We start from the raw sequence: 72089 nt of genomic DNA, 5'->3' as shown, positions 1-72089 counted from the left end.
TTTTCTTCGTAAAGGAAATGTGTTTTTCATCATATCACCAATTTGCTTCCAGTCAGTCTTTCTTTTCTTCATCTCATTGGCCATGGCTGATCTCTCCATGTCAAGATGACTTTCAGCTGTCCCTTCTGGAAAATCTGGCAGAAAATTAACTTCTGACTTTTTGGGCCTCTTCAGGGTTTTTGGATTTGATGTTCCAGAGGAACGTGCATTGACTCTGAGCTCAGAGCATCTAGCCATTTGCAACTTCTGTTGGTAGTTGCCCATTTTAAACTTTGAACTTTCAGCAATACCACCCACTGACAGAACCGGGTTTCTTCAGACAAGGATGCTTATTGATAAGAGCTTGGGCCATTTGATCATATTCTTCACGTGTAGGGTAGGGGTTGTGAGCATATATGGCTTCTGCTAACTTGTCTAATATGTCTGACTTCATGTCTTTTGATATGTCAAGAAGGGTCCCATCTCTATGGTAGGCTTCATTTCCTTGTCTCAATTTCAGCTCAACATCAAAAGAAAAGGTAGGAATGATGAATGGTTGAGGCAGCTGACGAGTTGAAGTACCAAGGCCTTCATCATGGGAAGATGATGACAGACTTGCTGTGTCTAGAGTGGAGTCTGTGTGGTATGACACACAAGCCTTGGTGAACACTTTCAAAGTAGCTCTACCCTTAGGAAGCTCTGACACACTACTTAAATTGCACAGCTCATTATCAAATTCAGGGTCTTGATACTGAACCACAAGGTCCCTTCCAATCCAAGCTTCATCTTTATGAGTGAGTAAAAGTCATCAACGGTCTCAGGCAAGCTGTCAATGGTAATCTTTCTAATGTCATCTTCAAACAAGATAATGCGCAGCAGCATGATGAAACCGTCTAAAAAAAAATAATAAAAAGGCAGTGAGTCAAAATCTAGTCAGGTCATTTTATGAACAGCAACTTATGATTACTGAGCTATGAAGAACTTTCAAAACTTACCTTTATTTTCTAAAGAGAAAGAGTAGCTTTGCAGAATGGGTGTACCAAGGTGATACAGAAAGGGAGTGCCAAGGTGATACAGCTCAGGAGATGCAGAGCAAACTGAAAAACAAAAATGATTTTTATACAAAGAGTAAACCTTAGTTACATCTTCACAGAAGTGAATCATTGCCTCAATATATGTTTTACTTCCATATTTGGTTTATTTAGAGGAAATAAATAATTAAAAATAAAATTATGAATCTGATGATTACCTTACTATACAAGGAATGCCTTTGGTGAAACCAGAAGCCGGCCGTGCAGTGTATGCAGACAATGGAGTGTAGTGGTTGAGCTCTTCAGGTTCAGCTGCCATCAGATGGGTAGGGTCTCTTTTGCAGACTTCATAACATCTGAGGTGCTCCAGATACCATGCTGAGAAAGGTTCAACAACAAAGAAAAGCTTGTTGCATACAAGCAACACATGGTGAATCTTACAAAAATCAGGAAGTCCACTTGTATTTCCAATTGACACAAACATTCCTTTGGTGTATCTTGTTCCATGTACATGTGCAGTTGTGGCCATTGAAACACTACTCAAGTGTCCACATCTCTTTTCAATCACTTGCCGGACTGAGGCGGCTAGAATGTCCAGTGCAGAGCAGTAGATGTTTGAAAAAGGGGGAGAATTTGGCGAATTACTTCGCGAAACGTGAATATTCTGTAGAACAAAAGACAGGCATAGCGAGTTAGATCGAGCCGCACGTTTTGATGTATCATTTGTTGGGGTGCGCTCAACGGTGTGGGACGAGTTACGAACCGAAAGTCGGGAAGGAAGAAGAAGAAGAAGAAGAAGATGATGAACCGGGAGAACAGTAGTGTGCATTGCTTTGCATTGCACACAAAGCAAACATGAGGCTTCAGCAGTCTGACTGAGTGTGACCGAATGTGTACAGATGGAGAGGGAGAGGAAGAGAGAGGAAATCAGTGCATCATGTGAAGTCTTCCAGCAGTGTAGACCTATAGCAGCATAACTAGTGGCTCATTCAGGAAAGCCTTACTCAGCCCTGACTATAAGGTTCATCAAAAGGGAAAGTTTTAAGCCTCCTCTTAAACATGGAGAGGGCGTCTGCCTCCAAGACCCAAACTAGTAGATGGCTCCACAGTAGAGGAGCCTGATATCTGAGGGCTCTGCCTCCCATTCTCTCTATTGGAGACTTTAGGAACCACAAGTAAACCTGCATTCTGGGAACACAATGTTCCAGGGTAGTAGGGTATGGCTGCTCTGCTGCTGTGACCCGGCTTGGTAACACAGCCGGCCATTGCCAACTCTTAACGTTCTCCTCTCCTTAGCTGTGCCTTCAGTAGCTAAACTTGTGTATCTATGCTGAAGATTAGAGAGAAAGCTCTGTTCTAAAATGTCTCTCTGTTTTCAGCTCTCAGGACTTTTGCAGCTTCTACCTCAGTCTCTACAGTTTGAAATTTAGTCTCACTCCTGTGCTCTTGTTTGTACTTTGGGATATCAGCCTTATGTCACTGTTTACTGATCAATTACAGCCATATCAGAGCTGTGTTATGTTACTGATAATGCAAACCAAACTTTTCCTGCTTAACTGGAAAAAAGTTGTAGGAATATTGATTGTAGTTATAAGTGAGTTGGCAGTGCTTTAGTAGAAGCTCAGATCAACAACTTTTGCTGTGCAGTAAAGTGGAAAAACACTTTTTTCACTGTTCCTATTTGAATGGGTTTGTATTACACTTTTGTGTTTTACTTTTCCAGGTCCTTCAATTTCCCATTTTAATGTGAGGACTTCAGAAATCACAATGTTTAATTCAAAGAACAGTAAAATATCACATTCAGTGTGCAGTTCACACTGTTGGTGGTTGGCGTCTTCAGACTCCCTGAAAGCTGACATACAGTATTAGTTGAAGAAGGTAGTATTTTTTTTTTTTTTTTTGGATGAAACACATACAGGTGTATCACTGTCCATGTATAATGTGCTGACTTCAAAAAATTTTAATTCCAAAAGCATCACTGAAGTTCAATGTGCAGAAGTGACTGTTACATGTCCAGGCTCCACAATATACCATGGACCTTCTGCACCCCCACACCATGAGCTGATCTCTTAGGTCAGGACTTTCTAAATGTACCTCGGACATGTTTTAAGACTCAGGAAGATTGTGTTTTCCAGTTTGCAGCCTCTAAACTTTGGAATAATCTCCCAGTAAGTCTGAGGTGTGTGGACTCTGTGGACTCTTTCACAAAGCAGATACAAATCCATCTGTTCAGACAGGTTTTTAGGTAACATAGTATTTTAGGTAACATAGTATTTTATGTTCACACTTGTGTTCTATATCTGCTCCTCTCTTGTATTTTATTTGGTTTTCTTATTGTTTTATTTATTTGTTTCTCTCTCTTTGACTGTGAAGCAGTGTGTGACTAGATTAGAGCCTTTGTGGAGACAGTGATGAGTCTGTGCTTTAAATGACAACTGGGATTGTGGCTAAAAACTTCTTACCTAAAAATACAAACCGTTCATCCTGCTTCAAGCAGTTTGTGACTAGATTAGAGTCTTTGTGGAGGCAGAGTGATGAGTCTAGGAGCTTGTGGTTTGGCTGCAGTTCATGTGATTGTGTTTTAACTGAAGGTATCAGAAAATGAGTTAACATCCACATTAGTTTAACAGCAGAAGCTGTGAAAGAAGTCTCTTATCAAGCTCACACTATAAAGTGTGTTAAAACACTCACACAACATTAATCCTGATGAATTTTCTACATTTAATTGTCACTTTTTTTCTTCAGTTGTTTGATGGAAAATCTGTGTTTGACAAAATCCTTTCAGCAATGTTTTTCCTCAGCTGAGAGATTGGAGGTGTGGACAGTAACTTGTTTGTGTGTCTTGATGAAAACACACATTTGATGTGTGGAATGAAGGTTTTCCTCCAACAGAATGGATTTATTGTAGTGGACAAAGAGGAGGGTCAGTTCAGTTCTCTGTCACAGTTCAGCAGGTTTAACAGTTCCCTCCTTTCTGTCACCTCTCTGCTGGAAGAGTCTCTGTCTGCTGGAGAAAGCAGTGCAGTGGATTAGACTGTGCTGTGCAGCAGAGTGTGTTTCTGTGACAGACTGTTGTAGTAAAGACTGAGTTCTTTGGAAAAAGGCAGATATCGATGTCCATGGCTCTTTTTTTCATTGTCACACTGAAATATTTCTTCAGGATGCTGCAATCACTGGTTATTAGTCAGTCACTTAGTTTTATAGCCAGTTTATCATTCTTCAGTTTAATCAACACTGAGCTTTATCCACCTGCACACATCAAACTATCATTAACAGGAGTATTAACACTACTGTGAACTAACAACATGGTGTTGGAGAGAAGAAGTGGTGTTAATACACTGCAGGCTGAGGGTGTGGCTGATGAGGTGATTGCAGACAGGTGAGCAGGAGCTCTGGAGGGAAACCCAAAGTAAGTCAATCACACCCAGGCCTACACACACACAGACAAGAACACAGACAAACAGGGGACAAACCAGAAACACTAGGGAGGTTCTCCCAGAAACACGAGGTAGGAGGGAGAGACTGTCGGCTCCTAACATGACTTTGTACCACGCTCTCCACTAAAAGATGGTGAAGAGAGAAGTTTCTGTGCTGTATTTTTTCATTCTATTGCTAAATTACAAAAGCAAATAAATTTCAAATAGATAATTAACCAAATGTGAATCAGGCCCATTTTCAATCTATACTGACTGATTAACAAAATGCTGATTTTATCTATTTAAAATTAAATCTACAACAATGAAGTCTGCAAAAACTGAAGGGGTCTGAATACTTCCTGTAGCCACTGTATGTCACTCGCCTTAAGAGCAGTGTTTCATCTGCTGCTTCCTCTTCACATCCCACTGGCTGAAGCTCACAGCTGTTTGTCAGTGTAACTGAATCACTTCATTTAACAAGTGGAGAGTTTGTCACACAGCTACACTGAACCAGACATAAAGTGTAGTTTACTGTGCCCTGTTCATGGCCAGAAATCTGATTTCCAGCTTCATGACAAATCTGTGTCACCAAGAGATGTCACACTTCTTAAAATCCTCCACTGAGTCCATGAGATATCAGTATAATGTGAATTTAGGTGAAACACACACACACACACACACACACACACACACACACACACACACACACACACAAATACACACATTTTGAATCACAGAACAAATCTCATTTCCATTCTTCTGAATCCTAAGTGTGTGTGATGTGTTTCTTTGGTGAATTACCATAGAAATAACTGCCACTGCTTATCAAGCTTTATTTAAGAGGCCAGAACAGAGAGAGAAGGAGTGTGTGAGAGAGAACAACTCGCTTACTTTGGAAAGTGTCACTAAAATCTACAGTTTCTTATTTAAATGGATTAATACTTTTCTTCTTCTTTTTTTCTGTTAAATGTTTATGTCATTGTGTAGCTGTTGATTTAAAGTGCAGGTGTTTCATCTGCTTGGAAATTAAATTCCCTTTGATTCAATATTGTACAACAACATAACATTGAATCAAAGGGAATTTATTTTCTTTTGACACTCGCAAACAGAAAAAAGTCAATTTAATGACAAAGTTAAGCAGATCTCAATAGTGTGATCTGAATTCATTATTAATGTAAAACAGAAAACTCTCAGGACACACCTAAATCATCAGTGGTGAAGCCAGCTGGTTTGAAAAGTCACATAATTAGATAAATGGAGATCACCTGTGTGCAGCCAAGGGCTTTCAGGTGATTGTAGTATAAATACACCTGCATCTGGAGGATCCAGCTTTTGGTGAGTGAGCAGAGAAACTCTCCACCATGAAGACAGAACAACACTGAGTGTCTTTGAGTCACTGAGAAAATGGGATTGAAAAGCAGAAATCAGTCAGTGGCTGGATACAAGAGAATTTCCAAATCACTGAACTTCCCTTGAAGAACAGTTAAACCAATCACTAAGAAATGGAAGGAGTTTGACTTGGTGAATGATGTATGTCTGTCTGGAGTAGGCTGTTCTAAAAAAAACTGACATGTCAGAGAAGAAAACACGAGCAGCTACAAACAGTTTTACACCATGTGTGTACTTTCACACTCTGATATTAGCTTTGGTTTTTCTCTCTTTGTCTCGTCCTTTTAACAACCTCCAGCAGCAGGAGTCACACTGACATTGTCACATCTGATGACCCTTCACTTGTTCATAGAAACCAGAAAAATAATGAAGGTAATGTGGTTCAGTGCTGAGCCTGATAAACTAAAAGGGTTGCTTTCAAGAATAAAGCAGTTCAATATCATTTGGAGGTTAAAGCACATGATGTGTTTTAAAATGTAGTGAAAATTATTAAAAGAATAAATTTTAATTGAGATGTCTCCAAAGAAAAAGAGAAAACATCAGAGGTTGAATGAGGTTTGGCACAAAAAAATACCTGAATCTCTCCTGACTGACAGCAGCAGGTCTGACATTTGGAGGAGAGATGATCTCAGGCAGAGATTTTATTGATAAGGGAAATAAAATTGTGCACAGGTGCATTAACCAGAGGATCTCATAAGAGAGTAAGAGTACACCCTTCTGTCAAAATGATTGATAATCCCCCCCACCCCTGACTGACCTGACCATGTGGTCTGACCACGTGGCCTGAGACCCACCCTGTCTATGATGTGACTTCTTACGCGCCTCCCACTTGATCCCCGTCCCTTTTCAGACATCACTTCCTCCACCCGCCTACTTGATCCTCGCCCCTTTTCCAACATCACTTCCTACACCCCACCCCCTATATTCATGCCCCTTCTCATGCCCCCCCCCCCCCCACCCCCCCACCCAAGACAACATGAGATGAAATAAAGAAATAGGGAGAGTTTTACAACATGTTCATGGCCACTGGGAGGCATCTCAAAGATTTACCTCTGGGCATCAACCGTCAAGAATTTAACAAAGGTTACTAGGGATGCACCGATGCATCGGCTGAACATCGGTATCGGCCGATGTTCGCCTCGTTAACAACCATCGGCCATCGGCAAATAAAGGTGACATTCACCGATGGCAGTGGCCGATGATTATGTGTTGATTTACATGAGAACAGTTATAACAGTAGCGCCCTTGCTACTTCATATGCCGCAGACTACGACCTCCTCGCCTCTCTCAGTGCGCACCAGTGGCAATTAATTAAACTTAATAACACTCCTCTTCCCGTTTGAACAACTGACAAGAGAAGTTAGCTCATCAGAGGCATGAGCTGCCGACGTCATCCCCTCTGTGAGCGCCCTGAGACGCCTTCTGAGCCAGCAGGCTGACACAGACCACGGCGTTAAAACAACAAAGACCTCACTATTAGAGGCTGTAAATAAACGCTTCGATCAAATCGAGTATGATCCCATGTTCTGCACTGCTACCTTATTGGATCCCAGATACAAAGATCGCTACTTTGATGAGCGATGTTAAACAACGCGCACGAGCAATACTTGACGCGCACCTGTTGCCTGCTGCCGAGGATGGGACGCGCGATGGAGAGAGCGCATATCACCCACAGCGCAAGAGGCAACGACCCGACGCAGCAGGGCCCTCGCTGCATGATAATACCTTTGTGCGCCATGCACCAGCACGGAGAGTGAGCGTCTGTTCAGCTCTGTGTCTCATATCTTGGATGAAAAAAGAAATAGACTTTGCAGCGACAAGACAGAGATGCTTATCTTTGTAAAGAAAACCATGCCTCTTACTAAGAAGCAGGTGAGAGATACAGCAGGTGATTTATCATTAATGTTAAGTAGAAGAGGCCCACTGTATGGGACTGGTTTTCCCGAGATGCCCCATGTTCCAGCCTGTGAGTTCTGTCTGAAAAATACACAAGGTGAAAGATAGTCCTATTTATGTTTGTATTTATAAATAACACAATTTATTTATTTTCCAATTGTTTTTACATTTACACTTGATGTATTTTTATTTTTCACAAAAATATTTTTTATTGGGCAAAGTGGTACTGTAAAAAATCTTCTCATTGAGTAAGTTTTTGTTTATCAGGCTAAAACCACTCAAATAATTTTGTTGGGTAATGTAAGTACTGTAAAAAAAAATTCACTGATTAGTGGACAGTCTAAGAGGGCTGTGGAAAGTTATTTTTCAGAAAAGAACTTGTCATGTGAATTAAGGTTATCTTAAATGTCAACTAAAAATTGACATTAAAGGTTGTTCTTGTTTCATAAATTTGTCTGACTGAATTTGTGCTGATTCAAGGATAGTATGATGAAGAGCTGAAAGACTTAGTAAAACAGTTCAGTAATGTTTCCGTGGAACAAAAAGAGATAACAAAAAGAAAAAACATCGGCATCAGCATCGGCCATCGGCCAAGTTGTTATTTTAAACATCGGTATCGGTATCGGCCCAGAATTTCACAATCGGTGCATCCCTAAAGGTTACCCTTTGTTTGTATTAAATATCAACTCGGGAGAAGAAAACGCTTTGTCCCCCATTTACAATGGAAATCTAAGACTGGAGATGAGTTCCCCTTCCCCCACACTACCACTCTGATTGTGTACGCTTGTTACGATTCCATTTTGGAGATCAACTCTAAACAAGAGATGCTGGTGGATTTTTATTAACTAAAAAAAAAAAGGATAATCATTAGCTGGAAAATCTTTTGCATCATCTGCTGGGTCATGTATTTTGCGGCGTGTGGGCCTCGCACCAGCCCCCCTTGCTGACTTTGTCGTTCAGAACCCCTGCGTAATTTATCATCAACAGGAGGAGGAGGAGGAGGAATTTATGTGGGTTTTGGAACGTAAACCGTCAGCCATTGACCGGGGAGTATCCCGGTTCTCAGTCTGTACCTTTCTGGGCAGGCGGGTGTGAGGTTGACGATTAAATAGCCGTGAGGGTCTTTGACGGTGTCTTCAAAACTTTCCTGAAAAATGGCTTTTTGGGATGGAAAGATCTGATGAGCTATTACGTTCACCTGTAATTTTTCCCAAGGATTTTTAAAGAGCACCGTATAATTACTGTTTAGACTGATGGTGTGGCTGTATTTGCCTCGATGAAATACATTTTGACTGAGCATCATGACGCTCATATGTCTATGATGTCTGTACTGCATGAAAATTCTAACCACTTCGGGATGGTCAGAGGCCTGAAAAATAACATCGTCCAGAATAATCAAATGACTCTGCTCGGGAGGAAACAGGTTGTCGTCTTCAGAAGACTCAGGCAGACCTTCTACAAATTTAATATTTTTATTCATCTTTTGCAGTTCAGCATACATAGGTTGAAAGGAAGTATAAATCCGCTCCACATTTTCAGGTACAATATTTACAACATCTTTTAAATTTCCCAAAACACTTTTTACAAAATAGGTTTTCCCACAACCACTGGGTCACACCACCAGACATGAAAAAGTTGCAATAAGTCTAGGATCAAAATTAATTTCCTCCATCACAAACTTGGTGATATGATCCATTCAAATCAATATCCGAAAGGCAGGTTCGTCCCGTTTTAAACAGACGTCTTTTGTCATACACCACTCTAAACTTTTTCTGAAATGCAGAATTTTTTTTTTTCAGCAGCAGTCTCTTTTAATCCCTAACAATGTTGTGCTGAGGGATTTCAATCACCCACTTCCTCTCCCTAGACTCATCCAAATAACCTTCCACCAGCTCTTTCACACCATCAAAGTTGACTCGCTCGCTGCACTCTTGGGTCTGAGTGATACCCTTGACGCGCATCACTACCTTTTTACTATTTCTAGTTTGGTAGGTGTAACTTTTGGGACCGGCAGCAGCATATTCTTGAATGCTATCTCCTCCCAGCTCATCCCTAAATCACACTGTATTGGTACAGAGGACTTGTACAACTTGAGACGGGCATAGGAGGTGGTGAATAGAATAGAATAGAATAGAAATACTTTATTCATCCCAAGCTGGGAAATTTCGCTATCACAGCAGCAATACACAGGCACTCAGCCTCCAAACATAAACCTCTAATGGTAAAAATAAACAGTATAGACATTATTTACAGAAATAGGAATTTAAAATAAGAGTACGAAAGGAAGTGTGCCATTTAAATAGAAATATAAAATCTAAGTACAAAAACAAAATGTGCAGTTGAAGCTGAACCTTGTGTCAGATCTGTCATATACAGCAGTGTTATCTGTGACACAGTGATGAGGTGTTAAACAGTCTTGAGGCAGGAGGCATGAGGCAGGAAAGATTTCCTGTAACGGTCCTTTTGACAACGAAGCTGTCTGAGCCTTTTGGAAAAGGCGCTCCGTTGTCTGTCCAGTACAGGGTGGAGAGGGTGATCAGGGTTATCCATGATGGATAACAGTTTGTTCAGTGTCCTCCTCTCCACCACTGCTTCAAAAGTCTCCTGTCTGCAGCCAATGACCGAGCCAGCCTTCCTGATCAGTTTGTTCAATCTGTTGGCGTCACTGGCTGCAATGCTGCCCCCCCAGCAGACCACAGAGGAGAACAGAGTGCTGGCTACCACAGACTGGTAAAAGATCTCCAGCATCTTACTGCACACATTGAAGGACCTCAGCTTCCTCAGGAAGTAGAGTCTGCTGCAGGCCTTCTTGTACACAGCTGTGCTGTTGGTCTTCCAGCTCAGTCTGTTGTCGATGGTCACTCCCAGGTACTTGTACTCCTCAACCACCTCCACATTCTTACCCAGGATGCAAAGGGGCTGTGAGGCTGTCCCCTTCCTCCTGAATTCAATCACCAACTCTCTGGTCTTGTCCACATTAAGCAGCAGGTGATTTCCTCCAGCCCACTCCACAAATCTGTCCACCAGCGCCCTGTACTCCTCCTCCCGTCCCCCGCTTATACACCCCACAACTGCAGAGTCATCAGAAAATTTCTGTAAGTGACATGACTCTGAGTTGTACTGAAAGTCAGAGGTGTATAAGGTGAACAGGAACGGAGAAAGCACAGTGCCCTGTGGGGCTCCTACACCACTCATCACCACATCAGACAGGACACTACCCAGCCGGACGAACTGTGGCCTGTCTGTCAGGTAATCAGTGATCCAGGAGACAGTGGACCCACCAGCACCCATCAGCCGCAGCTTATCACCCAGTAATGGAGGCTGGATGGTGTTGAAGGCACTGGAGAAATCAAAGAATGTGATTCTCACCGTGCCTCCACCACCATCTAGGTGTGAGTGAGTGAGCTGCAGCAGATAGATGACGGCATCATCCACCCCCAGACATGGCTGGTAGGCAAACTGCAGAGGGTCCAGAGAAGACCTCACCTGCGGCCTCAGGTGAGCCAACACCAACCTCTCCAGCATCTTCATCACATGGGATGTGAGGGCAACTGGACGGTAATCACTGAGGCCAGATGGAGATGACTTCTTCGGTACAGGAACCAGGCAGGAGGTCTTCCAGAGAAGCGGTACCCTCTCCAGTCTGAGGCTCAGGTTGAAGAGATGCTGGAGAACAGCAGACAGCTGGCTGGCACAGGTCCTAAGAGTCCTGGGGCTGATGCCATCAGGGCCTGCAGCCTTGTGTTGTTTGAGCTTCTCCAGCTCTCTCCTCACCTGGCAGGTCGTCACAGTCAGACAAAGGGGGAGGGGGGGGGGGGGGGGGAGGTGTTGTGGGGGCAGGGGTGGTAAGCTGTGGGCTCACCGTAGGAGGAGGAGGAGGGAGCTGAGAAGGCATTGGAGGGGGAGGGGGGGAGGTGTGGTGGGGACGGGGGAGGGATAGAGGAGACAGGGGCGGTCTGAGAGCTAAACCTGTTGAATAGGTGTTAAGCTTGTTAGCTCTCTCCCTGTTGCCATCAGTCAGCCTGCCTCTCCCCCCACATCCTGTGATTCCTTCATACCAGACCACACCTCCCTCATGTTGTTTTGCTGGAGTTTGGCTTCCAGCTTCCTCTTGAAGGAGTTTTTGTTCTCCCTCAGCTTGTCCCTCAGTTGGTGCTGCACCCTCCTCAGCTCCTCCTTGTCTCCAGACCTGAAGGCTCTCTTCTTCTTGTTAACCCTAACGGCCAATAGTTCCACATGCGAGCTGCAGAGACGCTCTTTGACGCGGACATGTCCGGGATTGCACCACCGTTCACTCACATAAAGCACAATCCCTCCTCCCTTCTTCTTACCGCTGCCAGTCGCATCTCTGTCCGCCCGCACGGTCACAAAGCCGGGCACTGCGACGCTGTTGTCCGGGATGTGTGAGTGCAGCCACGTTTCGGTGAAACTCAATAAGCTGCACTCACGGAACTCCCTCTGTGTGTTGATCAGCGCCGTCAGCTCGTCCATCTTGTTCGCCAGAGAGCGTACGTTCCCCATGATGACCGCAGGCACAGCAGGCTTGTGTCTCCTCTTCTTTGCCTTCACCTTTACTCCAGCCCTGCATCCCCGGCGTCTCCTCCGTAACTCCTTCGGGATATCATGCCTGACCCCCGGCAGCAGTCCAGGCTTACCCAGCGCTAACAGCTGTTCACGAGAGTAAACAATGGGCCTGCCGCCTTGTACGTTACTCTGTTACAAAAAGCAACGAAAGTAGGAGTAAAAGTGAAAGAAAAATCTTTGTTCTCACAGAAACCATTGCTGCTCTGTAGTTGTTGTTGTTGGATCCAGATAAAGACGAAAAAGCAAGAAAGAAAATAATTAAATTACACAATTACACTATCGTGACGGGAGCTGCTGTGACAGGCGTCCGCCTTGGAGGACGGCGCCACAGAAAAAAAAAAAAAAAAGGCGGCGATGAAAACATTATTGGATCTACCGGGGGGTACGACGCATCGCTCATGGTACTTCCACTAAACCATAGCGGTTTTGTCGCTGAGAAAGGCAAAGTACTTGACACGGTACTGTCCTGAAAACATGAAGCGGAAAAACTGCTCCGGGTTGCTGACCATCTTGGTTCTTGTCATATTAGTACTCTGCGCAAACTTGCCCCAGAAGCTGTTGAGGCAGAGCTTAGACACCTGTCTCCTGGCGGGGTTTGATTCGATTTTGCTGGCATCTAATTGAACGCCTTGATGGAGCCGGTAGTCTCCATCAAGCTTTGCTTTTTCCCTGAATGGTTTGACGGCAGCGGCCCCAGGAAAGGAAGATGACTGGAAATGAAGTTGTTAATGGCATTCAGGTTTTTCTGCTGTTGTTGCGAGAGGAGAGGTGAATAATTAATGATGGGGAAAAGAATGTTTGCATTAGGGAACACCGATTGGGCCCTCCTGTACACGAGGCATAGTTGTTTAATAGACATTTTCTGTGGATCTTGATCCCTGTTATTTATCCCTATAGACAGCACCACTAACTTCACCAGAGGGTGTTCAGGTGTTTTTTCCAGAACATGTTGAAAATGGTAGAACGCCGCCCCGGGGTAGCTATCTATTTGGATATTTTTGTTATTGTGTGGTGGCATGCGGTTAAGATTTGAATCCCCCAAGAGCCAAATGGGTTTTTTTTCCTTTAAAGTTCCAGTCCAGGAATTTTCTCCCCTTCCTGGCCTTGTGCTGGCACGGGAGATACACTGCCCCCAGCGAGTGGCTGGGGGCGAGCTCACTCACACCTGGATGGTGGTGGAGGCATGGTGAGAATCACATTCTTTGATTTCTCCAGTGCCTTCAACACCATCCAGCCTCCATTACGGATTTTTTCTCCTGCCTCGGCCTGGCACCATCACCTGGGGAGACATTAGATGGAAGTTTGTTTTCTTGACCATCCTGGAAAATGTTTTGTATCTGGGGGTTGTTCTCTTTTATTGCCACATTTGAGTAAGTGAATCTAGCCTACTGATAGGATTTCCCTTCCCTTGTTGTTGTTGTTTGGAGGCAGCCCTCACTCTTGTTTCTCTTTTCTAGAGGGGATCTCCTCATCCTGTTGACTGGCACAAAGTCATCTTCAGATGAAGGTGAGGGCGATCTTTGTTCCCTATCCCGTCCACGCCACAGGGAGTGCTGAGGGGCTGCCGGGCGGGCGGCCAGGGGAGTTGTGATTTTGGATTATCTCCCCGGTAGGTACGAGAGGGTCGGTGGGGGAGGAATATCTCTTAATCTTTCTGTAGAGATAATTTCGTCTATTCTCTCTCCCACAGGTGTTGACTGGGAATTCCTCAAGCCAAACTGTTTCAGTTTGCTAGGTGGTTCACCCTCACCTAATTGTTGTGCTTCTGTTGATGTCTCCCTACCCCCCGTTTGCTCGTCCATCATGTTGAGCTGGAATGGTGGCACTCCCTGTGGCTCGGGCAGGGGCGGGAACTCCTCCCTGTCCTCCAGGTCCAGGCTGGATGGATGGAGTGTCTCCCGGAGACTCCACAGAAGATGGAGGCAGCGAGTCCGAGATATGGGAGAGCTCCGAGTGACACACCAAAAGAGTACGAACAGTTTTAATTGTCAGCTGGGTCAATCTAGTTTTATATTGCTTTTTGGCCCAGCCGGTTGCAATTTGAAATGCTGTCTCTAGGTAACTGATTGTATTCTATTAGGATTTTCAGATAATGGTCCTGGAGGATGGAGAGGTTATTCTTCATCCATTGGTGTGTCTTTTCTTTTACCGCAGTCCTAACTTGCTCTGTAGGGTAGGAAGGTTTTATGAACATTGTAAGTCTATCCACCTGTCTAAGCATACCCTTCGGTGGAGTTTGGGTGAGGATAGCCTTATCAATGATATTCTTGTGGTGATTGGCTTGCATTAATTTAAAGCAGTTTTTAGCCAATTGTCTGGTGAAGTCGTCTGGTGCTGCTCTGGGATTTTGAGAATTAAATTCTATCTGTTCCCTTTCTTCATTATTGTTGATTGTGATCCTATTTTGTAATTGTTTAGTCCTATATCTGTTTCTGTCCCTGTTCTGTATCGCTGTTTCAGTCTCCATCTTTAGGCTGGAGTGGGTCGTCTTGGTCCTGTAGGAAAAAACCATGGTCAGTGAGGGGCCTACCTGTGGACTTTTCTCTTCCAGAGTCCCAAGTTGATTCTTCTCCCCGGCCAGGGTTTTCCATTGGTCTTGGGTTGTACTGGAGGGTCCAGATGTTGGCAGAATCTGTTCCGGTGAGTGCTCAGGGTTGACAGTTAGGAAGAGCAAGTGTTTCTTAATAAGTTTTTTGTTAGTCCTTTTTCATTTTCCACCGAGGCAGGCCTGCTGGGGTAGGCCCCCGACTGATACTGGTTATATTTAAAATCGATTATCTTTATTTCTCAGTTTAATTGGTTAAAAACAATCCAATGTTGCCCAATCTAGGTCAATCTATTTAATCTCAAAGCCAAATTAGGCAAAAAAGGTACCAAGATTAGGGCCCAATTCAGCCTAAAGTACCCCTACCTTTTCAGTTACACTGCTTCTTCAGAGGGGATCATGATGGAGACTGAGCAAGGGGTATATATAGACTCTAGGAGGTGGGAATCCAAACCCACCCCCCAGGAAAGTTCCCTCCCTGTGTGATTGGTCCAAATCAATTTGGTTCAACCACTTCCTAGTTTCCTTAACCAATCTCAAGAGAGGTTTCGAGATGAGAGTAGAAAGGTTCGCCCTAATAGGCTGAAATAAGTTTAAAATTTTGGAGGGAAAAGATGGGGAGTAAAAGAGAAGGAATCATAAAAGGAGATTGGGTTCTTTCTAAAAGAGGAGGGTGTTAATGAGGATAAGTTCCTGATTGGAGGTATTAACAAATATTTTTAAGAGACAAGAAATATAGATTCAAAATAGGATGAGGGGAATCTAAGATGTGTTTACTATGGATATGTTATTTTATGGGGAGAGGGTCAATAAAAGAAAGTAGGTCCCTGGTTAGGGACAGAGACAGTGGTAAGGCCCAAAATCACACATCTAACAGACATCTAAAAAACTGAGACTTAATTATTCTGCATTAAAAGAATAATTCTAAAATTAATTGCTAGGATTTCTATTCTTTGTAACCCCACACTGGAGGATCCAGATGCTGGTAGGACCTGTTCTGGTGAGTACTCAGGATTGACAGTTGAGAAGAGCAATTCTTCTCTACCTACATCCAAAGCAGCTCTGCAGTGTTTCCATCTGTGTTCATGTTGCTGTTTGAGGGTAGAGAATAAGGGTACACCCTTATGCCAAAAAGGTGATTTATGACCTGATTTATGACCCCCCCCCCCCCCCGCCCCTTGATGACGTCGATCCTAACCCCACCTCTATGACATCACTTCCTAGACCCTCCCACTGTATCCCCCCACCCCCTTTTCTTCATTCATCCTACCCCCCCTTCATTGTTTTTCATTCCCTTCAAGACAACATGAAACATATATAAACAAATATAAATAAATTAGGGGCGTTTGATGTGAACATTTGGGTGTGCTTGATGTGAACATTTGTGTGTGCTTGATGGGAACATTTGGGTGCTTGATGTGAACATTTGGGTGTGCTTGATGTGAACATTTAAAGAGTCACTCCTGCGTATATATTTTTAAAAGTAAATGAATTCAAATAATGATTCAATTATTGTGTGTGTGCATGCATGTCCACAGAATTTCAACCTCCCCTCTTAAGGATTTACCTCTTGAAAACATCCGTTCTGTGAGTTTTAAATAATATTATTATCTGTGCGTATGTTTACAGAGCCTCAACCTGCCAGTCCAGTCAATCAGCAACCTGAAGTTGATACATCGGACAAACGGGTGAAGATCTGGGAACCTGTGCAATTTAGAAGAGGATTTCAGTCTCACGGCTCCGCTTCTGATTCTGGCCCCGGTTCTGGTTCCGGTTCCCGCTCCCACCATTTTCAACACTGAAGGGATCATAAAACACCTCCCACTGTGGTGAATATCTTCATCAGTAACGCAACATTCCACTTTCACTCTTGGTTTTTAAAAAAAAAAGAAATGGATAAAGAATTCATAGTTATTCCCAATGAGTTAGAAGACATTGTAGAAGAACTGAATAACCTTCCACCTGTTTCTGAAATAAATGTTCAAAATGCCGGTGCAGAAAATTCTGATGCAGAGAATTACTTTCAACCATTAGAAAATGCTCTCCAGCATCTTTTGCTTCTGTCGGCGCCAGCAAACCCTGAACATTATTTCCAGCCCATAGAAAATGCTCTTCGAAGCCCACCTCCCCTAGCTCACCCGTCAGCGATGTCCATGCAGCTTCCCCGGTACCCTCATCATCAGAGACAGACTCTGTTCCAGAGCATCGAGGGGGAAATTTTAGAATCCCCGTCGATTCCTCCTCTCCATCCACTTCCAGAACAACGACCCGCAACCGCTTTAACAATGTGGAAATAAGATGTACCTCCCTTCCCTCCCCCTGAAAATGTACCCGATCTTGCACAATTTTACATAGATGTTATGAGCATCCTCAGAGATCTGTCTGAGGAGGAAAAATCAAATGCTAGGCGAAATGATGTGATCCAGCTAGATTTTAGAGGAGAAAATGTACATCAGCACGTCTCCGTGACCGTCGATGAAAGCGGGGATGCCGTCCTTCCTGCGTTTGAGGGTCTGCTAGAAAGGATAGTACAATCCAACGCAGATATCGCCTCAGGCGATAACCTGGAATTAATCGTCCAGGTGGTGAGAAATCCCAACGGGGGCGTGAAACAAAAACTTCACAAAACTTTAGACTGCGAAATCACCGGAAGGAGAAACGTCATCTGTATGTAGCATACAATAGTGATGATCGTCTCTGTTTCGCCATCTGCCTAGCTCACCTCACAAACCCCGGGGGCACTGTCAATGAGGCTGTCGAACGAGGGAGAGAGTTGCAACATCTCGCAGGTCTGAGCGAACAAACTTCTGTGACCTTTAGTGATGTTGGAAAATTTGAAAATATTCTCAGATGTAAAATTGTGGTCTTTCACAGGACTACAGATGAGCGTTCTCTCTCTCATTTTGAGACTGACTTTTCCAATCGTTCAAATCCTCTGTTTTTGCATTTATTTCAAAATCATTACTACAGCATACTTAATCTGAAAGGTTTTCTGGGTGCTAGACATGTGTGTCAGTATTGTTACAAGGCTTTTGAAAACTCCCACACGCACAGCTGCCCCAGCTACTGCCCCGTCTGCTGTGACCTCTGTCCGGTTGGAGAGGATCACAGGCGTGTATACTGCCAGGACTGCGGCAGGACGTGTTGTACATCTTTGTGCTTTTCCAAACACAAAGGGCCTCAGTTGAGGGGTGAAAAGCAAATCAGTACTTGCAACATGATTAAAAGATGCAGGGATTGCAGAAATCTGTACACTGTTCCTGCCAGTAAAAGAGCAGAGTCTCACACCTGTCCTCTAAAGATGTGTCACATCTGTGGGGAAAAAGTAGCCCTCGACGGCCTGAGCACGGAGCAGCACCAATGCTACATCCAGCCTCTCCTGTCGGTGACAGAGCACAGTGAGAAATTGATTTTTTACGATTTTGAAACGTTTGCTGACAAGGAAGGGGTGCACGTTCCTTATTTGGTCTGCACCAAAATGTGGAAGGGTAAAGAGTGGGCCTCTTACGGTTTAGACTGTGTAAGAGACTTTCTCCTGCATTTCAGGAGACCTCTTTACCAGGGAGCCACGTTTATAGCTCACAATGCCCGAGGTTTTGATAGTTACCTGATCCTCAACTGCATGATAGAACTGGGTTACAAACCTTCTCATGTCATCATGCACGGCAGTAAAGTTCTGAGTTTCACAGACCCGGATTTCCGTTTAAAATTCATTGACTCGTTATGTATTCTCACCATGTCTCTAAACGCTATGCCTAAAACCTTAGGTTTTAGCGACCAGAGCAAGGGAAACTTCCCTCACAGGTTCAGCTCAAAGGAGCACCTGAGATATGTCGGACCCTACCCTCCTCCTGATGATGATGGTGTAGATCGCATGACAGCGCATCAGCGAACAGAGTTTAACAGTTGGTATGAAACAGCTTCTCAGGGCATCTTTCACTTTGAAAAGGAAGCCCTGCACTACTGTAAAAACGATGTCGCTATCCTGTTAGAGGGATGTGCCAGATTCAGGAACCAGTTTCTCAAAGATACTGGGGTGGACCCTTTCAGCAGCGTGAATATCGCCTTTGCCTGCATAAAAGTGTTTCTCACCAATTTCCTGCCCCCTAAATCCTTAGCCGTACCTTCACCCGATAACTACAGGCGTCAGTGTAAAAACTATTCCAACGCCTCCATCCAGTGGCTAGAGTGGGTAGCACATACAGAAAACAGATTTATCCAGCATGCGCTAAACAGAGGTGAAAAACAAATTGGCTCTTACTTTGTAGACGGTTATGCCGAAATTGATGGTGTAAAGTATGCGTGGGAGTTTCTAGGATGCTTTTATCATGGTTGTCCTACCTGCTTTCAACCTCATGAGACATGCCCTCTGACAGGAGCCCCCTATGAAGCGCTGCATGAAGTTACATGCGCGAAAGTACAAAGATTAAAAACTGTTTACGGTGTCCGTACGGTCGTCATGAGAGAGCATGATTGGTCAGAGATGAAGCGTTCTCATCCTGGGGTGAAAGCATTTCTTGAACGCTTTCGAGCCCCCGAACCTCTCTCCCCATGTCAAGCTCTTTACGGGGACAGGATCTGCACCGTGAAGATGAGACACACGGCTGCCTCTGACGAAACCGTGCGGTACGTGGACGTGACGTCTCTGTACCCCTACATTAACTGTAGCTTTCCGTACCCACCAGGCCATCCTACCATCATATCCAAAGACTTTGATGACCCACGAAACTACTTTGGGCTCATCAGCGCTGTCATCTACCCTCCTCGCGGTCTCTTTTTCCCCGTACTGCCTTACAAAACATCTCAAGGTAAATTGGTGTTCACCCTCTGCCGCACGTGTGCTGAAACAAACAATCAGACATCCACTTGCAGACACGACGACGAGGCTAGAGCGTTGACGGGGGTGTGGGTCAGTGTTGAATTCAACAAAGCTCTTGGATCGGGGTTACAGAGTTGCTGAGATTAACGAGGTGTGGCACTTTGACAGATTCCATCTTTGTCGACTACATACATACTTTTCTGAAAGGAAAGCAGGAGGCTTCGGGGTACCCTCCAGAGGCGTGTGATGAGGAAAGCCGAGAAAAGTACATCAGAGACTACCGGCTCCATGAAGGCATTCAATTAGATGCTGGCAAAATAGAATCAAACCCTGCCAGGAGACAGGTGTCTAAGCTCTGCCTCAACAGCTTTTGGGGTAAGTCTGCCCAAAGAACCAACATGACAAGAACTGAGATAGTCAGTGACCCGGTGCAGTTTTTCCGTTTCATGTTTTCAGGACAGTACCGTGTCAAGTACTTTGCCTTCCTCAGCGACAAAACCGCTATGGTTCAGTGGAAATACCACTAACGATGCGTTGTACCCCCCGGCAGATCCAATAATGTTTTCATCGCTGCCTTCACCACCGCCTACGCCCGTCTCAAGCTGTACGGGTATCTGGAGCAATTAGGAGACAGGGTCCTCTACACCGACAGCGTGATTTATTTGGTGAAAGAGGGAGAGTCCCCCTTGGAACTGGGTAACTATCTGAGGGATTTGACGGATGAGCTGGGAGGTGACAGCATTCAAGAATACGCCGCCGCTGGTCCCAAAAGTTACACCTACCAAACTAGAAATAGTAAAAAGGTAGTGATGCGTGTCAAGGATATCACTCAGACCCGAGAGTGCAGCGAGCGAATAACCTTCGATACTGTGAAAGAGCTGGTGGAGGGTTATTTGGATGTGTCTAGGAAGAGGAAGGGGGTGATTCATATCCCTCAGCAAGACATCGTTAGGGATAAAAAGAGACTGTTGCTGAAAAATTCAACATTACAGAAAAATTTCAGAGTGGTGTATGACAAAAGACGTCTGTTTAGCGACGGAACAAGTCTGCCTTTCGGCTATTGATCATATCACCATGTCTGTGATGGAGGAAATCAACTTTGACCCCAGACTTGCTGCACCTATTTCATGTCTGGTGGTGGGACCCAGTGGTTGTGGAAAAACCTATTTTGTAAAGTGTTTTAGAAAATTTAAAAGATGTTGTAAATATTGTACCCGAAAATGTAGTGTGGATTTATACTTCCTTTCAACCTATGTATGCTGAGCTGCAAAAGACGAATAAAAATATTAAATTTGTTGAAGGTCTGCCTGAGTCTTTTGAAGACGACAACCTGTTTCCTTCCGAGCAGAGTCATTTGATTATTCTGGACGATGTTATTTTTCAGGCCTCTGACCATCCTGAAGTGGTTAGAATTTTCACACAGTACAGACATCATAAACGTATGAGCGTCATGATGCTCACTCAAAATGTATTTCATCGAGGCAAATACAGCTGCACCATCAGTCTAAACAGTAATTATATGGTGTTCTTTAAAAATCCTCTGGATAAATTACAGGTGAATGTATTAGCTCATCAGATCTTTCCTTCCCAAAAAGCCTTTTTTCTGGAAAGTTTTGAAGACGCAGTCAAAGACCCTCACGGCTATTTAATCGTCGACCTCACGCCGGCCTGCCCAGAACGGTACAGACTGAGGACCTCCTCCTCCTCATCATGTCGGTGCTTATAAAAAGGAATGGTCCCTTACTCAAAGCTCTGTACCTGGCTACGCCTCAGAAACGTCGAGATATTCTTGCTCACTCCTTGCCGGACTTTCTCAACGCCTTGTGTGAAATTGCAGTCAATCTTTTGAAAGGCAACCTTTCCCTCTCATCTCAGCAATACACAAAACTAAAGAGACAGAAAAAAATTATCAGACTGCTGGCGGACAGAAAAGTGGGTTTGAAATGCAAAAAGCAAGTGTTGAAGAAGCAGACAGGCGGATTCCTGTTACCCCTACTTTCAGCCGCTATACCTATCATCGGAAACCTTGTAGGAGGACTTATTAGAAAATAAAATGTCTCTGAAGACAAGCCAGAAAATGTTTCTCCTCTCACCCCAGCAGTTGAACCGCCTGACCCGTCCTGAATCTTCTTCTATCAGACAGACGGCCCAAGATGATTTGGATGTTCAAATGAGAGAAATTTTAAACGAACCCGGATTGAGTTCCTATGAAAAAATTAAAAAATACAATGCACTCCTGCAAAGATACCTCGCTCTGATCAAGCAGGGTCACAAAGAGGAACATCTAGTGACTTTGTCTTTGCATCGTGACCCGTCGAGAGAGGTGGTTGAAGGAGTTCCTGCAGCAGAGGACACGATGGTGGCGCCGTCGTCCGTGTCTCAAAAGGATTCAAGTGAGACGGAGCAAGATTTAGATGAAACGGCTAGTGAGATATTAAAAAGTCTTCCTCCTAGCGATCGCAGAAATGCCGAGTATGTGATGAAGAAATTATCTGAGGGTGAGGGGGGCTGGACTTCAGCTGGACTTCTTTGGGAGGGAGGTGAAGAGCAAGAAGAGAAAAAAAAAAAAGAAAAGTTAACCTATCTCCTCGATGGATTACACCGCCGGTAGAAGATAAAAAAAAACAAAAAGACTGAAAAAACCTTCTGGATGGATTGACTTTTCCCCATAAATGTAACAAATGACTCATACTCTGTCCTTTTCTCAATAAAATCTTTATTCATCAACGTGTCTACGGTACATTTTTTAGTATGCATTTTGCAAGGATAAATGGCTGGAGAAATAATAAACAGGATCATCTGTAGCAATCTTTAAACATTTGTAAAGAACAAGTCAGGTGGGTAAAAGAGTCACACGGTGTAGACTTTCGGATACAGCGCTGGTATTTTTTCACAAAGTCAGTTACAGTCATGTCATTTTTGGATGCGTCCTGATGGTACAAAGATAGCGTGCGCTGATACGATAATCCGCAGGCGCGTTGGCAGAGATAATAAACACAGTGATGGCCGCAGGCGGTGGACAGTGGGTGCTGAAGCTGTCGATTGTGGTACAATATCTCTGTAGAACGGTCTTCCAAAAACTGCAAGATGGTCGAAGGGTAATGAGCAAAGTTAGAGGGCAAACCGTAAGAGTCAAAAAAGGTGGCTACACCATTTTCTTCCAGAGTCAAAGCCAGCCATCCGAGGCCCACACACCGCAAAATACATCCCCCAGCAGATGATGCAAAAGATTTTCCAGCTGATGGTTATCCATTTTTTAGTTAATAATAATCCACCAACACCTGCCGTTTTGAGTTGATTTCCAAAATGGAATCGTAACAGGCGTACACAATCAGGTTTAAATCATATCTATCAGATAGATACCAGTTTGTTCATGTTAATGATGATCCCTCCATATATACCAGAGTAAGTCATGGAGTTCCACAGGGTTCTGTGCTTGGACCGATACTGTTCACCTTATACATGCTTCCCCTAGGCAATATTATCAGGAAGCATGGAATAAATTTCCATTGCTATGTGGATGATACCCAGCTATATTTATCTATGAAACCAGACGAAACAGATCAGTTAGCCATACTTCAGGCATGTCTTAAAGACATAAAGGCCTGGATGACCTGTAACTTTCTTCTTCTGAATTCAGACAAAACTGAGGTTATTTTGTTTGGTCCCAAACACCTCAGAAACAGTTTACCTAATCATATAGTTACTCTGGATGGCATTAATTTAGCCTCCAGTACGACTGTGAGGAACCTTGGAGTTATTTTTGATCAGGATCTGTCCTTTAACTCACATATAAAACAAGTCTCTAGGACCGCCTTCTTTCACCTGCGCAATATCAGTAAGATTAGGAACATCCTGTCGCAGAGTGATGCTGAAAAATTAGTCCATGCTTTTGTTACTTCTAGGCTGGACTACTGTAATTCCCTATTATCAGGATGTCCAGGTAACTCTCTAAAAAGCATCCAGCTGATCCAAAATGCTGCAGCGAGAGTACTGACTGGAATTAGCAAGAGAGATCATATTACTCCTGTACTAACTTCTCTTCATTGGCTTCCTGTAAAATCCAGAATTGATTTTAAAATCCTTCTCCTTACATACAGTATAAGGCCCTCAATGGCCAGGCTCCTTCATATCTCAAAGAGTACCATATCATCCTAACAGATTACTTCGTTCCCAGAATGCAGGTTTGCTTATGGTTCCCAAAATCTCTAAAAGTAGAATGGGAGGCCGAGCCTTTAGCTATCAGGCCCCTCTCCTATGGAACCAACTGCCAGTTTGGGTTCGGGAAGCAGACACCCTCTCTAATTTTAAAACGAAGCTTAAAACCTTCTTGTTTGATAAAACTTATAATTAGTTGTAGTTACAGTCCTAGTTATTTATTAAACTTATAGTTAGTCACAATTATCTCTATAGACACTGTTACAGTTAAGGATATAGCCCTTAGTAGGGCTGGCTCAGGCAACTGAATCATCCCCTAGTTATGCTGCTATAGGCCTAGGCTGCTGGGGGACATCCAATGATTTACTGCGCACTTCTTCTTCTTTCTCTTTCTCTCCTCAGACCCACTCTCAAATTTATTAGCCTTTATTACATGTCATTAACTCTGTGTCCTCTCTGTCCCGTAGTCCTGTGCTTGTTTCTCTCTGGTCTCTCTTTCTCTGTACCTTTCTGCAGGTACCCCTGGCTCCGGAGCTACATGTTCTGTGGTCCTGGCTCCACCCACTTGCTGCTGTTTATTGTTTACAATGATCTATTTCTAACATGTTTAATGTTGCATTCTGCTACAGATAAATATTGGATTCTTTGCAGACTGTAAATAATTACCAGTCATGACAGCTTTTTGCCTCCGTGCTCTGTTTCATAATTCTAATCTGCTGAGCACACATTATCAAATAACTGTTCACTAACTGTAATGTAAATACTGACCCACATTGTCTGTATTATGCTGCATGTCTTTCTCCCCCTCTCCTCCATTCCTAGCTGTCCTATCTTCCTCCTTTTCCTCCTTTCACCCAGCCCGGCCATCGGCAGGAGGGTCCCCCATCTGAGCCAGGTTCTGCTCAAGGTTTCTTCCTGTTAAAAGGGAGTTTTTCTTGCCACTGTCGCCTTAAGTGCTTGCTCTGGGGTCAGGCTCTGGGTCTCTGTAAAGCGCTTTGAGACAATTTTAATTGTGGAAGGCGCTATATCAATAAAATTGAATTGAATTGAATTGAAAATTGAATAAGTACCAGTATGTGTGTGTGTGTGTTTGTCCTTTGATGCCTTTGATGTTTCCATCTATGCTCATGTTGATGGTGTGAAGTGTCAGGAATTCATGTGTGTCAGTGTCAGTTAAACCTTGCTGAAGATCACTGGTACATGTGCTGTGAGTTTAACACTGACACTTGCTCTCAGCTGTGCTGATTTTTTCTCTGTTGTTGTTTGTTTAATAGCAACAAGCTGAATTCTGCTGAGGAGATTAGATATCTGTCTGTGTGTGTGTGTGTTTGTCCTTTGATGCCTTTGATGTATCAACATTCTACAGCCTGATGTCACAGGCTGCAGTAAGTGGACACACAGCCAGAGACAAGTTCAGAAGTCAAACAGGAGCAGAAACAGTTGGACTGGACAGGACTTGCTCATGATTTAGGAAGAAAGAACCACTCAGATATTTCTGCACAATTATTGACAAGGAAGGGAGGAGCTACTGCTGTTACAAGGACAAGAGGAAACTACAGGAAAGTCCAGATCACCTCCAAGGTTTTCAGTAAGTCAATACATGTTAGTAGTTTATGTCAGTGTTTAGTTTAGAAGTTAATGTTTTGAAATGTTTTGTCCAAATGATATGTTTGTGAAATTGGGACGACAAATAATCATACCCATAAGCCCAGCGGTTTGATTGTGTGCTTATCATTCATGGACAATATTGAGTTTTTTTTTTATGCTGATCATGATTATGAGATATTCTCATGGTTGCTCGACTTCTTAACGTTTTTGGTGTGATGCACTGTAGTTTGTTAAAGGAAAGGATTTCTAGGAAGTCTGTACTGTCTTCAACAAGATCCTTTCTAAAGAAATTCTAATGAAAATGATGGAGCATAAAATCCCCAGTCCCTGTCCTGTGGAAAAGTTGACTTCCAGAGTTGAAAAGAAGCAAACATGAGGCTTCAACAGTCTGAGTAGATCAAGTTTCTATCTTCCAGGTATTTTTAGTCCAAAATTCCCCTCTTTGTGTTTCTACACCTAAGGTTTCCTTGCAAAGCTGTGGTGGAGAGATGGAAACACAGAGAGGAGATTCTGCACTAAAAGACAAACATTTGAAGATACCCACTTGATTTTGTTTCACAATGCTGATGAATTTTGGAATTACTATTTGCACAGAAATAGGACTGTGGATTTTGTGGCCTATCATTTCCACAGAAATTGTTTAAAGAAGGGATCTCCTGGCAGCCAGTATGGACAGCAGGAAGAATTAGATCAAACACCAGTGCTTTGAATGTGGAAACGGGAATGTGAGTATATCTTGAAGTGATTTGGATTTTTTATGTCTTTATTAGGGACAGTAGAGAGATGACAGGAAATCAGGTGGAGGCAGAGGCATCAATGTTTCCAGTCCTTTTTGCTGTTTAGGACTAGGAAAAGTTTGTAAGAAAATGAAATGTGTTTTTCAGTGAGTTAGCATCACTTTATAAGTGGTTCAAAAGAACAAATCAGTTTGCTGTGCAGCAAAGTGGAAGAAACACTTGCAGCGTTCCAGCACAGCTTTAGTGATAGTGGCTGTTCACAGCATGGCTTAATGTGAGTACACCTCCACAATGGAAAACACTATTTGTTAGAACAAGGAGTATATTGATTTTAGATGTCACATTTCCAGGCCGCTCACCTTCCCGGTTTAGTATAAGGAAGTTGGCGTATTTGTTTGGAAAGCTTGTGCTGTGGTTTTGGAAGCCACGCCTCATTGTCTCTTGTCACCCCAGTCAAGTTCTCTATATCCTTGAGTCCTTGCCACATGTGCTGTGGGTCTGAGGTGTTGTAGTAATCCTCCAGCTTCAGTCTGTACTGTCTCTTGGCCTGTCTTTTTGTATCCCTCAGCAGTGCCTGAGACATAAGCAGCAGAGTGAGCACGTAGCATGGACCACACTTCACAGTTTATCCAGGGTTTATTATTGGGGTAGGTTTTAATCTATTTTGTGGGAATGATATTGTCCGTGTATGTGCTGATGTAACCAGTAACTGCTGCAACATTCTCCTCTAAGTCCACAGTAGAGTCCTCTCTCAAGGCAGCAGTTTTGAACACCTCCTAGTCTGTGTTGTTAAAGCAGTCCTGAAGCATCTGTTCTGATTCTGCATTCCATACTTTAACAGTTCTGCAGACAGGTAGTGCTTGAGGAGCTTATAAACAAAGAACCAGAGAACAGCAAGAAATCAGGCTTCAGGTTTCAATAAAGATATTCAAACTGAATGCAAGTGTCAGTGAAGGAAGTCAGTAGCAACACTATCGGTAAATGAACTCTTGGTACAACCAGAAGTTTTAGGCCCTGTTTGAATTTGCTACCATGGATAGATGTCTGTTACCCTTCCTGTCTGATTTAGATGAAGTTTTAGTATTTGTCACTTTAACCATTAATATTTCTTTCATTTCTTTTTCAGTCTATTTACACAAGATGATCTAATCTATCAAGGGGCCTTACACTTAGGCCAGTTGTGTGTGCCAGCTTTGGCATTGAGGCAGGGCTCCAGTTCCTTAAAGATGGAGCATTATTTCTCACAGAGGTAACGTTAGAGGATTGAGATTTGGTCCTTGCTTTGTGGAGTTTTCTTTTTCTCCCTTTTCTTTTGTTGGTTTTCTCCCATAGGGTTTCACACAATCAGCTAGAGGTTCAGTGTCAGTCCACTGTTGGTGGAGTCACAGACACAGACCAACAACAGGAGAACCTGGAGCTCCAGGAGTCATTAAGATCAGAGTGTAATAGTATCTGTGACTTTACTGTAAATATTCCAGTTCTGGACGTCACAGCACAAAGTGGAGAATGCTGTGTGTTATTTTAGGAAGTTACATCAATGTACTGTAGGTAAGGTCTGCTAAGCAACGTTTCATGGTTCAGGACTGACAGCAGGACTAATGTGGACAAGTCCAACTCATTTCATTCAGCACCACAACCATGATTTGCCACATGGAGTGAAGTGAAGCCAGTGAAGAGGAGGGGAATGGGAGGAGGAAGCAACACAAAGTGTTTGCTGGTCTCTGATGGGATCTTAGCCAGCAGTTTGTCTCTGTGTTATTCTGTCTCTGCACCGTTAAACATTCATACTCAGTCACAGTGGACACTGTCTAATGTCTAGAGGGGGAAAAAAAGTTCTTTTATCACATATTAAAGCTGTGTGATGTTCACTGACACTGACCATGTGCAGTTTAAATACATGTGTGCAAGTTTATTTTCCTTAAGACAGAAGATGAGCTGATTAATGCAGGAAACAACATGAGTCAGACTCAAGTATCTGCCTTTATAATTCTAAAAACATGAGCTGAGGACAAAAGCTGAAGACGACAGCTCATATGGAAAATTGGCACATTAAGAAAAAATATATTTTTTGTGTGAATAACATTAGTGTATATTTTCCACTTTTGATATGTGATATCTGGTATGTATATTTACTGTCCAACACAGTAAAGTGTAAATGATGGACATTTACTCAACACAACTTTTTATTTCCACTGTCACAGGATAGAAAGAACAAAGAACTTCACAGATACAAAACTGCATGTTTGTCCACCTGCTGTTTCTATAATGTCCCTACATGTTGAGAGCTTCACTTGGTTTTTGGATCTTTGTCCTCACACAGAAGAGACACTGCTGCTCCCAGTTACATTTTCTATTATTATATTTGTAATTTATTGTATTTTTGTTCTCAGTTTTGTTTCCATCTGTGAAGCTTCCACCCACGAGACCTTGTGGCACAGGTGGACTGTGTTTGTAGAGTTTATTTAAATTCTCCACCTCTTTCCATCCCACTGCTCATTTGTATTTTAGGCTCAGAGAAAGAAGGAAGAAAACTGTTTTCATTATAACATGCCAGCAGCAAGAGAAGCAAAGCAAAGGTTAGATGGAATCCCATCACAGCAATATGATGGTGTGTGTGTGTGTGTGTGTGTTGTGACACAGTTATCTTTATATTTTTAGGTTTCCTCAAAGTCTAGAAACAGACTTTAACCTGAGAAACCTCCTCTGTCAGAACATGTCCTCCACATTGCATTTTCTCATTAGAGAGAAAAATTCAGATTCATTTTACAGAGTTCAGTCCACTCATGTCAACTGCTGAGTTCAAAGCTCCTGACCTCTAAGAGCCTTGTTTCATAATTCATTTCCAGCCCACAGTGTTTCTGTCCTCCAGCAAACCTTTGGATGTCAGTGTGTCAAGCTGATGTTGGTGAATCTGAGGCTGTGTTGACTGAGAGAAGAAGCTGTGAGATCTTTTAGACCCTGAGGACTCACTCTGGACTGATTTGATAGATGCTCCACAAATAAAAGTGCTTCTCCACTCAACTAACTACTACTCCTCATAGGGACTGTCTGCAGGAACTGAAGCTGCTTTTGGTCAAAGAGATATTCATGTGTTCACTGTTCACTCAGGACCATTCAGCTGGGTTGGTGAATTCAGCACCAAGGACAGCAGCAGCTGTTACAGTGTGAAGTGCAGCAGCTTCAGAGTCCTTCTCACCTCACTAGGGCAGCAGAGAAGCAGCTAAAGGAGACGCAGCAGCCACAGATTTGTTCCATGCTGCTTACACACTAATTGTTCTCACACTTGTATGAACTAATTACTTCACTTTTTTCTTGTAATTAATGTGACTGACTCCCAGAGACTAACAGAACATTTACCTTCAAGAAGCAGTTACTCCATCAGTATAGAGTCTCATTATTCAGTCGTGTAACAGGACGGATTCAGACACACTCAGCAGCATAGGACAGTGGAATCATCTCCCCTGATCCATCCTGTCTGTCTCATCCACATCCTGTAAGACTTTCTGCTTGTCAATAATCCAACCATCATAAATGATTGTCCCTCAGTGCTTTCACTGTAAAAACAGCCTGTGTGACACCATGAACCTCAGTGAGAACTGGACATAATGTCAAGTTGTTGCTGTTTAATGTGATAACAAGTTGTTCTGATGGTGAAAGTGGATTAAATAATATAACAGCAATAAGAGACAGAGGACCATCTGACAGCATTAATGAACATGGACAGATATGTGCTCACACACTGCCGAGCTGCACACACTGTTAAACGCTGTCACAGCTCATTAGCATCACATTCTACCAGCAATTCAGATCAACGAGTTGGTTCAGGATGGTGCAAAATATGAGACAACAAACAATCAGACACCAGACATGAACTGCATCATGTTAAAATCAGAGCAAAGCAGCAACGATTACAAAAAGACAGAAAGTCAAACATGTGAGAGTATGATTGAATGTGGAGGAACTGAAGGAAATGTTAGGTTTGTGTCATGTCCGACAGTCGACAATCAATCAAATACCTAAAAAATCTAAGTCATTTAGCTTTGTAGCTCTGCACACATCCTTCTTCAAACACTGTGGTTTATGACACAGCCAGTTAAGTCTGGACTTCAAACCAGTTCAAACACAGTCATGCAGCATGTAAATGCAGAATGTAAATCATTTTCTCAAACAGCTGCACCAGCACTGAGGAATAAACATCAATGATAATTCATCAGGATTTATGAAGTTTAATGTTTCTGTTGTTTTACTGTTTGAAAGAGGAGAAACAATGTGGATGAAAACAGCTCTGCTCCAATGAAGGAAGCAGAACTAGAAACAGGCAGAGACACCTGCTGTACTGATTTCATCAACACTAACAGAGAAACACAGAGATGGAGTGAAGTTTCATTCATGCATCTTGGTTTAATCTTTAAAGTTTATTCTGGACCATGGAAAATAAAAGCCCCATAAAAAGCTAGTACTCCTGACATTGGGAATGAATTTTAAAATGAATCATGATCTGATTTAAAAATCTCAAATGTTTTGATGTGCATTTAAAAATATAAAGTGAGGGAAAGCTGTGTTTTTATTCAGTGTATTGAAAACTCATTGTAATGCCAATTTATCATATAGCCATATATTCTCTTATCATACACTCGTATATTCTCATAAACTCGTATATTCAATTCTGTGTGAAGTACATATAACTTGACCTGAAGTGACCTAACCTGCTGAGTATGCTGTTCATTGTGCCTTGTGAGGACACCTGCTTACGTCTTGGACAAAGACTGTCTATTCTTTATCTTTGTTGCTGTCCGGTGTCTCTGAGCATAACTTACACTTTATCTCAGTTGCTCATTAATTTTATCACTTGACCTCGAGCTTGTATTCTTTCCCTGCCATCCCTGCAATCCTGGTATGTGAGAAAGAGACATTAAAAGCCCTGGGAACATGGAGCTCGGGGTCAGACCTCTGTAGCATGGTGTTGCTGCGTGAGCTCTGTCCTTTCTGCAGAAATTGATTACTCTGAAGATTTTATTTTGTAATAAAACCTCAAAAGACAAAGATTGTCTAAGGAATTTTATTTCACTTCTCATCAGGTGGAAAGTGTTTTTCCACCACACTCATCACTTCAAGCTTCTCCTTCCTCCACCTGTTTCTCTCCCTCCTTTCATCTGTCTCTATGTAGACTCACTCCTTCCTGTACTGTCTCTCTGCATCTCCTTCATTTTAGTTAGTTAGTTAGCTTTACTTTTCATGTCAGTATCATCCACATACAGAGACTATAGAAGCAAATGGGTCATTTAGCAAAGACGAACACATCAAAGATAAAACACAAACTTTCTACATGCTCCTAAAGTCAGAAACACACTCAAACACCAAAAATCTCTTGTTGTTTCTCAGGCAAACACATGCACACCCTCCTACAGACTGTCCACACTGCTGCTCTCTGTGTCTGTGAGATCACTCGTCACCACTTTGTTCCTCCAAATACAACAGTGATAATATTTGTGTCTGTGAAAGGACACATATACACACACTGTTACACATTCTCCACCTCCTTTGTGGTTGTGTGAGGTGTGTGTGAAGTGTGGAGGCGAGCGTCACAATGACTGACTTCTCCTCTTTGCTTGGTTCCACTTAGCTGCCTGTCACTGACTCTTCAGAGCAAAGTGTTGGAGGTTAAAAATCTATTTACTGAAGCTGGAGCTTTTAACAGGCCACATTATGATAGAGTGTGAACCGTACAACAGACGAGGATGAGAGTCAACAATCTGAGAAAGCAGTGAGTTCTCAGCCTGATGCCTCAAACCTCTCTGGGCTCATCACATCAACAGGCTCAGTGGTGAGGCTTGTTTGTTTTCTACTAATTCTGTCCTTCTTAAAAAAAAATTCTACTGTGAGTCAAAGGGTTTATTATGAAGTGATGGAAACACAAAGACACATCACAGTCATTTCTACGAGCAGCTGCAGACAGACGTCATCAGAAGGCCTCTTCACTTCACTCTGACAGAGACGTGCAGCCAACAAACCAGTGCAACACTGCTGGGATGGAAGTCGACTCATCGCAAAATAGTAAAAGTAGTAGAGATGACAGTCACCCACTTTGCACCTGCACCATAACAGTGAACACAACACAAACAATACAGCAAGCATACACAGCAAGGAGTGCAGGAGGTTGCTGTTGATTTTAGAGTCACAGACGTTAAAGTAAAAAAAAAAAATTGATTGGGATCGGTGTGTGTGTGTTTGTGTTTGTGCCAGGGAGCTGTAATTCATGTTCCTGCTTTACATCAGGTTATGTTAAATTAAAATGCTGAGCTGTGTTTTTCTTTTCTTCTTTTCAGCACATATACACACAAACTGTCCTACACAATAAATGAGATACTCTTTCTCTCTGGTCTCTCGTTCTCTGTACCTTTCTGCAGGTATCTCTGGCTCCGGAGCTGCATGTTCTGTGGTCCTGGCTCCACCCACTTGCTGCTGTTTATTGTTTACAATGATCCATTTCTAACACGTTTAATGTTCCATTCTGCTACAGATAAATATTGGATTAATATTCTTTGCAGACTGTAATGTAAATAATTACCAGTCATGACAGCTTTTTGCTTCTGTGCTCTGTTTCCTATCATAACTGTAATCTGCTGAGCACACATTATCCACTAACTGTTCACTAACTGTAATCTAAATGCTGACCCTCTAACATTGTCCATTGCCAACCCTGTTTGTATTATGCTGCATGTCTTTCTCCTCCTCTCCTCCATTCCCAGCTGTCCTATCTTCCTCCTTTTCCTCAAGTTCTGCTCAAGGTTTCTTCCTGTTAAAAGGGAGTTTTTCCTTGCCACTGTCGCCTTAAGTGCTTGTTCTGGGGTCAGGCTCTGGGTCTCTGTAAAGCGCTTTGAGACAATTTTTATTGTGGAAGGCGCTATATAATTAAAATTGAATTGAATTTAATTGAATTGAATACAAACTTTACAAAGTGATTACTGCTTTAAACAGGAAGTGGACGTCTCTTGATAAAGAGGTGAAGTACTTCACACACACTTTCAGTCCAGCTGTCCGAAGAGCATGCCAGTTAGCATCTTGCTAACAGAGGCTGTGATAAAGCTATCCACAGCTAAACAGTCATCTCACACACAGAAGAGAAGTGACTGAGCAGTGGTGTTACTCCTGACACTGTACAGAGGAAAGCCCTGTATGGCTGAATTGGCTCGATGTGGCTGAGCATCATGCAGATTGCAGTGAGCTGAGCTGACAGGATGAGTGGCTGAGCCAATAATGTCTTTTCAGAGAACAAAGCCTGTGTGAAACAGTAATGGATACAGTATTTTAAGTGTTGATCTCTGCCCCGTCAGTCTCATTATACAAGCTATATAAATAAGTATAATAACTTAGAGGTCCTTGGCAGCATTACAATTAGGTGACAAATCATGGAATTAAAAAAGAAAAATATGCTGAATTGCTACAGTCTGAAAATTATGGACCAGGCACTCTGAACTTTCATTGACAGAAAATATGTTATATGATATATATTATTCTCTCTCTCTCTTTCTCTCTGTGTGCTCCTACACTCTGACCAGTCCCTGCATCTCTGTCCTCCTACATGCTGGGTCACACGGTGCTGTGAAAGTGCTTTGTAACCACACAGAGCTCCCAGAGCAGTACAAGATGCCATTATGCAGCAGACTGGACCCAGTTCATTCTCAGACCAGCAGATCTGCCATGCAGGCAGCAACCAGAGCTGGAACCTACAAATTAGCTACTCTTCCAGTATGAGAAACATTCACCAGACTCTCTCTGCTACACTCTACACAGAGACACTAAGGAACCAGACGACAAGAACCTGAACCCAGGATACAGAGGTTCAGTGAATGTGGTGTCGAAGGTGTAGAGGTGGATCAGTGAGTCAGAGGAGACTCTGTAGAAGGACAGAGAGCCAGCAGGACAGTCCACATACACTGCTACTCTGTTAGAGACAGAGGAAGATGATGAAGAGGAGGAGGAGGAGGAGGAAGAGACAGGTGTCACTCTGTTATTGTGCCAAACAGAGCAACCACCATCAAAGCAGAACAGATTCCAGGACTGATCGTTCTCTCCAAACAAACAGTTTTCTGTGTCTCCTTTCCTTCTGATTCCTCTGTAACTCACTGATATATCAACTTCCCTTCTCCACTCAACCTCCCAGTAACAGCGACCAGTCAGACCATTACTACACAGCAGCTGAGGACACTGGTCAAATCTGTCTGGATGATCAGGATATGACTGATCCTCCTCCACATGTGTCACCTTCTTGTTGTTGTCAGACAGTTTGATCTTTCTGTTTACTGTGTTTGTGTCGATGGTGAGTTCACAGAAATCTGATGGAGAGAAGAAGACACAACACAGCTGCAGTTATTCATCTATCACCTGATCATTGATTGACACTTTGAAGATGGTTGAATGTGAGCTGCTTTGTTTTCAGGAATCAAATGAAAACCACACTTACACTTCCTCAGACCTGGTCTCAAGCATCGGACTCCACCAGTCTCCACCCTGAAAGGAGGAGGGGGGTCAGACCAGCACGTTCTCTTTCAGCATGCAAACATGAACATTACATGGCTCTCATACACAGATGGTTTGATTATTCTGTTCATTCAGCAAAGAGACAAAGGACCTGGAGTCCTTATCTTGGAATGATACGGAGCAGGGAGGTGACATGGAGGAAAGAGTTCATCATTTGTCTTCTCCATTTGATATGACTTCTGGTGTCAGACACAACAAAAGATCTCAGAATGACAAGATCAGGATCTCAGAGAGGTTCAGCTGATTATTGATCATGGATATTTTACAAGATCAGAGACCTGATTTCATTTCCTCCTTGGTTTGAGACACTGGCAGATGAATGTCTCTGAGCAGTGTAGATGCTCTTATTATTGTTGGGATGTTATTATTAGTGTGTCAGCACTGAACAGGTATCTAAAGTCTTTGGGCTTGTTGTGATGAAAGCACTCTGAGTGCTCAAAGTGGCTCTGTTGGTTCAGGAGCAGTTCAACCAGCTGCAGCTCAAATGTTTCCACGCTGGCTTTGTGCTGATGCAACATGAAATCCAGTCTGAGAAAGTCCTGCTCAGGTCACAGAAAACAGCTGACCACACCTGATTTAATGATTGTCACATATTTTCTCTTAAATATGACACAGTGAGTCATGATGAGATCCTGAAGTCAGAATTAGAGAAAACCCCTCTTTGTGTTGTTGTTGAATTCAAAGCACTTCTGTAGAGATCTGTCATCAGCTGTGACACACTAAATGTTTCCAGCTCTTCCTCCTCTATCACACACTGTCTGTGGCTGCAGCAGGCCTCTCCATACCTGAGGGTGTCCAGTCTCCAGTGTGGATCCTTCAGTCCAGCAGACAGCAGCTTCACTCCTGAGTCTCCTGGATGATTGTAGCTCAGGTCCAGCTCTCTCAGATGGGAGGGGTTGGAGCTCAGAGCTGAGGCCAGAGAAGCACAGCCTTCCTCTGTGATCAGACATCCTGACAGCCTGCAGACACACACAACATCAAACAGGAACCCTCTGTCAACACCTGCTGTTCTGTTTTGTTCTTCTTTTTTGTTCATATTTTTGTTTTTGGTTCTGATCCATTTTGGTCCGGGTTCAATGTATTTAAGGCAAATTCCTTAAACATCATCTGTAGGATTAAAAAATCAACAACTAAATAAAAAACAAAAGAAAATGATGAATAACTTTCTGAGTCCAGAAAGTTTTTCTGAACTTTAGTAAAATTTACTGTGAACAATTCTACACAAGTTGGCTGTTTATCCACTGACGTAAATCAGATATGAGCAAATCATCAGCTAAACAGGTGATCCTGACCTGAGAGTCTCCAGGGTACAGTGTGGACTCTTCAGTCCAGCAGACAGAAGCTTCACCCCTGAATCCTGCAGGTCATTGTTACTCAGGTCCAGGTCTCTCAGACTAGAGGACTGGGAGCTGAAAACTGAGGACAGAGCTTCACAGCTTCTCCCTGAGAGGTTACAGCTGCTCAGTCTGAAGAGGAAAAGAAAAAGAAATAGAAGAATAGAATAGAATAGAATAATTCACTGAATAGATCTGTTCAGTGAAGCAGAAAAATCAGCTCTTTATCCACCTGCTAACCAATGAGGTGTTTCTACATTGATGATCATCTTTCATTGATTCAAATCCTTTCTGTTTTATTCTCAACAAGTTGGAGACATGACAGTTGAATATGGCAGAATCAGTAATAAACATATGTAAAGTCAAGGCTGTAAGTATTTGGACAGTTAGACAGGTGTTTTTCTTCGGGCTCTGCAATGCAAAAGATTTTACACTAAATATTAAATTTGATGAGTTGGTTTCACTTCATGTGTATTTGTCTCAGCCAAAAATTCACAGATGTGAGCTTTACAGAAAATGAAGCTTAATAAAAACAAAATAGACAGAAAAACTAAAAAATATTTTATAACAAAGCATAAATGAGTTTCTGTCTCACAGCCAGAGTTCATATACATGTATGTGAAGCTGAATCAGTGCAAAATAGACAGAAAAACTCAAAGACTGTATAAACTGCATAAAATCATTAGATATGGACCTCTCTAAAGTCAGCATTGATGGACTCAAGAAATATCTGCAGTCATTTCAAACACACTGGAACTTGACCTGACCTGAGAGTCTCCAGGGTACAGTGTGGACTCTTCAGTCCAGCAGACAGAAGCTTCACTCCTGAATCCTGCAGGTCATTGTTACTCAGGTCCAGGTGTCTCAGACTAGAGGACTGGGAGCTGAGAACTGAGGACAGAGCTTCACAGCTTCTCTCTGAGAGGTTACAGCTGCTCAGTCTGAAGAGGAAACAACGAAGAAAAAGTCAAATAACATTTGTGTTGAAAGGACAATCACAGGAACAAAACTCTCAGTTTGCTCATTTCTCGACAAGTTGGAGACATGACAGTTAAGTATGACACAATCTGTATTAAACAGACATGTACAGTCAAGGCCGCAAGTATTTGGACAGTTAGACATGTTCTGTTCCTCAGGCTCTCAGCACATTCACTTTAAAATATAATAATGGATACTACAGTCAATGACTGCAAAGGATTTTACACTAAATATTAAATCTGATGAGTTTGTTTCACTTCATGTGTATTTGTCCTCAAATTAAAGCTGAGATTTGGCTCTTTAATGTAGGATCCAGTATTTTAATTCAAATTCATTGTGCTTAAGCTCAGAGCCTAAAGAACAATAACTGTCCAAATACTTCAAATCAAAATCAGGCTTTATTGTCACTTTGCCGTACATACAAAATGAGACAGCATTTCCTGGGATCAGGAGAGTGAAGGTAAACATAGAGAAATAAAATAATAATAATAATAAAATAGTAATAATAAATACTAAATAAGTACTAAGAGAAGTAAAGAAAATAAACACACTCACACTCATTTACCAGTTTTTAGGTTTAGTCTGTGAAATCTGAGTCAGAGACAGATTGAGCTTCAAAATGCTCAGACTCAAAAATCCTATCACTGTTGTGTTCAGTTACCATGGTTACAGTTGCTTACTTGTTGATTCACACACTGACCATGTGACATTGCTCTGCAGTTAAAAAAAACAGACTTATGCATTAGCATTAGCATTAGCACAGCTACCTGTCTCCACTGCAGAGCAGCTGATCATTCAGAAGCTGACTGACTAAAATCCTCTTCACTGTCTGGGTTTATCTTGAGAGGAGAAGGTAAAACGTGGGATAACGAAGTGATATTTCATTAATGAGCATCTAGAGGAAGATCTAGATGTTTGACTGTCAACATTAATCCTCAACTTACTCCTTTAGTGAGACTTTATATTAAATTATTAGTATTAACTATCAGGATTATGAATGACTGTTCATCTGTCTTTAATACTTTCATTTGGTTTTTATTAGTTGATAAACATAATATATTTTGTTATAGTTTATTATTTCTTATTATGCAGAAATATTGGTTTCATAGTGAAATAAAAGGTAGTCACTGAATTTTTTTGTCATAGTTTTCAGTGATGTCATTAACACTAACATGTAATCATCTAAACCATTTTATAACAAAGCATAAATGAGTTTCTGTCTCATAGCCGGAGTCCATATATGTGAAGCTGAATCAGTGCAAAATAGACAGAAAAGACAAAAAGATTGCATAAACTGTGAAAATCATTAGATATGGGGCTCTCTAAACACAGCATTGATGGACTCAAGAAATATCTGCAGTCATTTCAAACAAACTGGAACTTGATCTGACCTGAGAGTCTCCAGGGTACAGTATGGACTCTCCAGTCCAGCAGACAGCAGCTTGACCCCTGAATCCTGCAGGTTGTTGTTACTCAGGATCAGCTCTCTCAGAGTAGAGGACTGGGAGCTGAGAACTGAGGACAGAGCTTCACAGCTTCTCTCTGAGAGGTTACAGCTGCTCAGTCTGAAGAGGAAAAAATGAAGAAAAAGTCAAAGTCAACATTTGTGTTGAAAGGACAATCAAAGGAACAAAACTCTCAGTTTGCTCTGCAGCTCACAGCAAACTAACAGACCTGCATTTGAAAACTGGGCCAAACATCAAACACATTTGTTCAGTGAAGCAGAAATATCAGCTCTTTATCCACCTGCTAACCAATGAGGAGTACAACTGGCAGTTGGTTCCACAGGAGAGGGGCCTGGTAGCTAAAGGCTCGGCCTCCCATTCTACTTTTAGAGATTCAGGGAACAAGAAGCATACCTGCATTCTGGGAACAAAGCAATCTGTTGGGATAATATGGTACTATCAGCTCTTTGAGATATGACGGAGCCTGGCCATTGTGGGCCTTTTATGTATGGAGAAGGATTTTAAAATCAATTCTAGATTTTACAGGAAGCCAATGAAGAGAAGTTAATACAGGTAATACAGTAATATGATCTCTCTTACTAATTCCAGTCAGCGCTCTCGCTGCAGCATTTTGGATCAGCTGAAAACCTTTTAGAGAGTTAACTGGACATCCTTATAATAGGGAATTACAGTAGTTCAGCCTAGAAATAACAAATGCATGGACTAGTTTTTCAGCATCACTCTGCGACAGAATGTTCCTAATCTTACTGATATTGCGCAGGTGAAAGAAGGCGGTCCTAGAGACTTGTTTTATATGTGAGTTAAAAGAGAATCCTGATCAAAAAAAAACTCCAAGGTTCCTCACAGTCGTACTGGAGGCAAAACTAATGCCATCCAGAGTAACTATATGATTAGATAAACTGTTTCTGAGGTTTAGGACTTCATCTGCATAGAAATGGAAATTTATTCCATGCTTCCTGATAATATTACCTTGGGGAAGCATGTATAAGGTGAACAGTATCGGTCCAAGCACAGAACCCTGTGGAACTCCATGACTAACTCTGGTATAAATGGAGGAATCGTCATTAACATGAACAAACTGGTATCTATCTAATAGATATGATTTAAACCAGCCTAGTACTGTTCCTTTAATCCCAATGACATGTTCCAATCTTTCCAATGGGATACTGTGGTCAATAGTGTTTAATGCAGCACTGAGATCCAGCAGGACAAGTATAGAGAGTCCATTGTCTGATGTTATGAGAAGGTCCTTGGTAGCTTTCACCAGTGCTGTTTCTGTGCTATGATGAACTCTAAATCCTGACTGATAAACTTCAAATAAACCGTTCCTGTGAAGATGGTCACACAACTGAGATGCAACAGCCTTTTCAAGAATTTTAGAAGTAAAGGGGAGATTGGATATAGGTCTATCGTCTGTGTCAGGACCGGGTAGGGAGTGGAGTGGACACAGGCGCAGAGTCAGAGTTTTGGGATAATCAGAAAAACGGTTTAATCAGTCCGGGTTCGATACACGTGCAAGCAGTCCAATAAGGCAGAGGTACAATAGGGAGAAGGCAAACTCGAAATCCAAAATCCAGGCAAGGTCAAACACTAGGTAACAAAAGCACAACAAGAAACGCTGGATAGCTTGGTAGGAACACAAGTAACACACAAGACAATCTGGCAGGGAGTGCAGGGAGGACGGAGACTAAATACGTCAGGGGGGCGGGGAGACAATTACACACAGGTGAAACATATTAAGGGAAGAAGGGTAATCAGGAGGTAGGAGGGACACACGAGGAGAGGGAGGTCAAGACACCTGAAACGAGAGGAAGAACCGTGACAACAGGAAACTCAAATATTACCAAAATAAAACAGGAACCACTAAATAAACACTAAGGCTGCCCTGGCTCCCAGGGTGAAACCTGACAGTACCCCCTCCCTTAACGTGCGCCTCCTGGCGCACCACCTGGCTTATCCGGGTGACGGCGATGGAACTCTCGGATGAGAGCGGGGTCCAGGATGCGGGATGTTGGTTCCCATGATCTTTCCTCCGGGCCGTACCCCTGCCAATCAACCAGGTACTGCAGTCCCCTGCCCCGTCGTCTGACGTCCAGCAGACGGCGGACAGTGTAGGCAGGCTGCCCGTCAATGATCCGGGGAGGTGGTGGTGGAGGAGTAGCCGGCTGCAGAGGACTGGTGACGTGGGGCTTGACCTGAGAAACGTGGAAGACTGGGTGGATGCGGAGAGACCTGGGTAGACGAAGTCTGATGGCCACAGGGTTAATGATTCGTTCTATTTCAAATGGACCAATGTACTTAGGAGACAGTTTTTTTGATTCCGTTCGGAGCTTAATATGAGCAGTGGAAAGCATCACTGACTGACCTGGAGTGTAGGTGGGAGCTTGGATGCGGTGCCGGTCAGCCAGCTTTTTGTTGACGTCAGAAGAGCGGAGCAGGGCAGCCCGGGCCTCCCTCCAGATGCGTCTGCAGCGACGGAACTGATGTTGGACCGAAGGCACCGCCACCTCCCTCTCTTCCTCCGGAAACAAAGGAGGTTGGTAGCCAAGTGCACACTCGAAGGGGGAGAGACCGGAGGCCGAGGAGATGAGGGAGTTGTGTGCATACTCTACCCAAGGCAGATGGGTGCTCCAGGACGACTGGTTGCGGAGGCAGATGCATCGGAGAGCGGCCTCCAGGTCCTGATTGGCTCGCTCCGTCTGTCCGTTGGTCTGGGGATGGAAGCCAGAGGACAGGCTGGCAGAGGCACCGAAGGAAGAACAGAACGCTCGCCAAACCTGGGAAACAAACTGTGGTCCTCTATCAGACACAATATCTACCGGAATCCCATGTAGGCGGAAGACATGTTTGATAATAAGTCTGGCTGTCTCCGCTGCCGTGGGAAGCTTGCGAAGAGCAACAAAATGAGCCGCTTTGGAGAAGCGGTCAACAATAGTCAGAATGACAGTCTTACCCGTAGAGGGAGGTAATCCGGTGACGAAGTCAACGGCCACATGTGACCAGGGCCGGCTTGGGACAGTTAGTGGATGTAGCAGACCCACCGGAGGCTGGTTATTAACCTTGCATTGCATGCACACTTGACAAGCTGCAACAAAGTCTTTGGTGTCTTTATTCAGTTCCGGCCACCAAAAACGGCGCCGGAGAAAAGAAATAGTCCTCCTAACCCCAGGATGACAGGTGAGCCGCGAAGAGTGAGCCCACTGGAGTACCTGCTGACGAGTAACCTTGGGGACAAACAGTTTGTTAGCAGGACCTCCTCCCGGGTCAGGTTCCTGGGCCTGTGCAGATTTAATGTCTTTTTCAATCTGCCAGGTGAGTGCTCCTAAAACGCAGGAGGGGGGAACGATAGTCCCAGGTTCCTGCTCAGCCTCGGCAGGTTCGTGAAGCCGAGAAAGAGCGTCCGGTTTGGTATTCTTAGAACCTGGTCGATAGGAGATGGTGAACTCAAATCGATCAAAAAACAGGCACCACCTCGCCTGTCTTGCATTCAGACGCTTAGCTGTCTGTATGTATGTCAGGTTCTTGTGGTCAGTCCAGACTAGAAAGGGGAAAGCAGCTCCCTCCAGCCAGTGTCTCCACTCTTCTAACGCTAACTTAATAGCTAACAGTTCTTTGTTACCCACATCATAATTTCTCTCGGCGGGAGAGAGCCGACGAGAGAAAAAAGTGCACGGGTGGAGTTTATTATCGGCCTTTGAGCGCTGGGACAGAACAGCTCCGACACCGGTGTCCGAAGCATCAACCTCCACAACGAACTGGCTGGAGGGGTCAGGCTGGGTTAATACCGGCGCGGTGGTGAAAAGCCGTTTCAGCTTAAGAAAGGCTGAGTTAGCTTCTTCTGTCCAGCGGAACAGAGCTGAGGGAGAGGTGAGTGCCGTTAATGGAGCAGCTATGGCGCTGAAATTCCTAATGAACCTCCTAAGAAAGTTAGCAAACCCCAAAAAGCGTTGGAGTTCTTTGCGGGTGGAGGGAACCGGCCAATCTACCACAGCACTAACCTTAGTGGGATCCGGTCTCAGTTCTCCCTCAGCTACAATAAAGCCTAGGAAGGTAACAGAGGCAGAGTGAAATTCACATTTTTCAGCCTTGACGAATAACTTATTCTCCAACAACCTCTGCAGAACCATTCGAACATGCCGCCTATGTTCCTCCTGGTCCCTGGAAAAAATCAGAATATCATCAAGATACACGAACACAAAGCGATGCAGAAAGTCACGAAGCACATCATTCACCATCCCTTGGAACACAGCAGGTGCGTTTGTCAGCCCAAAAGGCATAACCAGATACTCAAAATGTCCAAGGGGTGTGTTAAACGCAGTTTTCCACTCATCTCCAGCCCGGATGCGGACCAGGTGGTACGCATTACGCAGGTCTAGCTTGGTGAAAATCCTCGCTTCCTGTAGGGATTCAAATGCAGAGTTCATTAACGGCAGGGGATACTTGTTCTTTACTGTGATCTTGTTTAGGCCCTGATAGTCAATACAGGGGCGGAGAGTCCCGTCCTTCTTAGACACAAAGAAAAATCCCGCTCCGACAGGAGAGGTAGAGGGCCTGATTACTCCTGAGTTCAGAGACTCAGCAATGTACTTCTCCATGGCCTCCCTCTCGGGCCTAGCCAAGCTGTACAGCCGACTCTTAGGCAGAGAAGCTCCTGGCAACAGTTCTATGGAACAGTCATAAGGCCGGTGAGGAGGGAGGGCCTGAGCTCTAGATTTAGAAAAAACCTCCGCCAGGTCGTGATATTCAGCCGGAACATTGGTCAAGTCAGGTGAGGGCGGCGCCCCTACTGGAACAGAGCGGTCACTACTGGGAGGCTTAGCTGAACGCAGGCAGGTAGCATGGCAGTAATTACTCCAGCTGGTAATACGGCTAGATGACCAGTCGATAACCGGGTTATGACAGGTTAGCCAGGGGTGACCCAGGACAACTGGTATCTGTGGAGAAGTGAATAAATAAAACTGAGAATGTTCATGGTGATTACCCGTCATTATCAGGTGCACGGGTTCAGTCAGATACTGAACGGTGGAGACAACGCTGCCATTCAGTGAAGTTACCGGAATGGTTTTGGGTAGCTTCTCGAAGCCGATGCCTGCCTGCCTGGCCAACTCGGCATCTAAGAGATTCTGCTCAGCCCCAGAATCAATAAGTACCCGAACCGGAATGTCCCCCTCCTTTAACACAATTTGAGCCTCCATAATCAAACTTGACATGGGTTTGGTGGGCGCCTGTATTTCGCTCGTCAATGTGCCCACACTTAAGGACGAGCGAAGGCGTTTGGGCGAGCCGTGCACTCCCGTACATAGTGACCCTCTTTACCGCAGTACAGGCACTCACCTGACTTGATCCGTCGTTGCCGCTCCGCCGCGGAGAGACGACTACGGCCCAGCTGCATCGGTTCCTCAGACGCCTGAGGGGAAGCTGAATGCCCTGCGGAGGAAGAGGACAGAACGGCAGTTAGTGGATTAGCACGGCGCTCCCCGGAGCGTCCAGGTCGAGCAGAACCATCCGCCTCTTTGCGACGCTCCTGCCGGCGATCGACCAGCCGGTTATCGATTCTGATAACCAGGCTAATGAGGCTATCCAGGGTGGGAGGAAGATCCAGAGGAGTAAGTTGGTCCTTAAGTTCACCGGACAAACTCGCTAGGAAGGCGTCACAGAGCGCTTCCTCATTCCAGCCGCTTTCCGCTGCTACGGTTCTAAACTCGATGGCGAAATCCGCTGCTCGTCGATCGCCCTGGCGAAGTCCCATGAGCGCCCTCGCGGCTTCTCTCCCCGGTTTGGTATGCTGGAAAACGAGCTTGAAAGCCTCTATGAAGGCGGAAAGAGAGTTGCAGATAGCCGACTGGCGACTCCACTCTGCCGTAGCCCAAGCCGCCGCTCGGCCCGTCAGGTGGGAGATGATAAACGCGATACGGGCTCTGTCAGTGGTGTAGGCCGAAGCCAGGAGTTCGAAGTGCAACTCGCACTGAGTGAGAAACGCCCGACAGTCCCCTGATTCGCCGGAGAATTTATCCGGCTGAGCCAACCGCACAGGAATGGGAGAGACGGCGGGAGTAGGGGGAACCTCAGCTGGGGGAGCAACAGTCTGAGGCAGAGGCTGCATGCGTTGGACTTGTTGCAGTAGCTGGCCAAGTTGAGCGCCGACGGCCGACAGCTGTTGATCGTGCCGGTCGTACATGTCGAGGAGTCCTTGACGAAGACAGCCCAGCTGCTCTTCCTGCCGGCCAATGAGCTGGCCTTGAGCGGCGAGGGCCGTTCGCAACGAATCTGTCTCTGCTGTGTCCATGTTGGCCAGATTGTAATGTCAGGACCGGGTAGGGAGTGGAGTGGACACAGGCGCAGAGTCAGAGTTTTGGGATAATCAGAAAAACGGTTTAATCAGTCCGGGTTCGATACACGTGCAAGCAGTCCAATAAGGCAGAGGTACAATAGGGAGAAGGCAAACTCGAAATCCAAAATCCAGGCAAGGTCAAACACTAGGTAACAAAAGCACAACAAGAAACGCTGGATAGCTTGGTAGGAACACAAGTAACACACAAGACAATCTGGCAGGGAGTGCAGGGAGGACGGAGACTAAATACGTCAGGGGGGCGGGGAGACAATTACACACAGGTGAAACATATTAAGGGAAGAAGGGTAATCAGGAGGTAGGAGGGACACACGAGGAGAGGGAGGTCAAGACACCTGAAACGAGAGGAAGAACCGTGACAACAGGAAACTCAAATATTACCAAAATAAAACAGGAACCACTAAATAAACACTAAGGCTGCCCTGGCTCCCAGGGTGAAACCTGACAGTCTGCTAAAGTGCCAGGGTCAAGAGAAGGCTTTTTAAGTAGAGGTTTGATAACTGCAACTTTAAAAGCCTGTGGAACATATCCTGTTACCAAAGAGAGATTTATCTGATCTAATATGGAAGTGCCAATCAGAAGCAAAACATCTTTAAGAAGTTTGGTTGAGAGAGGATCCAGAAGACATGTTGATGATTTAGATTTAGAAACTATTGAAGTCAACTCAGCAAGTTCTATGGGAGAAGAACTGTCTAACAACAAATCAGGACTGGCAGATGTTTCTAAAGTTGCTGTTCTTGATACACCCACATCATTAACAGTTGTAAACAGGATGAGATGGATTCTATCTCTAAAATCTACTATTTTGTGATAAAGAAACTCATAAAGTCATCACTAGTGAGGGCTACAGGAATGAGAGGCTCGACAGAGCTATGACTCTTTGTCAGCCTGGCTACAGTGCTGAAAAGAAGCCTAGGGTTGTTCTTGTTTTCCTCTGATGAGTAATAGGAGGTTCTTGCCTTACGAAGGGCTTTTTAATACGCTATGAAGCTGTCTTTCCAGGCTAGTTGGAATTCTTCTTTATTAGTGGATAGCCACTTCCTTTCCAGCTTTCGTGATATATGCTTTAAAGTACATGTTTGTGAATCATACCATGAAGCAAGCTTCCTCTGATTTATGACCTTCTTTTTCAGAGGGGCAAGGGTTGTATATGAAGCAGCAGTACAACTAGATATTCAACCCGGTCTCACTGGAATTCGTGAAACTGTCACGTTTGTTAATCTAATGTTTCGTGCATGTCAACACGATTTTTTCATCTTTTTCGTGTTCCTCAGAACGAATTTCAAACTAATGTATTTCAATGCGAAACTCGTTTCGTGCTCTTAAACACGAAATTAAATGTAAAGCACAGTGTACAGAGGGGGTTCAAGGTTCAAAATACATTTACGATCTAATGTTTTTATTATTCTTGTTTGCAACAGGATTGATTTAGTCATTTTGTGAATAGATATAATAATATAATGTCAGCTTCCTGTTCCTGTGTTACCTCTATACCACCCCGGGTTGTCTATATAAATGTCCGGATTTGTTTTTCACATAAACGGTAATGAAGATACCACTGACAATTCCGTCTGATATAATTTTAAAAAAAATTTTTATAACTATTATTGTGGAACCGCGTTTTAATTTCATGATTTTCGGTACACCACCACGACACCTGCTGTCGGAAGCGGATCATTCCTTCACCAACCTTCCTCCAGGTAAGACGTGCTTGTGAGCTGATGGCTTACTTTACCATTAGTTACATGTTTTGCTTACTATACCAATGATTTACAATGCTTTCATGATTAAACACATGACTAGATAAGCAACATTACATTTATGAGGGAAAAAATGGCGATATCTTGTAACTCGCGTTTAGCTAGCTTAGTTACGGCTAAGCTAATATTACAAGCTAGTTATTCCTGCGTAGGAAAGCGTGTAGCAAAGATGCTATAGCACAAATCAGAATGTCTCATCTGTCACACTTAACCTTGATTTAGAAAAGAAAACTATTCATTTTGTTGTGTTTAGTACGATTGCCTGGCCTATGTTAACTAATGTTTGCCTCTTTTCTCCTTGTAGTTTCTGTCAACCCATCCCCATTACCAGCCACCTACTGTCATCTTTAATAATAAAACCAAAGGCACTTTTAAGAGCCATCTATCTATCTATCTATCTATCTATCTATCTATCTGTCTATCTATCTATCTATCTATTTGTCTGTCTGTCTGTCTTGTTAGCTATCTGTATCACTGTTAGTCTGCCTGTTGGTCTGTTTTGTCTGTCTGTTTGATTCTGTTCTGTATGTAATAATGCCAGGAGGATCAACAAAAAAAATCTGTCCTTTTTGTAAAGGCGTTTTATTCTGCGCACAAAAGGTCTGCAGTCATTGTAAAATGGAGCAGCCGCAGAAGCAGCGCCTTAAACAGAGGCTTCAAAAATTTGATGCAAGGCGAGATGACTGGGTGGTTGGCCGTAAGAAAAACCACAATGCGGCATCCATCAAGGATGAAGCCATCATAATGGTTTGTACAGATTTTGATGGTAAACTGTTTATATCAGTGGCTCTCAACTCCGGTCCTCAGGGCCCCCTGCCCTGCATGTTTTGGATGTTTCCCTGCTCCAACACACCTGAATCAGGTAATCAGCTCATCACTAAGCTCTGCACTGGGAGCTGATTACCTGATTCAGGTGTGTTGGGGCAGGGAAACATCCAAAACATGCAGGGCAGGGGGCCCTGAGGACTGGAGTTGAGAACCACTGGTTTATATAATGCCAGAAATAATTTCTCACACTGGAAATCAAGGTGATCCTCAGGTATTTTTTGTTCACAACTAAAAAAACAACCTCAATCCAATAATCTAATGTATAATCATAATTAATCATGTAATCATATTACAACTGAACTCATACTACAACAGCATTTAAAATGAATACACTGCCAGATATATATTCATCTCCAAAAAGTCACCTGGCCAGTCATAGAATTACAGGTTTTCCTCTATTTTGATATTGTCATTGCCAATGCGTGAAAATAACAGTGCTAAAGATTGTGCAAAGCCTGCAAATCTAGTTCAAGCAGACAACTCAAGCTGATGTCACATGCTTGACACTCAAGATTTTGGTTCACACTTACCACAAACATTTTTATACAAATGTTAATCCCACCATAGGTTAATTAGAATACTTTTGTCAATTATTGATATGTGAACTTAGTTTTGTAATTGCTATTCCATTTTGTCTTACTGATAATGTTGAATTTTGTCATTGCAGCTTGAGAAACTCCATGCCATTGGGTATAAACCAGTGCTACTTCTGGGGAAGACATCTAAGAGCTCCCAAACCAAATGTGAGATCTTCACACCTCGCTGCAGGTTCAGTGAAGGTTCTCAAGAGTATCTACAAAAAATAGGCTCTTTGTATGAGTATTTCTGTGAAGGTTAGTCATGCACTGTATGCTTCAAAAAATATTTATTTTATTATATTATAATTTATATATTGAAAAGGATGTTTTTTTAACTTTACAGGTTGGAGCCAGGATTCTTCAAATAAGGAGGAACTAATAACATTGGACCTCATCCCTTGTGACCCGCTTGTGGAGGAGCCGAGCCCCGTGGAGGAGCCGAGCCCCGTGGAGGAGCCGAGCCAGGTGCAAGTGGAGGAGCCGAGCCCCGTGGAGGAGCCGAGCCCCGTGGAGGAGCCGAGCCAGGTGCAAGTAGAGGAGCCGAGCCCAGTGGAGGTGCAAATGGAGGAGCCCCGTGCAAGTGGAGTGGAGGAAAGAGATGTACAAGGGCAGGACACCCCAGACATGGCAGCAACGGGAGAGGAACAGGGTAATTGTTTTAAATAAACCCTCTCTCAATGGCTTTGGTGCTTTGCTCATATCACAGTTAACATTTGCTCAGCATTTAGTGCATTTCTCAAAACAATTAGTACAAACTGCAAAACCTAGTAGACAACCTGTAAAAGCACATCACTTGCTCAAAATGGATTGTGCATTCCTTAAAAAGTATTCATGTCAGTGAAACTTCCAGTGACATAAAAATGAGATGTCTTGACACTATTGTTTATAAACAAGATGTCATATTTTAATAATTGCAATTTTCAATTGCAAAAAGTGTTCAAGACAGTGATGTCAATGGGCCGATGATGTCAATGTTTTTCCCTGATTGTGTTATAAGTAGATGTTTTGATCTTCTACTATTCACAATGAAAAGTTAAGCTTATTTTTTGCAAACCCACAGCTGTCTCCAGTGGTGCTCCGAATCTCAGCCGCAAGAGGAAAAAGCCAGGTATGAAGTAATGTTTGTAGTTTCCATCAGTTAAAGTGTCTCTGTTGAATGTCAATATCTTATTATTTCTGTTTATTAATACATTACATACAGTTAAGAGGGTCATCTTTTAAAAAAGCATATTAGTGAAATATAATCTTATATTGCAGTGGCAACAAGGCATATGCCAGAGCGAAAGAAGCTGCAAAAAGGTAAGTTTATTAATTATCCCTGTGATTACAGCAATCAGTTCTTAAGTTTTCACAAGAACTCTCTTTGGCACTTAGATATTGGTTTACTGGTTAACTTACTCACAAAATATAGGCTTCCTCTTTGCAATAAATGGTGTGTAGTTTTAATTAAAGCCGGCCACATTGCTATGCTGCTCAACTCATCAGTTGATGTGGGCAGGCCATGTTGGACAAGTTGGACTCTCCTCATGCCTTCCACATAGGCACATAAAAGGTTAGGGAGGTCCCAGAACAGAGCCACACTGCCAAAATTAAATATTGTAATTATAATTTTGTTTCTTTATCTGAAGTGCTCCTGACTGAAGTACTGGTACTGGTAATCTCGTGCCTTTATCATTATGCATGCATGCCGTTCAAGGATTTACAGTTGTACTCATGTACTCATGTGTTTTTATGTTTACAGATTGCTCTTACCATGCTTCTCTTGAGACTTTCCCCATCAAGGAAATAATCAAAGAGAGAATGAGAAAGGTTAGATAGGGTATTCAGATACCCATGGAAACATCCAACTGAAAAATACCTAGTAGCTAACTATAAATATTTAGTCTCTTGTAATCACACATTAAAAACAGGTTATGCTTAACATATCATTATAACAGTATAAATATCAAAAATGTTGCAGTGCACCAAAAAAAGTCAAGGGCTGCAACCACAGATTATATTGCATTCCTGGGAATATGATTTTAATTGATGCTTTCTCTTTTTGTTATACTTTATAGGGCAAGGCGGAGATATTGGTGGAGTGGGAGCCCTGTCCAGTTTGGTATGTATTCTGCAATTTTGCTTAGTCTCTTCCTCTGTAAACCTCTACTTTATTACTTAGTTTATTACTGCTGAATTTATTAGTTTTTATTAATCGAAGTAGGAGTGGTCTTTCATAGGTGGAAATGAAATATTTCCCTGGAATATTCTTTAAGCTCTGTGCTTGATGCTGTGCACCTCTAACCTCTTATCATCTCTTCCTTGTTTTCAGTGGCAAGAAATGGGCCCGTTCCTGGCAGCCAATGGATCTTCTCCAAGATGTTTAAAAATAAACATTTTTAGTGGGAATAATTTTTGTTTCAGCATGTGTTTTTATTCTGCATATGTTTACTCCACATACATTGGGGTTTATATAAGGTCATAGGGTCATCGCTACACAACAAATAAACATAAAAATGGAAAAAAAGGGGGGTTTGAGGCAATTTGCTTATGCTTCACTCCATTTGGAGATATTTTTTAGCTTGACATCAAGCAAAAAAACTTGTCATATTTTAATAAAGTGAAATGATATCCATAAGCCTGAATCACTGTTGCCAGGAAAAAGCAGTTGTAGCCTTCTGAATTGAACATTTCCCTTAAATAAGTTGTTTTTCCTCTCCTCTGTGATGAAGTACTTGGCCCAGACAGTTGTGCTGTGCCCAGGTCAGGATGCTGAGGTCTAGAGGTTGGTCCTGTCCTTCTGAAGTCCATCACCACCTCCTGCCCACTCCACAAATCTCCAGCCCTCCAGCTAATCACCTGACCAGTGTTGTCACATGACTTCTAATGAATTTTTCTATGAACTTTTAACTGAACGCAACACATTATAAACAACACACATGTAAATTAAAAATTCGTATAACTATTCGTTCAGATTATGTGAAATGAACGACATCCAGTTAAACTTAACCTGAATCGAGTGTCACTGACTGCTCACTTCCCCGCGGGAATGTGCAGTGCATCATGGGTAACGTAGTATGAAGCCGGAGATAGTCGAATAATACCTTCGGCTTTACACTACGTTACCCATGATGCATTGTACCACAAGCATACGTTGCAACACCGTTGTACTATCGTATTGTATCTTTATATGTGGTTAAATTGTCTTGGCGTTAGTTTAAACTGAGTTCAGTGAGTGAAGTCCCATAAAAAATAATTAAAAATCACTTTTGTTTGTCCTTTGCACCATATATATGCAAAATCACCTATTCAGTAGGAAAATGTTTTAGCCTAGAAGGTAGGGATAGTGATTGAAGTCATAGTTAAGTTTCACAATTGTTTTTGACTTTTGAACTTTTGAACTAGCATAAAAAGTTTGAACTTGCACAACACTGCATCTGAAAACTGCCAAGTCGTCAGAGAATTTCTGAAGATCACATGAGTTGCCCTGGAAATAACTGGTAGGTGAATAGGTAAAAAGAGAGAGCACAGTGCCCCGAGGGTCCCACACCATTCATCACCACATCAGCCAGGACACTGCTGGCCTGTCTGATAAGTAATCAGTGATCCAGGAGACGGAGGACACACTGACACCCATCGGCCGCAGCTTCTTACCCAGCAACAGAGGCTGGTGTGATCCAGGTGTGAGCATGCTGCGGCAGATAGATGACAGCATCATCCACCCCCCGGTGTGGCCGCAGCTGATAGGCGAACTGCAGATGACTTCACCTGTGGCCTCAGGTGGGCCAACACCAGCCTCTCCAGCACCTTCATCACAAAGGTGCTGGAGAGGCTGGTGTTGGCCCACCTGAGGCCACAGGTAAAGTCATTACCGTCCAGTTACCCTCACATCACATGTGATATGTGATATGTAATGTGAGGGCAATTGGACGGTAATCACTTCTTGGGTACCAGACTGAGGCTCAGGTTGAAGAGGTGCTGGAAGACAACAGCTGCTGCCCAGTCCAGGAGCCTTGTTCAGGTTGATTTTTTCAACCTGTCACTTTACCTGCCAGATTGACACATTCAAGATGGCGGAATGGGTTGTGGTTCAAAGCCTGATTAAGGGGAGGTAGCTAGGAGAGGAAGGGTGGGAGGTGTGGGAGTGGCAGGTGAGAGGCAGAGGAGACCTGGGCCATTTGAGGATTAAACCTAGGCTATTGAAAAGGATGTTCAGTTCTTTAGCTCTCTCTTCCAGTCCAGACCACATCTGGAGTGGGAGTGGATGCTCCCTCTGCATTAGCATAAAGTCAGTGAGTCTTGTTGTCACAGGTGGAGCAGTCCACACTGAGTGAATTCAGTAAGAGTTCTGTCCATGTTCACATGATTGAAGTCCCCATCACTAATCCTTATGAATCAAGTAAATAATCTGGATATATGCTTATTTGCAAGAATATAAATTGTTATGAGAGATTATAATGAGCATATATGGCTATTGAGGAGGCTTTAAAAACACTGGACTGACTGCAGCTGGGAAACAAAAGGCTTTCAAGAAAGTATACCTGAAAGAGGCTTGGCTTGGGTCAAGACTAAAACAATTTTTTATCATAGGTGAACAATGAAGACATCATTGGAAAGGTCTTCACCCAGGGAGTAATATATTTCAGAATGGGAGTTGTGAGCGGTCCCTATTCCTCATGAATCACCTTTGAACCCTGAAACTGGGGCATTTTTTAAGGCTCATAGAAATACAACCAAATGTGCTACAGACATGAGATCAACAGTTTTGGAAAGCCCTTGACCTATACTACTATAACCGACACAAATGTCAATAGGGGGCGCCACTGGTAAGGACAAAATCTTTAAAAAACGTGTTTTTTCTCCTTTGCAAATGGGTGATGTAGAATTATTTCTGCTCTCCATACTGTGCAGCTATTATTGGAACCCTAATATTACTCATTATAACTTCAGATAAGTAAGAACACACATTGGAACTACAAAACAATATGGCGGCGTACATCATTGTGTATTGCAACTTCCTGACGTAACCGCATCATTCTGTAGTTTTTCAGTTGATGTGGTTACGGTAGAGAAAAATATATCTAGTGAGTTTTACGGGAAAATTTTTAAACATATGATATATAGTTATATTGTCTCATTGGGTAGGCTATGTATATATAAAAAATAAACTACATTTTGTGGGAAAAAAAATGTTTTGAAGCCCGCCGAGTCCAAGACTGACAGGTGGGCGGGCAGTTGCGGAAGCAGGAAACTAGGGTTGTTTCAGTGATCATCTGTCAACACGGCCGCGCGTAATGTTAAGTCCATTTGTAATTAAAACAAAGCAGTTATATATGAAATTCGATATTAATGTCTTCTTTCGTCTGTCTTTATTTTATATTTATATCAGTATTATATCTTCATTCTGTTTTATTGTAAATATCGTTTATCATTAAATTTGTCTTTTATGTGTATGACTGTACTCATGCACAAATGTATAGTCATATGTGTATACTGACAAAAAAAAGCATTTAATTATATTTTATTAATTGATGCATATCTCTTTTCGCTGGTGTAAATTAGATAAATTAGATTTAGATACAAAACACACAAGAATCTCAGGAAATATCTTTATTTGTTGCAGTATTTGACTATTGAGATGATTATGATGGTATATTATTGCAAATGCATACTTGTCCAACGAGGCCATGTTTCTTAACAGTGCACCTAAGGTTAGTATATATGTATATACATCTATCATATCATATCATAAGTAATGTTCAAGCATTGTGTAAATGGGTAAGTTAAATCTTATATAATACATAATAATACAAGTCCACATCTTTGCACAGTCACAGTCTATCATACAGTAATCTGAGAAAAAAAAAATTGTTAAGAGAAAAGAGAGAGAGAAAATTATGTCTAGAATAAACAAGTTTTCATGAACACAGAGTAGAATAGATAAATTATCCTTCTGGAAAGTTACAGGAACATGTACAAAAAATAGCATACAGTACAAAGGGAGGAACTGAAGAAGGCACTTGGTGAAGTGGCGCAATGTCTTCAACAAAAAGTTCTTGAGTTCAGTTTTTCTCAATTTAAACCCTTGGACATAACATGACCTGGATGAATGAGAGATACAGTGCATAAATGAGCACATGACCTAAATTGTAATATCCTCTTCGTCTTCACTGCTGTCTGGACTGCTGAGGGCACTATGATCCTCCTCTTCAATTTGTAGGTGAACAGAGGCCTCCGGACCTAAAGCAGTCTTGTATTCAAGGAAGACCACTTGCAGCTGCTCGGACACTTCGGACAGTTGTCTTCTTAAGAGACAGGAAATTCCTTCGTTGACCTGTTCTAAATGTCAAAGCACAAAAGAGATTGCATTTTTTACACACTACACAGTCATTTTTTTTCTTCTGTGACTGTTGGGCTTTTAATAAATATTTTTTGTTTCAGCTTACCATTCTCGGCCAACTTGTTTTGAATGTCCTCTGCCTGCCTCTGCAACCATGTGCAATGCTGCGCCATCTCCAAAACTACAATGCTCTTCTCCTCTTGTAGTCGCATTGTTAGCATCGTCTGGTCGTACAGTCTCTTCTTGACTGTGATGTTTGCTAAACACATTAATTGTAAAATTAAAGTGGGCCCACAAACAACATGAATATTAACACACCTTATATGATTTACCGTAGTTTAGTTTACTTATGGATCTTTACAAAATTAACATACCACTGCCATGAACCTCCCACGGCCACACAGGAGACACAGTCACATCTCCAGTAAATGAATCCTCCACAACAGCCACATCAATAGCAGAGTCTGGCACTAGAGCATTATAGCTCTGTATCTGCTGAAAAAGACGTTTTTTGTCCTCCCCCAGCTTCCTACGAAGACGGTGGCGAAGCTTGCTGCTGTCTAAACAACCATTTAAATTACAACAAAATTCAGATCATATAAATGGCAGATTAGACAATAGACAGTTACAATTACCATTCTGACGGTAGAGGGTTTGCTTTCGTTGTCTGACACCAAGGTAGAGTCCCACAATGGATTGCTGAAGTTCAATCTGTGTGCTGTCTTCAGATGTGTTTGGTGTCTCTATAGAAACAGAATTGAACAGTCACATGATTTTAAATGTAGGTTTGTTTTAGTCTAGATTTCTTGTATCTGGTCTTGCTTACCACCAGCTGCCCATTGAATCACCTCTGTGATCCACTGGGGAACCACTTCATCTGCACAATCTAGCTCGGTTTTCAGCTCAGCTAGCCTTGCAGTCTCGTCCACAAGTCTTTGACATGTCTGATCAACAATGTAATACAATAATCAGTCAACAAGCCAAGTAGACAAAAACTGTGCAAACAAATGGCAGCTTACCTTAACATATCTGGTGGAAAGTGTTTTGTGGAGAGAGGCCCTTTTTTTGTTGTTCCACCCCAATGCATGCAGTGTAAGCATGTCCACACGTGCTGTTGAAAACAAATTATCAGGTTATGAAATGCAATCTACAAAGGGTCTTAGAATATAGTTAACAGATTTATCACCTGCTTTTGACATATATTTTGTTGTCAGGGCACAACGAGACAGGTAGCTGTTGACTTGTTCGACCTCCTCGCCAGCTGTTATTCCTGCTCCTTCGAGATTCCTACCACTCCATTTGATCTATAAGTAATAAAGACATTTCATAAGGCTACATACAACAGTTATGCATAAACTTAAATTGTACATTATTAGTTTCCTTGTAAACATTACAAACGCACATGACACAAAACTGTCAAAAGTACCTCACACTTTGTCGTATGTGCTCTGGCGTGCATAACACTGAGGAAGGGCTTCATTTTTGTCAGCTCCTGGAGGTCAGGAATGACACTGGCAGCCTTTTCTAGGTAGGGCCAATATTTGCAAGCCACGTCCATTGCAAAAAATTGAGGCTTGACCAGCATCAACTCTTTTTGCAGAAAGAGGGGGTACGCAAATATCTCCCCTCTGTACATATTGAGCGCTTTCAATAGGAAGCCATGGCGACATACAGCCACCTCCATCCCCTCTTCATCCAGTTTGGAAGCCCTCCTTGAAGTCTCCCGTGCTGCTGTCCAATGGGAGTCCCCACATTTTCCTTTTCCATGTGTCTATGAGATAAACAAACATGAATTAAATTAATGCAATTAAAGAACAATGTTTTTCCTAATTTCAGTTTTATATTTACGAAATACTTATAATACTACAATTTTGTCACATTATAAATATAACTTACATTTTTCACTGCTTTTTGGATGGTCTCAGTAAATGTGGACACTTCACTGTCTTTTGCCACAAAGAGCCCCTCAAAAAAGGCAGTGTCGTCAGTGCTGAAGTAGAAAAAGAGGAAAAAAAGATATCTATTAATCACAGAGGAATATAAATTAATCAATAGAAAAAATGGGTAAAAAAAAAAAGATCACCTTCCATTTTGTCCAAAGCGGTACAGCTTCCGGTTTCCATCTGCCGAAACAGCCAACATTTCTGGAGTGCATGCTGGACAGGTAAATTCAGCACTACGGCAGAGTTTATTTTCTTCATAAGAAGAGTATGAAAACTCCAAGAAACTTCGCTGCAGTGCATCTCCATTGATCTGTCCAGACTAGAAGAACATACAAAAAATGATACATTTTTTTGATGTTGTCTGCGTATATAAATACAGTTATTTATATTGTTAGGAAAAAATGCACTTACTCTTCCTCCACACTTTGTACGGTGCTCCAGCAACTTTGCAAAGGCCTGTCTGGCAAAACCAGGTGAAATGACCTTCAGTTCCTGGAAGGAACTCAAAAGGTCCAATGTGTATAAAGTACACACATTAAGGGAGGCCGGCCAGTATCCACTCCTAATCAGATCCTTCAATTCAGGAGTCCACTGTCTCTGGCATGTTCCACACAAATATAGGGGCAGATGCAAGTCATAACGCCCTTCGAATGAAATACAAATTAATCATGAATACATGCAAAATAAATATTTAATACACATGGTATGTGTAGTGAACTGTTCTTACCATTGATGGTAATTAAAATCACTGGTTTCCCTGGCGATATGAGTATATTTGTGCCCGCACAAGAACTGCATGGTGCCTTTGCAGCTGGCAAAATGCATGCTGACAAAAACAATAAGTTCCTCTATTACATTCTTTGTAACAAGGAAGAAATATATATGGAAGAAAAGACTTAGATTAAAACATACCTTGCTCATTGGTGCAATAACCATCCTCCTGTCTCATGATGCATGTTGTTGGAGGAATAGCTTTAAAAAAAACGTCAATGATGGATTCTCTGTTGTGCAGTGGCTGCTTTTTGTGATGCAGTACATCACAGCTGCCACAGAGCCACTCTTCAGGAAGACAATCTCTGCACCTAGGTGGGAAAGGCAAAAAGGAGATGCATGCATAAGAAATTTTTCCACATTCCTCTAGGATTAGACCACCATCTAATAAGTTTAGTATGTAAGAATACAAACCGAATGACACCAGGCTCATTGCACTGGCAACAGAAAGGATGGCCAACTGCCTCTTTCTCGATGAGGCATTGGAGGTTGTATGGTCTTGATTCTTTCCAACGCTCTGAGGCTTTCTGTTGACGAAATGACCAGGAGGACGCTGAACTTTTTTGAGGCTCATCAGAATGACCTGATGCCAAAATAGCAGAGAGCCTCTCCATATTTTTTTCTGTAAAGAAAATATGAACTTATATATAATATAATTTATTATAAAAGATGACTTAAATAACAACCATTAAATATACATTTAATACAATACATCTAATTTATATATACATATTAATTATCAGAATGGAGCTAGCTAAATATTAGGGTTTCTTTATAAATGTAATAATGTATACTGTTTTTTGGAGTTTAAGATTTGTATCAGTGTCAATCTTAAATTCAATTCTATGATGACATTTGAAGATTACATTTTAAAGCTAAATTCATTCATCACTATAATTTACCTAATTTTGTCAGAGGACTGACTGAGGGTAAAGTTGGTAGGTCCACGGCAGATGACAGGGAGCACTCAGCTGGAGGCTGTGCTACTGTAAATGCGCACATAGAAGCATATATTAGGACTATGGTCAGTTTCTTTTATACCAACATAGTAATTAACAATTAATTACATCAGGCAAGCTATATTCACATGAAATACATGGTTATGTCATCAACCATAATGCAAGTGAAAAATCTGATCTACTTTTCAATACATCAAGACTTTAAACAAACAACCTGCACCCGAGGCTCTGGGTCGCCCACCACGCCTCCCCCTGGGCTTGCCTCGTGCTGGCACTGTCCTCTTAGACTTAGATGGAAAGTCTTCTGCAGAGCATGCACGTTTCCGGATATCAGCTGCTTCCTATGTGTTGACAGAAGTCTTGTGACAAATCAAAGCAAACCCAAGCATGTATTGAGAGACTACACTAACTGGCCCTTAACAAACTATCCCTATTTGTAATTAAGAACAGATAGATTGGAAAACCTTCTCCAATATTTTGAATACACATTTCATGATTGCAGAAACACTACAGTCATTAAAGTTCTGTCTGTGGACAGTTTCTTTAACTGTTGTTAACAGCATAAAAATCATATCTAAATAAAGTCATCACTAACCTTGGCTTCAACAAGACTCTGGTTCAGCTTCAGTTCAGCAGCAATGTGCCGCCCCTCTTTGTAGTGGGGATTCTTGGGGTCAAGGGTAAATCTGTTATCCATTGCAATACAGACAGACTGACTGACAGATACACAGACAGACAGACAGACAGACAGACAGATAGATAGATAGATAGATAGATAGATAGATAGATAGATAGATAGACTGAGGATGGCTCTTAAAAGTGCCTTTGGTTTTATAGATGGTTATAGATGATAGATAGTTGGTAAGGGGGATGGGTTGACAGAAACTACAAGGAGAACAGAGACAAACATTAGTTAATAACAATCGCACTAAACACTACAAAAATTAACAGTTTTCTTTTCTAAATCAAGGTTAAGTGTGACGGATGAGACATTCTGATTTGTGCTATAGCATCTTTGCTACACGCTTTCCTACGCAGGAATAACTAGCTTGTAATATTAGCTTAGCCGTAACTAAGCTAGCTAAACGCGAGTTACAAGATATCGCCATTTTTTCCCTCATAAATGTAATGTTGCTTATCTAGTCATGTGTTTAATCATGAAAGCATTGTAAATCATTGGTATAGTAAGCAAAACATGTAACTAATGGTAAAGTAAGCCATCAGCTCACAAGCACGTCTTACCTGGAGGAAGGTTGGTGAAGGAATGATCCGCTTCCGACAGCAGGTGTCGTGGTGGTGTACCGAAAATCATGAAATTAAAACGCGGTTCCACAATAATAGTTATAAAAAATTTTTTTAAAATTATATCAGACGGAATTGTCAGTGGTATCTTCATTACCGTTTATGTGAAAAACAAATCCGGACATTTATATAGACAACCCGGGGTGGTATAGAGGTAACACAGGAACAGGAAGCTGACATTATATTATTATATCTATTCACAAAATGACTAAATCAATCCTGTTGCAAACAAGAATAATAAAAACATTAGATCGTAAATGTTGGACGATATGTTGCTAAAAATAACACTGGATTCTTAAATGTACCAGAGGTATAACAATAAAAACATAAAAACTGATAAAAAAAACGGATAAACCTAAAACGAGGAGTATAATGTTTAAAGAATAATATACGACAAATATCCGATGATTAAAATGCAGTATTGAACTGCAAACAGGGTTCGAATTAAATGTATTTTGAACCTTGAACCCCCTCTGTACACTGTGCTTTACATTTAATTTCGTGTTTAAGAGCACGAAACGAGTTTCGCATTGAAATACATTAGTTTGAAATTCGTTCTGAGGAACACGAAAAAGATGAAAAAATCGTGTTGACATGCACGAAACATTAGATTAACAAACGTGACAGTTTCACGAATTCCAGTGAGACCGGGTTGAGATATTCTATATTGGTTGGAGTAAAGTTGAGGTCATTGCCCTCGGTAAAACTGGCACATGGCAGAAGAGTTTTAGAATTAAAGTGGAGATTGGATATAGCTCTATAGTTTCCTAAAACACCAGGGTCAAGATAAGGCACATGACACAATCAGTAATAAACAGACATGTAAAGTCAAGGCCATAAGTATTTGGACAGTTAGAAATCTTTTGTTGTTCAGGCTCTCAGCACATTCACTTTAAAATATAATAACAGATACTACAGTCAGTGACTGCAAAGGATTTTGCACTAAATATTAAATCTGTTTGTTTCACTTCATGTGTATTTGTCCAGTTACTTTTGAACCACTAAAAGGGCTGAATCTCCCACACAGTTCTTTCTATAATGATGTCAACCTGCTCAAATTAAAGCTGAGACTTGGCTCTTTAATGTAGGATCCATTATTCTGATTCAGATTCAATGTGATGAAGGTCAGAGCTCAGAGATGATGATAAGATAATTAAAGAAGAAAGGAATTTATTTTCCCTCCTGCTGAATAAAATAGCAGATAAAAAAAAAATAGAGTCTTTATATAATGATGAATAAATCCAACTATCTATACACTTACAGAGCTTTGTTAGAGGCTTTGACAACTGGCAGCAGCTTCAGAAGAGCCTCCTCTGAAGCAGAGTATTTCTTCAGGTCAAACACGTCCAGATCTTTTTCTGATGACAGTAAGATGAAGACTAGAGCTGACCATTGAGCAGGAGACAGTTTATCTGTGGAGAGACGTCCTGAACTCAGGGACTGTTGGATCTGCTCCACTAGAGAATGATCATTCAGTTCATTCAGACAGTGGAACAGGTTGATGCTTTGCTCTACAGAGGGAGTCTCTTCAATCTTCTTCTTGATGTACTTGACTGTTTTCTGATTGACACTTCCTGTCTGTGTCAGCAGACGCTGTAGGAGAGTCTGATTGGTCTGCAGTGAAAGACCCAGGAGGAAGCGGAGGAACAAATCCAGGTGTCCATTTGGACTCTGTAAGGCCTCGTCCACAGCCCTCTGGTAGAACTGTTCTGGATCAGGTTTGTCTCTGAACAGTTTAGACCACAGGGAGGTTGATTGTTCTTCTGACAGCAGATTGACTCCAGAGTTGATAAAGGTCAGATGGACATGAAGAGCAGCCAGAAACTCCTGAAGACTCAGATGGACGAAGCAGAACACCTTTTCCTGGTACAGTCCTCTCTCCTCTTTAAAGACCTGTGTGAACACTCCTGAGTACACTGAGGCTGCTCTGATATCGATGCCACACTCTGTCAGGTCTGATTCATAGAAGATCAGGTTTCTTTTCTGCAGCTGCTCAAAAGCCAGTTTTCCCAGAGACTCAATCATCTTCCTGGTCTCTGGACTCCAGTGTGGATCTGTCTCAGCTCCTCCATCATACTTAACATTCTTCAGTTTGGACTGAACCACCAGGAAGTGGATGTACATCTCAGTCAGGGTCTTGGGCAGCCCTCCTCCCTCTCTGGTTTTCAACACATCCTCCAGAACTGTAGCAGTGATCCAGCAGAAGACCGGGATGTGGCACATGATGTGGAGGCTTCGTGAAGTCTTGATGTGGGAGATGATTTTTCTGACTTGCTCCTCCTCTCTGAACCTCTTCCTGAAGTACTCCTCCTTCTGTGGGTCAGTGAATCCTCTGATCTCTGTCACCATGTCAACACACTCAGGAGGGATCTGATTGGCTGCTGCAGGTCGTGTGGTTATCCAGAGGCGAGCAGAGGGAAGCAGTTTCCCCCTGATGAGGTTTGTCAGCAGCACATCCACTGAGGTGGACTCTGTAACATCAGTCAGGATCTCAGTGTTGTGGAGAGGAAGTCGACACTCATCCAGACCGTCAAAGATGAACAGAACCTGGACCTCTTCAAACCTGCAGAGTCCTGCTTCTTTAGTTTCAGGAAAGAACTGATGAACAAGTTCCACCAAGCTGAACTTTTTCTCTTTCAGCACATTCAGCTCTCTGAAAGAGAATGGAAATGTGAAGTGTATGTCCTGGTTGGCTTTGTCTTCAGCCCAGTCCAGAGTCAACTTCTGTGTTAAGACTGTTTTCCCAATGCCAGCCACTCCTTTTGTCATCACTGTTCTGATTGGTCCATCTCTTCCAGGTGAGGCTTTAAAGATGTCTTCTTGTCTGATGCTTGTTTCTGGTCTGGCTGGTTTCCTGGATGCTGTTTCAATCTGTCTGACCTCATGTTCATCATTGACCTCTCCAGTCCCTCCCTCTGTTATGTAGAGCTCTGTGTAGATCTGATTCAGAGGGGTTGGGTTTCCAGCTTTAGAGATTCCCTCAAACACACACTGGAACTTCTTCTTCAGAGCAGATTTAAGGTTACGTTGAGAAACTGCAGCAACATGTTCTGAATGAACAAACAAGAAACATCAATGACTGATTCATAAAGAAAACATGACATGTTCATCCCCCTAAAGAACACACATGAACATATGTCCCTCCATGTCTTGAGACGTTTGTAAATGTCCCATTTGTCCTTCATGTTGAATCTTTAGAGAAATCCTCTTACTGCTGTGCAGACAGTCAGCCAGCTCCTCCTGCTTCATTCTCCTCAGGAAGTTCACTGTGATCTTCACAAAAGCCTCTCTGCTGCTCCTCCTCTGCTCTTCGTCCTCACCGTCCAACACCTCCTCATCCTCCCTCTGACTCTCTGAGCATTCTGGGTAATCTGGACTCACAACCATCTGGATCTTCTTCAGCTCTCTCTTCACAAAAGTGACAATGTTCTCCTCCAGCAGCTGGAACAGAAAACTATATGAATGAAACAATCAAAGTAAAACCATGGAGCCAAACATCAGATCCATGTTGGACACACTGACAATCCACCGCTCTAAAAAGTGCAGCATGGAGATTATTGTCAACACAACAGATGTCAAAGTAGTTGTTGTCCATCTACAGACCATAAATATGGAGTCCAGGAGTGTTGGATGCTGCTGGGCAGACTGAGCACTGGGAACCTCTGAGCTCTCCTGGTCCACTCTGTGGAGGAATCATGAAGAATTAGCTCACATTATGTTTGCAGCATCTGTGAGCGTTTTATGCTTTGTACACAAACAACAGCTGCTTTTATGTTCTGTGGTGACTGTTCTGATTAAAGCAAACACTACTGTGCTGTGACATTCTCAATGAGAGGAAACAAGCAATCAGTTCTGTACCTCATGACCTAGAGTCATCACAACAAGTCCACCTTTTAAATGATGAGTTTTAAGGACTCACACTGGGTTTGACAGAAGTCTCACCTCTGCTACAGGACACTAACACAAACACTGGAACTGGATAGGTGCTGAGTTACAGGGAGTTTTAGTTCTGATCTGAATGACACATATAAGAACATAAGAAGTGAAACATCAACTTTGCCACTAAAGCCTGTGTTTCAGCCTGATCGTGTTCATATACTGTGTCATTCATGAAGCCTGGAGACAAAACACAATCACTTCATCTTTCATAGAAGACCAGTTATACAGGGCAGCTGTCTGATATATTTTAAACTCAGCTGCAGCTGACTTCTTTGCAGCTGAGGGAGGCTGTCCTTTGAAATCAATGGGTTCAACCTTTGACCTTTCACTCTTCATGGACACACAGCTGGGCTCAGGTCCATGTTCAGGTCCAGGTCCAGCAGAGTCTGGTGTGTGCTGCTGCTCTGGCCTTCAACACAACACACACAGAGCTTTGAGTGAGAATAATGATGGTGCAGTGATGTGAGTGCTGAGCTCTGACATGGAGAAGAGTCATGGACAGTTAGAGATCCTCATCTCACCTCTGAGCTTTGGTCTGGATCTCATGGTCCCCACACAGGCTGGTTTTAGGGGGAGGGGTTCCCTCCTCTCTGTCCTCACACTGATTCATGATGCTGAATTCACGTCCACATCAGCTCACACACACTTTCTACCTTCATCTGGAGAGAAAACACAAATCATTCATCTGCACATCAACTGAAATCATCCTCTCCATTTGTCCTGTCGAAATATCAGACTGACATCAGCTGCTGTACTTCCACTGTCAGTCCACTAGATGGGGTCACAAAGCTGCAGTGAAGTGCAGAGCAGCACACACAGGATCCAGGGACGAGCATTTCCATTCACTGACACACAGACAGACTGAGATCCACTGGTTTTATCTGACACAATCTAAAAATCCTGCTTTCTAATTTCACTTGAGTAAAAGTACACAAGTGTAATCAGTAAAATATACTTCAACTGTCAAAAGTAAAAGTGCTCATCATGCAGAACAGACTGATTTGGTTTTTATTTCAAATCGTAATCTGAAAAGTAACTGGAGCTGTGAAATAAATGTAATAAAACAGTGAAATATTTCCCTCTGAAATTAATACATCAATTTAAAAAAGTTGTGAAGTAAAAGTATAAAGAAGCAGAAAATGGAAACACAGTTTCAGTGCAGCACTGCAATAAAAGTACTAAAAAAAGTTACTTTTCACAGCAGAAGTATTAGATTCCAAACAACTTGTACATGCTTTTCAAAATAAAAGACTGACAATTTCAATAAAACCTTTACAACAATATTAAGACTTTTTTGCAGGAAATCTCTTTCATTTAATCATTGATCATGTTTAAGCACAACTTTACATAAAGAACCTAGTTCCTGTTGGAGGAGGACCAGAGGACTGAGGACTGTAGCCTACTACAAATCAGGATTTGGATTTGGCACAGTAACTTCAGGTTCAACAACAAGTCCACAACATCCCCACAAAAACACCAACGTCAAAAAACTCAGGTAACAACAGGTAATGCTGACGTATAAAACAAAACTGGAATGAGTTACAAAAAACACTAAAGCTCTGTACCTTCATCCCTTTTATGAAAGAAAAATAAAACAGAGATCCCACCTTTAACCATCAATGGGGACTGTGTGGAGAGGGTGGCAGACTTCCGCTTCCTGGGTGTCCACATAGAGGAGAGTCTATCCTGGAGCGTGAACACCTCTGAGCTGCTGAAAAAGGCCCAGCAGAGACTGTACTTCCTGAGGATACTCAGGAGGAATAACATCACACAAAGACTGCTGGTGTCCTTTTATCGTGCCTCCATTGAGAGCATACTAACATACTGCATGTGTGTATGGTACACCAGCTGCACAGCGGCTCAGAGGAAAGCACTCCAGAGGGTCATCAACACTGCCCAAAAGATAGTCGGCTGCCCTCTCCCCACACTGGAAGAACTACACAGTTCTCGCTGTTTGAAAAAAGCACAGAACATTATAAAGGACACCCACCATCCCGGTCACTTCCTGTTTGAACTATTGCCTTCAGGCAGAAGGTACAGGTCAATAAATGCAAGGACAAACAGACTCAAACAGTTTTTATCCAACCGCAATGACAACCCTCAATACTGCAAAAAAATAATATGCAATACTCTGTTTTTAGGCAATGATTTGGTGCGTATGACTGCATGTCTGTTATGTATGCTGCTAATGTTACTATATGTTCTATATGTTTTATTTATTTATTCTTTTTAATATTTTTCTTAATGCACTCACTGGAGAGCACTTTAAATTTCGTTGTACCTGTGACAATGACAATAAAGATCTATTCTATTCTATTCTATTTATCTACCTTCAATAACTCATTACAATCTGTAATTTCCGATCAGTACACCTGCTTCTAATTTTGCTGGTTGGATCTCGTTGTTATATGTATTGTATATATTTGAGTGAGTGTTCAGTATCACGATTATTGTTCATTGTGTTTATTGAATTATTGTATAACATGCCTCATGCTTCTGCCTCTTGGCCAGGTCGTTGTTGGAAGTGAGAACTGCTTCTAAATGTCATGAACAGACGGCCATCTTTAGTCATCTAAAGTTTCCAAGCTGATATTTAATTTTGAGGCAACGACTGTTTCAAACGTCCTCCTGATTTAAACAAACTCCATCCAACTGTAAAACACTTGTAATAAACCAGTTTCTCCAGCTAAAATAACCAGAACTAGTGACACTGTCACTGTCAACATTTTCCTTTAATGATAACCTTTAATGAAGACAAATCAAACCAATTAAGAGCGCCACTTACTTTTTTCCATGAACTTCATCCCTCTGCAGTTCTCTCCTGTCAGTGTAGGAAAGGCTCTTAGTTCAAGCTCAGCTTATTGTGTGTGTGTGTGTGTGTGTGTGCATTTTAACTGACAAAGAAAACCCGGAAACAACGCCACAATAACTCAAAGGTCAGAGATCCGAGGTAACAACAGGGAGTGTAAATGAGTAAAACATTAAAACTGCTGACATTTACCTTCAGATGGAGAAAATCACCACAAAGTTTGGTCAAAGTGAAAGTAAACTGCAAGGCTTTGCCCAGAGAGGTGTGTGTGTCCAGTGTGAACTCACAAACACTCTGCTGCTGTTTGATGTGTTCATTATTATTGATTTAATGATTATTGATCAGGTGAATCAGCTGAGCTCCAGTGGAACTAAATTCTCCATTTCAACAGTGATGTCTCCAACACAAACATTCAGGCTTCACATTAATGTGGGTGGAACTGGACTGTTCACAGAGAAACTACCATGATCACTGTCCTCCAGTGGTCACTGTCAGTAACTACAACTCTGAACACACCACGCTGACACTCTATTCCTTGTTCCTGTTAGTACTCACACTGCAACATTTGATATCAGCTGGAGAGTCTTTAGATAATAATAGATAATAATAGAGTTGTAATAGTCCAGGTTAGAAGTAACAAAAGCATGGAGCAGTTTTTCTGTATCATTCTGAGACAGGATGTTTCTGATTGTTGTCACATTAAGGAGGTGAAAAAAGGCCGTTCTTGAAGCTCTTTGATGAGGGAGTTAAAGGACAAGTCTTGATTAAAAAATAACTCTGAGGTTACAAATGACCTTTTAAGTACATTAGACAAAGAACTTGTCTCTGTACTTGTCATATCTTAATGTTGCATTTGACACCACTGACCATCACATCCTATTACAGAGACTGGAACTTTTAATTGGCATCAAAGGAACCTCACTAAGTTAGTATGGACTTAAACCGGAGAGTTTGCTGCAGAGCTGCAGAGCAGAGGTAGGTTGAGGAGGAACCAGAATCTGAGTCTTGAGGGTAGGGGTGAGAGTAGGGAAGCTGAACAGGTCAAGGCAGGGGATTTGGTACACTATAAAAACTAAAATGTTGAGAAGACTCAAATTATCAAGGCAACATAATGCAAAAGATGTTTGAATTTTCTAAACTTGAAACTACCGTTTAAGGTTTACAAGTTTAGACAAGAGTTCTGCCGATTTGGATCTTCTTCTTCACCTAATTACTGTATGATATTCATATGAGGCTAACAATGAAATTCTTCCTTCAGTGCCATGTGTTTCTACCTTCAACAAACACAGATATTCTTATTGAATAAACACAATTATTGCTTCTGTGAGACAAGAATTTGCTTTTATAAAACAGGGAAATTCATGTTGCTCAAACTACAAACTGTGAAGTGGCATTTCACACTTCCACAAAATTCTGTTTCACAGGTAAAAGGGACTTGTGTGCTTAAAATGTGTCAGGTTTCACCCTGGGAGCCAGGGTGGTCTTATTTTGTTTTGTTTATTTAGTGTTTCCTGTTTTATTTTGATTATGCTTTAGTTTCCGGTTGGTCACTGTTTTTCCCTCTCGTTCCAGGTGTCTTGACTTCCCTCTCCTCGTGTGCTCCATCCACCTCCTGATTGCCCCCCGCCCCTTAATGTGTTTCACCTGTGTGTAATTGTCTCTCCTCCCCCTGATGTATTTAAGTCCCCATCCTCCCTGCACTCGTCGCCAGATTGTCTTGTGTGTTCTTCGTGTTCCAACCAAGCTTTCCAGCGTTCGTTCTAGTGTGTTTTTTGTGTATGACCTCGAGCTGCCTATTCCTTGTTGTACCTCTGCCTTAGTGGACTGACTTTCTGTGAACCGATCCTGGACTGATTAAACTGTTGTTGATACTCCTGAACTCTGACTCTGCGCCTGTGTCCTCTCAACTACTTACCTCAGCCCTGAGAAAATGACTGCATGTGCAAGCATGTACACACTGATGTTTTACTTGAACACCAGCAATGAACATTAACAGTTGAAATACTGGATATACACCTCTCATAAACTGGAAACTGACACTTCCACAAATCATAAAAAAATTTTGTTTGACAAGAAAATGTAGCTGGTAACAATAAAAGTTATTCATTATAACAGCAAGCTGATGCTGCTGTAGCATCTACAGTTACACACAAATACATCAATCAAGTGAAGTTAGAGACTCCAGCGACCATAGTTAAATGCATTCCTGGGGCCAGAGCAGGCGACGTTGAATCATATTTAAAACTGCTGGCTAAGGATAAACGTAGCTTTGGTAAGATTGTTATTCACGTCGGCGGTAATGACACCCGATTACGCCAATCGGAGGTCACTAAAATTAATGTGGAATCGGTGTGTAACTATGCCAAAACAATGTCAGACTCCGTAGTGTTCTCTGGACCCCTGCCCGATTTGACCAGTTATGAAAATTCAACCACACAAGCCGCATGTCATCATTCCGTCGCTGACTGTCTAAGTGGTGTCCAGCAAACGACGTGGCCTTCATTGATAACTGGAAAACTTTTTGGGGAAAACCTGGTCTGATTAGGAGAGACGGCATCCATCCCACTTTGGATGGTGCAGCTCTCATATCTAGAAATATGACAGATTTCATTAGAAAACCAAAGTCATGACAACCCAGAGTTGAGACCAGGAGGCAGAGTTGCAGTCCTACACGCTTCTCTGCAGTTTCTCTAGAGCTGCACTTTACTCCAGCAGATATAGACTATCTAGTTGATAGTACTGCTGCTTCATTACGCTCAACCTTTGACTCTGTTGCCCCTTTGAAAAAGAAGCTCATTAATCAGAGGAAGCTAGCTCCATGGTATGATTCACAAATACGTACTTTAAAGCAGATATCACAAAAGCTGGAAAGGAAGTGGTTATCCACTAACTTAGAGGAATTCCGCCTAGCCTGGAAAGACAGCTTTATAACATATAAAAAAGCCCTTCGTAAGGCAAGAACTGCCCATTACTCATCATTAATAGAGGAAAACATGAACAACCCTAGGTTTCTTTTCAGCACTGTAGCTAGGCTGACAAAGAGCCATAGCTCTGCTGAACCATGCATCCCTCTAGCTCTCACTAGTGATAACTTTATGAGCTTCTTTAGCAACAAAATAGTAGACATTAGAGACAGAGTCCATCTTATCCTGCCTACGACTGTTAATGATGTAGGTGCGTCAAGAACAGCATCTTCAGAAATGTCTGTCAGTCCTGATTTGTCGTTTGATTTGACTGTTTCTTTCCCATAGATCTCGCTGAATTGACTTCAATAGTTTCTAAATCTAAATCATCAACATGTCTTTTGGATCCTATCCCAACCAGACTTCTTAAAGATGTTTTGCCTTTCATTGGCACTAACATATTAGACCAGATAAATCTCTCTTTGGTAACAGGATATGTTCCACAGGTTTTTAAAGTTGCAGTTAGAACTTGCTGAGTTGACTTCAATAGTTTCTAAATCTAAATCATCAACATGTCTTCTGGATCCTCTCTCAACCAAACTTCTTAAAGATGTTTTGCTTCTGATTGGCACTTCCATATTAGATCAGATAAATCTCTCTTTGGTAACAGGATATGTTCCACAGGCTTTTAAAGTTGCAGTTATCAAACCTCTACTTAAAAAGCCTTCTCTTGACCCTGGCACTTTAGCAGACGATAGACCTATATCCAATCTCCCCTTTAATTCTAAAATTCTTGAAAAGGCTGTTGCAACTCAGTTGTGTGACCATCTACATAAGAACGGTTTGTTTGAAGTTTTTCAGTCAGGATTTAGAGTTCATCATAGCACAGAAACAGCACTGGTGAAAGTTACCAACGACCTTCCCATAGCATCAGACAATGGACTCGTCTCTATACTTGTCCTGCTAGATCTTAGTGCTGCATTTGACATTATTGATCTAAGTATCCTATTGGATAGATTGGAACATGTTATTGGGATTAAAGGAACAGCACTAAGCTGGTTTAATCATATCAGATAGACACCAGTTTGTTCATGTTAATGATGATTCCTCCATTTATACCAGAGTTAGTCATGGAGCTCCACAGGTTCTGTGCTTGGACCGATATTGTTCACCTTATACATGCTTCCCCTAGGCAATATTATCAGGAAGCATGGAATAAATTTCCATTGCTATGCGGATGATACCCAGCTATATTTATCTATGAAGCCAGACGAAACAGATCAGCCATACTTCAGGCATGTCTTAAAGACATAAAGGCCTGGATGACCTGTAACTTTCTTCTTCTGAATTCAGACAAAACTGAGGTTATTTTGTTTGGTCCCAAACACCTCAGAAACAGTTTACCTAATCATATAGTTACTCTGGATGGCATTAATTTAGCCTCCAGTACGACTGTGAGGAACCTTGGAGTTATTTTTGATCAGGATCTGTCCTTTAACTCACATATAAAACAAGTCTCTAGGACCGCCTTCTTTCACCTGCGCAATATCAGTAAGATTAGGAACATCCTGTCGCAGAGTGATGCTGAAAAATTAGTCCATGCTTTTGTTACTTCTAGGCTGGACTACTGTAATTCCCTATTATCAGGATGTCCAGGTAACTCTCTAAAAAGCATCCAGCTGATCCAAAATGCTGCAGCGAGAGTACTGACTGGAATTAGCAAGAGAGATCATATTACTCCTGTACTAACTTCTCTTCATTGGCTTCCTGTAAAATCCAGAATTGATTTTAAAATCCTTCTCCTTACATATAAGGCCCTCAATGGCCAGGCTCCTTCATATCTCAAAGAGCTGAGCTGTACCATATCATCCTAACAGATTGCTTCGTTCCCAGAATGCAGGTTTGCTTATGGTTCCCAAAATCTCTAAAAGTAGAATGGGAGGCCAAGCCTTTAGCTATCAGGCCCCTCTCCTGTGGAAGCAGACACCCTCTCTAATTTTAAATTAAGCTTAAAACCTTTTTGTTTGACAAAGCTTATAATTAGTTGTAGTTACAGTCTTAGTTATTATGACTAAACTTATAGTTAGTTACAATTATCTCTATAGACACTGTTACAGTTAAGGATATAGCTCTTAGTAGGGCTGGCTCAGGCAACTGAACCATCCCTTAGTTATGCTGCTATAGGCCTAGGCTGCTGGGGGACATCCTATGACCTACTGCGCACTTCTTCTTCCTCTTTCTCTCCTCAGACCCACTCTCAAATTTATTAGCCTTTATTACATGTCATTAACTCTGTGTCCTCTCTGTCCCGTAGTCCTGTGTTTGTTTCTCTCTGCTCTCTCTTTCTCTGTACCTTTCTGCAGGTATCTCTGGCTCCGGAGCTGCATGTTCTGTGGTCCTGGCTCTACCCACCTGCTGCTGTTTATTGTTTACAATGATCTATTTCTAACACGTTTAATGTTCCATTCTGCTACAGATAAATATTGGATTAATATTCTTTGCAGACTGTAATGTAAATAATTACCAGCTTTTTGCCTCTGTGCTCTGTTTCCTATCATAACTGTAATCTGCTGAGCATACATTATCCAATAACTGTTCGCTAACTGTAATGTAAATGCTGACCCTCTAACATTGTCCATTGTTTGTATTATGCTGCATGTCCTTCTCCTCCTCTCCTCCATTCCTAGCTGTCCTATCTTCCTCCTTTTCCTCCTTTCACCCAGCCTAACCCATCTGTGTATTCCTCCTGTATTCTTCCAGGAGAAAAAAGGCCATTTGTTTTCTTCTTATCTTGCGCCTGTGGCTGCCTTGGGCACCACTGTCTGTTACTGCTGTATAACAAGTTAGTTATCTCTCATGCTCTGCATAAGCTATGGTACTTTAATGACGCTGTAATGATGAGATATATAGAGGGATGATGTCAGTATATGTAACATTTAATAAAGGAATAGTCTGGAAAAGTTTTTTTTTTAAAGTAGTCCACAGACATCTAGATACTATTAAAAACTAAGTGTGGCTGATATGAGATAAGAAGAAGACACCTGTAGAGCTCAGGTCTGCAGAACGAGGGAGCAAAAATATAAGTTTGACTTTACACCAATCAAATGGAGGGGAATGGAGAGGAACATGCCCAATTACACCCAGACCT

At 42.4% G+C, this 72089-nt stretch overlaps 1 protein-coding gene across 1 annotated transcript; it reads right to left on the bottom strand.

The window, feature by feature from the left end:
* Positions 1–53871: 53871 nt before the first annotated feature.
* Positions 53872–55565, bottom strand: LOC121192598. The gene is made up of 7 exons (XM_041054342.1): positions 55502–55565; positions 55335–55426; positions 55142–55259; positions 54951–55058; positions 54690–54875; positions 54422–54574; positions 53872–54314 (listed from the first exon to the last, which is right to left on the bottom strand). The coding sequence occupies exons 1-7, from the start codon at positions 55512–55514 to the stop codon at positions 54118–54120; spliced, it is 867 nt and encodes a 288-aa protein (XP_040910276.1). The 5' UTR covers positions 55515–55565; the 3' UTR covers positions 53872–54117.
* Between the last annotated feature and the right edge of the window lie 16524 nt (positions 55566–72089).

The sequence above is a fragment of the Toxotes jaculatrix genome, chromosome 2, assembly GCF_017976425.1.
Source record: "Toxotes jaculatrix isolate fToxJac2 chromosome 2, fToxJac2.pri, whole genome shotgun sequence".
In the NCBI taxonomy this organism is placed as follows: Eukaryota; Metazoa; Chordata; class Actinopteri; family Toxotidae; genus Toxotes; species Toxotes jaculatrix.
Note: the sequence above shows the minus strand (reverse complement) of the source record. Positions and strands in the feature narration are given on the sequence as shown.

Excerpts from the sequence above, each read along its gene's own strand:
- LOC121192598 (XM_041054342.1), bottom strand. Across the intron at positions 54,876-54,950 it reads AACCCTCTACCGTCAGAATG|ACAGCAGCAAGCTTCGCCAC; the intron begins GTAATTGTAACT and ends ATGGTTGTTTAG. Across the intron at positions 54,575-54,689 it reads GTGGGAGGTTCATGGCAGTG|CAAACATCACAGTCAAGAAG; the intron begins GTATGTTAATTT and ends TAATGTGTTTAG.